This window comes from Petaurus breviceps, unplaced genomic scaffold (genome assembly GCF_028583685.1).
Source record: "Petaurus breviceps papuanus isolate PSGF00001 unplaced genomic scaffold, PetGlider_PUasm1.0 174, whole genome shotgun sequence".
Taxonomy (NCBI): Eukaryota; Metazoa; Chordata; class Mammalia; order Diprotodontia; family Petauridae; genus Petaurus; species Petaurus breviceps.
The window spans coordinates 18254837-18326925 of record NW_027185761.1 but is presented as its reverse complement, the minus strand read 5'-3'; the positions used below and the strand labels follow the sequence as shown (position 1 = coordinate 18326925).

General features: G+C 40.7%; 1 protein-coding gene and 1 long non-coding RNA gene across 3 annotated transcripts in view; both read right to left on the bottom strand.

The window, feature by feature from the left end:
* Positions 1 to 21098: 21098 nt before the first annotated feature.
* Positions 21099 to 53727, bottom strand: TXNRD3 (thioredoxin reductase 3). 2 transcript variants are annotated; one of them, XM_069083840.1, is made up of 16 exons: positions 52663 to 53020; positions 49685 to 49745; positions 48763 to 48872; positions 45879 to 45986; positions 45014 to 45086; positions 40161 to 40280; positions 36245 to 36387; positions 35019 to 35134; positions 34663 to 34888; positions 34284 to 34376; positions 32167 to 32243; positions 31097 to 31253; positions 30159 to 30266; positions 26319 to 26414; positions 22436 to 22570; positions 21099 to 22239 (listed from the first exon to the last, which is right to left on the bottom strand). In XM_069083840.1, exons 1-16 carry the CDS (start codon positions 52699 to 52701, stop codon positions 22177 to 22179), a joined length of 1725 nt encoding a protein of 574 aa, XP_068939941.1. In that variant the 5' UTR covers positions 52702 to 53020; the 3' UTR covers positions 21099 to 22176. The 2 variants fall into 2 exon arrangements, with proteins under 2 accessions (XP_068939941.1, XP_068939940.1); XM_069083839.1 differs by lacking the exon at positions 52663 to 53020 and adding an exon at positions 53222 to 53727 and having other exon boundaries at positions 21209 to 22239.
* Positions 53728 to 70011: 16284 nt separating this feature from the next.
* Positions 70012 to 72089, bottom strand: part of LOC138158001 (uncharacterized) — a 28530-nt gene continuing 26452 nt past the window's right edge. Inside the window, exon 3 of the long non-coding RNA XR_011167527.1 lies at positions 70012 to 70560. This is a non-coding gene — a long non-coding RNA (uncharacterized lncRNA). The remainder of the gene's footprint in view (positions 70561 to 72089) is intronic.

The following is a 72089-nucleotide window of genomic DNA, read 5'->3' as shown; positions in this document are numbered from 1 at the left end:
ATAACTCTGTAATCCCCTGGTCTACAAATGTAATACCTCCTTGACCTGGTGCTCTAAAAGAAAGCTCTGTAAGAACACTGTGGGCGGCCAGAATGCCACAGAAGGCAGAGACAGAGTTAGGGAAAGACAGATTAAAAGAAGCGACTTGCCCAGTATCACAGAGACTGTTGGAGGGCTGGGGCTAGAAACCAGATTTCCTATCTTCCAGAGGTCACATGTTTCATCTTAACTGTCCTTCCCCAACGGGTCAACATGACCTCAGCATCTAATTCAAATTTGGCCTTACTCCATATCTGGAATTCAACCCACTCCACACTTTCCACCCACATGCTTTAAAATTCATTAGACATTCCTTTTTATCATTTGGCTAATCCCAGCCATCAGACTCTGCCCCCTCCCTGGTTCATACCCCAAAGACTCAATTTCAAAATAATACGGCAAAGACAAGGAAGGGAAGAAAGAAGTCAACTGAACAGATCAGCATTTGAATTTCTTTCCTCTTTTCCTTTCCCCTCCCATTCATCTTCTTTTAAAATGTTTTCAAATTAAATTTTTTTTTCTATCAATTAAAATCGAGCTTCCCTCCCCACTTTTATTCACTCGTATCCAGAAGGGAGTTTCTCTGTGTGACTTAACTAACTACCTTCATATACCAGTATGATTTCATAAATAATAAGTTTAATTCAATTTTTAAAGACCAACTTCATGGGCCAGGAATTAGGCATATGCATGCTTTTGGAATTATTCACCTGGCTGAATTTTTCACTTTTAGATTAATTAGGTTTTGGTTCAGGCAGCTATCTCTGATAGTAAAGGAAATGTTTCATGTGCTACAGTATGCATGGTACACAAAGTGCCATGACACAACGTACAGTTAAGGAAAGCACTTTATTGTTGTTCAGTCATCTTTAGTTGTGTCTGAATTTTTGTGACCCCCTTTCATCACTTTGCCAATGAGTGCCATCAAACTCTGCCTCCTCCCCTAGGTTTTCTTGGCAAAGACACTAGGGTGGTTTACCATTTCCTTCTCCAGCTCATTTTACAGATGAGAAAATTGAGGCAGCGTTAAGTGACTTACCCAGGGTCACACAGCAAGTGTCTGAGGCCAGATTTGAACTCAGGTTTTCCTGATTCCAGGCCTAGTACTCTATCCACTGTACAACCCTACCTGCCCATAAAGTATTTTTTAAAACAGTGTCAAACCTTGAGTTACTCTTCACTTTCTCTCTCCTCTATTCTGACCCCTTGATTTTTCTGGTCTGCCCTTTGTGGGGAGGGAATCCCATCCCTCCACTCCTTGCTAGTTCTTCCCAGAACCTTGAATTTAAGGAAAAAGCCCATGCCAGCCAATGCCTTCATCCTGTGGCTCTCTAAACATTCTCTACCATGCCTCTGCCTGGCTCCCCTACCTTTTCAGCTCCCTTTTTTGTGTCGTCTGCTCCTATCAGAAGGAAAGGGGTAGATGGGAGGCAAGGCAATAAAGAGCTGGCCCTGGCATCAGGACAACCTGAGTTCAAATCCTTCCCTAAACATGTAGAAATGCATGACCCTGGGGAAGTCACTTCTCCTCTGTCTTAGTTTCCTCATCAATAAGATGAGGATGTAATAATCCCTGCCTCCCATAGCTGTTGTGAGAAGAAAATGAGACAGAATTTGTAAAGGGCTTTGCCAATCCTAAAGTACTATATAAATGCTAACAAACACTATTATCATTTTGTGGTATTATTTTAATTATATTATTATTATTTTAGTGTTATCATTATTATTACTGAGGGCAGGAACTGTTCTTTCTAATTATATTTATATTCCCAGCACTTAGCATGGGGCCTGGAATACAGCAAGCATTTAATAAATGCTTATCGACTCGATTCATGGTACCTAGCACAGTTCTGGGAATGTGGTATAGGAGACACTTGACAAATGTTCCATCTTCGTTCTATCTATCTGTGGAACCACGAAGCTCAGTCTGGAAAATGTCTCTGCAGAGGAGAGCTTATGAAGGGTAGGTGTCTTGCAGTACTTTCAGGCTCATACAAGATGCCGAGGAACCCACTTTAAAAAAAAAAAAAACTTATTTAAATAGTCATCATAAAAGCCAGGAGCATAGGTGTTTGTATGTGATTGTCCAGGGACTGCCAAACACAGATGACCCGAGATAAAATCCAAGGTAGGCAGGAGAGTGGATAGAGTGCTACACTTTACCCAGAAAATCTGAGTTCAAATCCTGCCTCAGGGACTTACAAGCTATATGACCCTAGGCAAATAATTTAACCTCTTAAGTGCCTCTAAGGCTATTTGTTGCAGAGTAGGCACCAACCTGCCTTAATTGAGTTCCCTGTATATTTTTTTTTTTTTGGAGGGGAAAAGGAAGGGCAATTGGGGTTAAGTGACTTGCCCATGATTACACAACTAGTAAAAAGTGTTAAGTGTCTGAGGTCAGATTTGAACTCAGGTCCTCTTGACTCTAAGGCCGGTTTCTATTCACTGCACCACCTAGCCGCCCTGAGTTCCCTGGATATTAATGAAACCACAGGTGCTATTCAAAAGTAGAACAAAACTTATCCCCTAGCAGAAGCTCAGCTTATGATTCTAGTGGGTAGGACTAGAGAGGCAAATCCTAGTAGACACAATGATACCAGAACTTCCTCCTCCCTGCCACTCCCAACCCCAACTCCCTTAAATTTGTGGGATTATACTGTAGAAGAAAAGCCTCCATGGACCCCATCACCTTAGACCCACTGAAAATGTTGCTTAAGCTTGGTTTTGAGCTACCTAGAAACCTGACACTCTATCTGGTGCTGGGAATGAGTGCATCTGTCCCGGAGTCCCTGACTCTGATTGCTTGAGGGAGGCCCAGAGTCCCCCAGGTTCTACCAGTACAGCAAGGGGAACAGGAAAGGAGGAGAGTTCTGGAGGTAGGATATGGCAAATATCCATTTTCTGTTTTAATAAGATATAGCACCCCTGGATATCACTAGCTAGTGTTTGCTTTAGTACAGATTTCAGATGGAGGCAGAACTATTGTGAATGCTCAGCTCTTGTCCTTTCAAAAGACCCTCTCTGAGGCAGCCTCCCCTCAGCACTGCTCTCCAAACAGGAGACCCCTTGCCTGGGTCTACCAAAAGTTATCCATATTAACCTAGGGATGAACGACACTAACTGGGAAAAGGTGGCACATCATGGACAACTCAATTCAACCTGGTTCATTTCAAGACAACAAGTATTTATTAAGCATTGGAGAAGTTAGGAGAGGAAGAAAGTAAAGTGGTCTGGAGTCCTGGGTTCTAGTCCTAACTCAATCAATAATCTGTTGTGGTTCAGTTGTGTCTGATTCTTCATGACCCCATTTGGGATTTCCTTGGCAGAGTTATTGGAGTAGTTTGCCATTTCCTTCTCCAGCTCATTTTACAGATGAGTAAACTGAGGCAAACAGGGTCAAGTGACTTGCAGGTCATACAAAAAATAAGTGTCTGAGGCCAGATTTGAAATCAGGAAGGTGAGCACTTCTTGACTTCAGGCCTGGCACTCTAGCTACCCCAGTATAATCTTATTGGAGAAAAATAGAGGACTTCCAACATTCCTGATGAAAAGGCCTTTGGACCTTTGAAATTTAAACACAGGAGTGAAGAGAAGTATAAAAAAATTAAACATGAACGAACAATGATAACTAAGGCAAACAGAGTTAAGTGACTTGTCCAAGGCTACACAGCTAGCAAGTGTGTGAGGCCATATTTTAACTCAGGTCCTCCTAACTTCAGGGCCAGCATTTTATCCATTATGCCACCTAGCTCACCCCAATCAATAATTAACTGCATTAATCTATAGACAATCCATTTGCCCTCTTCAGGCATCAGTTTTCTCACCTGTAAAATGAATCAGAGCCTGGGAAATAAGGGTATAACCCTTGATGATTTCTACGGTCTGACATCCTAAGACTCTCAGCTGCAAACATGGGTTCTCTCCTTGTGAAAGGAGACCCACCTAACACACAGATTTAGATTAGGGACCGAGGTAAGGCAATATCAGCAAGTGTGAGGTTGTGTGATATGGCTACAACTAGAAGATCAGAGATCTAGAGATGGGAGAGGCCAAAAAAGGGACCACCAAGGATGAGGAAACTGAGGTCCTGAGAGATAACAAGATTCACCTAAGGTCACATATGTAATGTAGCAGAGCTGTTAGCTCCCACGGCTCCAAATCCAGCGGTCTTTTACTACACCACCCTTGACTTTCAACAAATGGTAAAATCACTTGTATTCTATGTATTATATTATCTCATGTCATGTCATATTATATTATATTATACAACTGATTATAATTCAGTCCAATCTTACAAGCACTTATTTACTGTCCTCTCTCTGCTCGGGCACTGTGATAGTTTCTAAGGATACAAAAACAAAACAAAAAAAGTTCTTCCCTCAAAGATCATGATAGATTTAGAGCTGGTAGAGACCTTGAAAACTACTAAGACCAACATTCTCATTTTTAAAAAATTTTATTTTATTTTGTAATTAAGAAATAAAGCAAGTACTTCCATAACATGGTAGAACAGAAAATAAAGAATGAGGCGCAGAGAAGGTGTGACTTCCCCAGAGTCACATGGCTAGAAAATGTCTTGGGCAGGACTCAAACCCAGATTTTCCTGGCTCCAAGTCCAGTTCTCAATTTACTATGCCACACTGCCCCTCCATTACGTTCTACAATAAGGAGGAATGCAGTGGAGCAAAACTCAGAATCCTGGCCGAAGGGTTCTAGCCTAGCTTTGCCTCTGTGGTAGCACACTGGGGCAGGGCTGGGGCTAGTCAAGGAAGCCTTCGTGGAGGCAGTAGAAAGCACTTGAGTTGGACTTTGAAAAAAGCATGTTTATATTGTTCAAAGATCCTGGGTGCTTCTGGCAACAAACAGGATCAGGGGCTTCTGTTACTGGTGCAAATTTGGGCTGAGCATCAAATTGGATGAAGCTGCTTTCCAAAAGCAGTGGGTCGTCAGGGCAATTAATTATGTGCCTCTCTTCCCAGTTCTCAGGTCAAGTTATGTAGGGCGAAGATGAAAGGCATGGAGAAGGCACTCCTGAAGCTGGCAGATATAACGTAAAGTTTCAGTGCCACTTATGGCTCCCAACCATGGCAGCCAACTGAGAACCAACTTGCACTGCAATGGCTCTGTGGCAGAGTACTGCCACCTGAACATCAGTTCAAGCCCCACCCCCCATGTCATCCCTCTAATAAGCCTTCCCAGCCCCACCCCAAATGAAAATGACATTTTCTTCCCCAATCTTTGCAGGGAAATTTGTATTTCTGCATCTGATCTTATTATGCTCTATTCTGAATAATCATTGTAGCTTTTATGCAGCTATTTTATAAGTTTGTCACATATTTGGCATGTATGATTTTCCCAGCAAACTATAAAGTTATGACAGGAGGGCAAGCTTATTTATCAATTTATCCCCCACAGCACTCAGAATAGGGCTTTGGGCTTAGTAGGCACTTAATGATTGTTGAAGTAATCAGGTGTTTGCCTTTGGGTAGAATAGTTATGCAATGGTTTTTTCGCAATCCATTTCATTACTCAATTAAATTCTATTTTGGGTGGTTCACAAACTGTTTTTTTATGTATCTTCTTTTTATCTCCCCAACAGCACGTAAGCTCCTCAAAGATCATCATCGAGACCTTCTTTCTAACCCCTACAATGCCCAGAAAAGTGCTGAACAACAATAATCATGTGTTATTCAGTTGTGTCTGACTCTTCGTGACCCCATTTGGAGTTTTCTTGGCAGAGATAATGGAGTGGTTTGTATTTCCTTCTCCAGCTCATTTTACAGATGAGGAAACTGAGGCAAACAGGGTGAAGTGACTCCCCCAGGGTCACACAGCTACTAAGTATCTGAGGCTGGATTTGAACTGACAAAGATGAGTCTTCCTAAATCCAGCTCTATCTACTGCAACACCTAGTTGCCTCCAAAAAAATTTTCTTTTGATCTTAGGAATTAAAAAAAAAAACAGCAGTGTGCTTGATAATGATCACTCCAAGACTTTTTAATCAATAGATAACCTTTGCTTCATAACAGATGTCCCCTCAACATCAAAATGAACTGATCCACTGTGAATCAAACAGAAAGTCCATCCACCTGGGGCCAGGAAGCAGTGATGCTGCACCCCTAGCTTCCCTCCTCTCCACTCTTACCCATCTTCCTCTCTCCCACTCCCACTGCGGCCAAAGCAGCCCACCACTTTCTCCACCACCTTGCCCTCCCTGCCATTTCCCTGACCTGTGTAGGTCCAGTCTTGGGGAACTCTTGTGTTTATTCTTTTATGGACTATTTAGCATTGATGATCTCAGTGACTTGAAGGAAAGGCAATTCCTGGGTGGTCTTTGTAGAGCTATCAGTTTGGGGAACTCTACCTCGATCTGGACTGCCTTGACATGAATCTGACAGAGACATTCTCAGCTACAATCCTCATCAGTTAAACGGCTTGGAAAGGGCAATCTAAGACTCTTGTATGTACCTTCTGTTCCAGCATGTCGTTCAAGACCAATGTTCCACCAGCAGATGTCATTGTAAGAATCGAAAAAACCCCAACAGGGCGTCTGTCTCGCTCATGGTTAAAATAAAACTGTTAAGAACAGGATAGCTTGGCAACACTGTGTCTTACCCCAAGGTCACCTTGACTGGTACGTGTGTCCTTGAAGGAGGGGTATTTTGTTCTTGCAAATATAACTGCAGGGATTACAGCGGACTGTTATAGGATAGTCCCAAATTCCCAACCTTGGGCACAGACTTACAGGATCTAAAGGCAAGAAAATCCCCCAGAAAGCTGTCCAGTCCTACCTACGTCTGACCAAGAAGCCCTTTGTTGTCGCTGTCCAGTCGATCCAGTTGTATCCAACTCTTCGTTTGGGGTTTTCTTGGCAAAGATGTGGCAGCAATTTGCCATTTCCTTCTCCGGCTCATTTTATGGATGAGGAATTGAAGGCAAGTGTGGGTAAGTGACTTGCCCAGGGTCACACAGACACTAAGAATATGTGGATGGATTTTGACTCAGGCCTGGCACTCTGTGCACTATGGTGCCACCTAGAGCCTAAGAATCTCTTTACAGCACCCAAACTAGACCTCCAGCCAAAGGGATCCACTGCTTCCCAAGGCGTCCATTCCCGTTCTGAATAGCTCTGATTTCTAGGAAGCTCTTCCTTATACAAACCTCAATCTGCCTCTCATCCAGACTCATCCATTGCTCCTAGTTCTGTCTTCTCAAACTGAGCGGAACACATCTAAGCCCTCTCCCATGCGATAACCCTCAAAATAGCTGTGGCTTGCTGTGGAATCCCCTTCTCCAAGTCTTTTCTTCTCTAGAATAAACACCCCTACAAAGTCAACAGACATCAGGTCAGACAAATTAACACATTGAACCTAGAGGTTAATCATATCTACCAAAAGGTAGCTAGGTTGCACAGTGGTTAGTGTCGGGCAGAGTTAGGAAGATATCTCCCTGAGTTCAAATCTGTCCTTGGACACTAGCTGTGGACCCTGGACAAGTCACTGAACCCTGTTTCCCTCAGTTTCCTCATCTGTAAAATGAGCTGGAGAAGGAAATGGCAAACCACTCCAGTATCTCTGCCAAGAAAACCCCAAATGGAGTCACAAAGAGTCAGAAAGGACTGAACAATAACAAAAACCAAAAGGCACTCCATTTCTGCCTATCTTTACTGGTTCCCCCTTCCTGCACTATCTATACTTTAGCCAAACTAGCCTAACTTGCTGTTTCATGCACAGGATATTCCATCTCCTGCATCCCTCCAGACCTTTGTACATACAGCCTACTCCCAGGTCTGGAATACTTTCTCACCCTACCTCCACCCTTTTGGAACCTGTAGCTCTCCTTCAAGAGTCACCTCCTTCAAAGGTGCTTTTCCTAATTCCCCGTTATTAGCCCCCTCTCCTTCCTCCACCACATTGTATTTTGTATGAATTTTAAATAAATCTAAATAAATTTTTATTTACTTATCTCTGAATATAACCCCCTCTCTTCCCAGTAGACAGACTCATTTTTGTTTTTGAATCTCCAATGGCCTGCACAACAGTGGCTGGCATATAGCAGATATGTAATAAATGCTTGGTGTTTAATAATGCTGGCATGTAGTAGATATTTCATAACTGCTTTTTTTTTTTTTAAGCAATTGGGGTTAAGTAACTTGCTCAAGGTTACACGGCCAGTTATTTCTGGGTGTGGTGCTGAGTGTCTGAGCCCGGATTTGATCCAGGTCATCCCGACACTGGAGCTGGTGCTCTTACTCGTTGAGCCACCTGGCCGCCCCTAAGCAATTGGGGTTAAGTAACTTGCTCAAGGTTACACGGCCAGGTGTTTCTGGGTGGGTGCTAAGTGTCTGAGCCCGGGATTCGATCTCCAGGTCTTCTCAACACTGGAGCCGGTGCTCTTACTCGCTGTGCTACCTGGCCGCCCCCTTAACTGCTTATTGATCAATGGATAGTATTAACTTTTGGGTCTATAATATTATACTATTGCCCTATGTAGAACTTTCAGTCCACAAAAGTTCCTAGATCTTTCATCCCTGGGACTTTGGTGTGGTTACATTCTTCCCATTTTGTGTTTGGGATGAACCCAGGTATGGGACTTCATATTTAGCCCTTGTTATATCTGGCCTGATGGGATCTTTGGGGATTCAGGTTCTATTAGCCAACATTTGCTTAGAATTCTCCCTCTCTACATTTTGTGTCATTCATAGATAAACATGTTTTCTCTTCCTTCCTTGAGTCACTGAAAACAATATCAAACAAGTTTGCTGGGGGGGATTTCATTAGAGCTCTGTCTCTAGGTTGACAGTGATCTATTAATGATTGCTCTTTGAGTTTAGACATTCAACCAGGTGCAAAATCACTTAACTGTACACATCTAGCTCATTTCTCTCCATCTTATCCTCAAGCATCACACAAGAAACTGTCAGACACTTTGCTGAAGTCTGACTATAATATACCTATACTGTATCAACATTTCCCTTATCTATCAGTCTAGTCAACCCATCAAAAAGGACATGAATTTATTTTAGCCTGACCTGCTTTGGATGAAGCCACACCAAAGGCTTTCAGTGAACACTGCATTCTTAAGTCTCACAAATTCACTGGGATATTCTAGAATTCAGCCAGGAACAGAAGTCAACTTCACTCCAGACTCTTCCCTTTTGTGAAAACTGAGACAACATATGCCCTTCTCTAGTCCCATGGCAGTAATGCTGTTGTCATCTCAGATCTTTCAAAGATGACTGACCAAAGTTTGGCAACCACATATATCTGTTCTCTCAATAGTTTCCCTGGGCCTAGTGAGTTGAACTTGTTACAGATAGGTTGCTGTGAAACTACCTTTTATTTATAAGATCATAGGTCCAGATAGAGCTAGAAGGGACCTGAGAGGCCAAATGGTCCAACCTCCTCATTTTCCAGATGAGCACAATAAGGCCCAGGGGAAGGTAAGTAACTTCCCCAGGTCACACAGGTAAGCATCAGAGGTAGTATTCTTGGGTCTCTATTCCCTGCTAACTGTTGTTCTAATCTTTACTCTTCTTGGAAGAAAAAGTCAAGTCAAAACAAAAGTTGAGTAATTTGGCTTTCCCTTTTCTTTTCTTTTTTCTTCCTTCCTTCCCTTCTTTCCCTCCCTCCCTTCCTTCCTTTCTTCTTTCCTTCCTTCCTTCTTTCTGTGGCAGGGAACCAGGTTCCACATTTTTTATTTAATCAGGATAGGGATCTCCAATTGGCAGCTAGGTGGCACCATAGTGCACAGAGTACCAGTCCTGGAGTCAGAAAGACTCATCTTCCTGAGTTTAAATCTGCTCTCAAACACTTACTATGTGTGACCCTGGGCTGTGTGACCCTGGGCAAGTCACTTAACCCTGTTTGCCTCAATTTCCTCATCTGTAAAATGAGCTGAGGAAGGAAATGGCAAACTACTCTAGTATCTTTGCCGAGAAAACTCCAAATGGGGGTCACAAAGAGCTGGACATGACTGAAAAAAACAGCTGAACAACAGCAATTCCTCCAACCAAGGAAGATTAGCAGCTTCTCTGAAATTTATAACCTCAGATAGTGGACACTGGAGGGACTAAGAGAGTAGGTGCCTTGGCTATGGTCCCATAGCTACAAGGTATCCTTACAAGCCTTTCTGACTCCAAGGCTGTCGCTTGACTAAAATTCCACAGTGGCACACTCTGCCTTCCCTGACAACTATCCTATTCCTTCTTGGACCATCATCTTTACTCAAACATGGCTGTTGGAGGAGGACCTTTCTGAACACTGAGTGCCTTAGGGATGAGCAATCTTGTTAGTTTGGAGAACAGGTGATCTGAGATGATGGGAGTCAGGACCATGGGTAGGTCAAGCAGAAGGAAAGGAAGGGAGGAGAGGGGGAAAGTAGCAGAAATGGAAAGAGGGAAAAAGGAATGAAAGGGTCATGCAGTCAGATGTGGGGAAGTACCAACAAGACTTACCTTAAATATTACCTGAATACCACAGATTATCCTAGTGGTAGCTACTTCCAATCCACGACACCAGTGAGGGTAAAGTCTCTTCTGAACCCTGAAAAAAAGGTAATATTGGTTGTTCTCCCCTTTTTTTGTTTGTTTGATGACACCTCCCCTTCTTTTTCTTCCGTGTCCCTTCCTGGTTTGAGGCTACTAGTGCCCTTATCACACTCACACTCACACACACACACACAAACACACACACACACACACTTCCAAGCATCTTAATTCATAATTACCTCACCTAGGGTTTATGCATGTTAAGCCTGATCTCGCATTGTCAAAAGCAAGGCTAGATATCCTAAAAGAGGGGTTTCAGGATTCAAGAAGCAGGAATGGGAAAGACTTTGGGTGAGACAGAGGAGGAAGAAAGACATTTACTTCCCCATTGCCAATGAATGAAATCATATAATTGACAGTGTTACCCTTTCTCTGCTGTGCATAAACCCAAGTCTATTTCTGTTAGAGATTCTTCAGTTTGTAATGGTTTCCAGAGATCTTGTCCCAAACATCTTTAGAAAGCATGTACATTTATGCATGTATGTATGAAGAATTCATAACTAATGCAAAAAGTCACTTTAATTCACCTGCTTTGTAATTTCAGATTTGCATATGCTATCCTGATTTTGAGTCTGATAAAGTCAAGAATGCTTGAATTAAAATAATTACCCATTAATTGCAACTGCGATGAAAAAAAGTGATTTTTAAATTGGAAAGGTAAGGTATCAAATATGTACACACACATAGACATATATACATACATACTCTTTATTCTTGAATGCAATTTTCAGCTAATTCTCAAATATGTGCTATTAGAAGGGGTATTTAGTATTCATAATCATAATCACAATAGCTAGCATTTATATAGTGCCTTCTAAGGGCTAGGCTGTGCTAAAGGCCTTACAATTATTATCTCATTTTGAGCCTCACAACAATCCTGAGAGGTAGTTGCTACTGTTTTGTTTTACAGATAAGGAAACTGAGGCAAACAGAGGTTAAGTAATTTGCCCAAGGTCAACTGTAGTAAGTGTCTGAGGCTAGATTTGAACTCATCTTCCTGACTCTGGTCCCAGTGCTCTATCCCCTAGGCCACCTAGCAGTCATGATAAGATCCATGAACTAACACTTTCTGGATCCTTCTCATCCTTCCTCTCTCCATGTAAAAAGTCAGTAATCAAAAACTGTTCATGATGGATAGCTGTTTTTTGATTACTGATTTCCAAGCAAGGGTCCCTAGTGAAGAGCTTCAGGGATCTGCCCTTGGCTTTGATTAAACAGTTCTTTTAAATCAATGACCTGGATAAAAGCATATATGATACACTTAACTTTACAGAAGGCATATAAAGGTGGGATGGGCTATTACATTGGATAAGAGATTCAGGATTCAAAGGCAGGAACCATGAAAGGAAACTAAGAAGACAAAATGTAATATGGATTAATATAAAATCTTATCCTAGGGTTCAAAAAACCAATTTCACGAGCACAAGATGGAAAAAGTGTGCCTATGGACAGCAGTTCATCTGATGAGGATCTTGGGGCCTTAGTGGACATCAAGCTCTGTAAGTCAACAAAGTGATGATATAGCACCCAAAAAAGGCTAATGATTTTAAGGTGCATTGAGAGGCAGTATTTAAGCCTAGGGAGGAGATATAGTCCCATATACTCTCTGTACTGGCCAGACAACAGCAGCAGTATTATGTTTGGCTCTGAACACTGAATTTTGGGAAAGATATTAATAAACTGGAGTGTCCAGAAGACATGATCCCAATGTGGAGTGCATTACCTCAGGAGGAAGCAAAGGCTTGAAGCCACTTGTGGGAATGTTTCAGAGGTGTCCTTTTTCCTCTGTGGGGTACACTAGATGGCTTCTCAGGTCCCTTCCACATTAGAGGCTAAGATTCTAATTCTGCGTGAAAATGCAAGCATGCTATGAGAGGGGGGAGCCCATCCCAACTGATGCCACAAAACAAGCACTGAGACAGAGAATCAGGAAGCCTGAATTCTGGAGTCAATGGAGCCGTTTAGCAGGGAGCCTCCTCTCCTGTTTCCTTATCTAGAATACCGAGGAGGTTGCTGGTGCTAGTGCCCTGACTTCCAAACTAGCTCGTATTTAACTACATGTGTGTATGGGTACATATACATAAACATATTCGTATATACTGACTTCCCTGGTTTCCTTTAAGCTCCAGCTGCTTCTCTACAAAGCCATCCCCAACCCCTCTTAATTCTAGTGCCTTCCCTCTTGTAATTGTCTCCTATTTATCTTGTATGTATTTGTTTGCATGTTGTTTTGCCCACTGGGCTATAAGCTTCTTGAGGACGGTCTTTTGCCTCCTTTTGTATTCCCAGTATTCAGCACAGTGCCTAGCACACAGTAGGCACTTAGTAAATGCTTACTGATTTACATATACACACGTGTATGTGTATATACATTGTAACACTGAATATTAGCATATGCACTTACATATGTATATATACTATGCCTCAGTGAACATATGCATATTTGCATGTATTCATCAACACATGCATATTTAATATTCATGTTTGTACTTATTCACATTTTATACCTTCTTTTTGTCTCCCCCATCAGAATACGTTAGTTTCATTCTGAGTATTTATTTGTATGCCCAGGTCCTACCTAGCACAGTCCTCCCCTAGTACAGGGGAGACAATATTTGTGGATGGACTCCTAAAACCCCTCCTAGTGCTAACAATTTATGCTTTATCCAAACTTTTTATCACAGACTTTTTCATCAGCGGAATTTGAGAGGTAGAGGGTAGAGAGAGGGAGAAGAAAAGCCAATAGGTCGAAGTATGACGAGGAATGGGGAGAGGGGCTGCTGGAGGGGGCACAACTACCTGGTGCCTAAGTAGCATCAAAAGACCAATTTTGTCTCCTTTGTCCATTAAAGGAGTCAGACTGGCCTAAGCTACTTGAGGGTTTCATCACATCACTGAGGATGGATTCATTTATCAGTACTTACTGTGTTCTCTGATACTGTTACCCCTGGGGGAACAGAGCCCCACAGGAAAGAGCTTGGGAAAGGGATAAAGTGTCTGCTAGCCTATTAATCAGCCATCACCTACCTTTTCACTGGCACAGATCCTCAAGGGCTTCCCAAGGGTACTGCTTTTGGCACTTTTTTTTGCTGGCACTTAGGGCTCCCACTGGGGCTGCTTTGTCCTGTCCTCTCCTCCTTCCAAGGATTACTGATCTGGGCCTCCTCAGACAGGCCCCAGATGTATTGGTGTCTTACATCTTTCCCTCCATTGCCCTCCAAAGGTCCATGAATCCAAACTTCTCTCTTCCAAATGCTGGCACAGAGGTGGCGCAGAAGGGCCTATGGAGGTCTGGAAGAAGAGGCTTGGCCCAGCAGAGTCATCTTGGGGTTTTGGCAAATTGGGGCAACTGTTCTGGGTCCCACTCTTGGGGTGGAGAGTGGGAAAGGTAGGATTGGGGGCTCACACTCACACTAATTGGGAACTTGGCTCCTGGAGTTTTGGACCGACTCAGAGAAGAAGTTAAGGGGGAGGAGATACACCAACCTTTGCCAAATAAGTAGAGGGGAACCCCTGAAATGCTTAGCACATAAAGCCTGCCCACCTCTGTCATCAAAGTGGTATGGGTGGGACTTGAGACTGGCTGCCTGGTAACAGCATCCCCTCCCTGTTTCCCATAAGTACCCCTCAACAGAGCCTGGTGTACCTTTGTGACATCTCTTTCTCCCTTCAAGGGTGCTTGTCATACCCGACTTGACCTGAATGTACCATAGCTGGATGGGAAAGGGAACACACTTTGGATCCACACCTACCTGGTCTACACCCGTTGTCTTTGGTACCCTCCCTCCCTCCAGAGCAAGGCTTCATACACTTCTTCCACTAGCAACCTCTTTTTGCAATTGGGCAGCTCTCACTGGCACCATGCGGCCTCAGGGCATGCGCAGTGCAGTGCCCATGCTTCGTGTTCAGAACCAAGGCTGCAGCAAAGTCGCATGATGTAACACGGGCAAGAAAACATGCCAGAAACACCTTGGATTATACCTTTGATTTTTAATTTTTGGTCTTTGCATGTTCAGAAATCTTTTAGCGCTGCCAAATTTTTCATGACTCAACAGGGTCACCGCCCATAGTTTCAGCAGTGATGCTCGAGAGAAAGTAACCCCCAATGGGCTAATGTTAAAACCACATGTATGTCACCCTTTTCTTCTCTATTAGCAGAGATCAATTTACGAGATCAACTAGTTGAGATCTTGGGAATTGAGAGAAAATACTTCTTTCAAAGGCAAGGGCTAGGAAAGTTAGCTTAGGAAGTGAGTCACTGAGTCTACCATGACCATGCCTAATGCATATTTCACTGAATGAACTGGAAGGAAGCTTAGAAGCCAAAGTCTGCTCATTTTACAGATGAGAAAACAATGGTCCACAGAGATGAATGAGTTCCACAAAGCCACACTGCTAGTATATGGTAGAACAGGGACCCAGGTCTTCTGATTCCCAGCGTTGTAGGATGTTCATGCTGGAAGGGGGTCTTCTGAGACCATCTGGTCCAGGTTCGTCATTTTAGAGATGAAATAAGCTGAGAGGCTGGGAAGTGATCTGACCTGTGCTGACACTTCTGCTAAGTAGCAGTCAGGACACAAACCCATGTCTTTTGATCCCAAACCCCGTGTTCTGCTCACTATGGCACTTCCTCCAAGTCCAGCCTCATATAAAGGAAGGGCTCTGCTTGGCTGAACGAGCTGGGCATGTGGCTTGGTTCTTAGCCCATCTCAGAAAATGCAGGAGGGCAGGTGCAAGGAGACTATGTTCCTCCCTGTATTCAGAAGGGTCATTTTGCTGGTGCCTTCCTACTAAAGGAGAAAAACCGGCTTGTGGGGAGGAAATCATCAAACTTATTATGCGCAATGTCCTATGTTAAATGCCACTGAAGAGATAAAGAAACAGAAGTGGTCCCTGTCCTCATGGAGAGAACATTCTAGTCTCTAATCTAATTGGGGAAAAACTTCTCCATATGAAAGGCATTTAAAAGCACATGTCAATACTTAAGATAGCTAGCAGTTACATCATCTACTTCGATCCCAGCAAGCTTGTGAGGTACCATTATCCTCACTGTATAGAGAGGTTACAGACCGAGGTTGACTTGCCCAGCTAGTGTCTAAGGCAGAATTTGAACTTGGGTCTTCCTGACTCTTCATAATCTACCTATCCCCTCTGGCATCTGGTTGCCACTATGATAAACATAAAAATAAATATTACACTGTGTAGGGATGATTGATGTGGGCTGACAATTATGAAAGGCTCATTGAGGTGGGGCTTGAGATTGAAAGGGTAGTTGAGAATGGAAGGGATTAAAAGTTTTAAGTTTGGAAGCAGAGCTATGAAAAGCCATGTGTCTGACTGAAACAGAAGTAGCGTTGGTAAGAAATGAGACTGGAGAGATTACTTGGAGTATCATTACTTAGGCTACAGGTTTTGAGCAGGAAGATTATTCTTGTAGCCAGCTTTGTGAGGTGTATAAAGTGGAATAGGGAAGGGAAGAGGGAGACTGCAGGCATGGAAAGCAATAACAGTAATTCTGGTTACAAGCTGATAGTAACTTGTGACCGGAGGACAGCACTGGTACAATGGGGAGTGCTAAAATGGAGCCACAGAATCCGAGTTCAAATCCCATTTCTGACACTGCCAGTGTGCAAGTAACAGAATGACTTCTTCACTAGGCCTGTCATCTGTAAAATGAGGGCACTGACTGGTCCCTCCCGCTCTAAAGCTATGAGCCTATGAACCATTCATTATAGGTCTGAAGTAAGAAAAGGCTGGAAGCTGGTGATAGAAAGCAACATGAGAACAAGTTTTCTATGGAATGACCGTAATCCACTTTGGCTTTTCCACAGAATAAAAGTCCTTTCAATGGTATACCTTTCTTTGAGGCAGCTAGGAGGCATGGTGTTGGACTAGCTGTGTCACCCTGGCTAAGTCCCTTAACTTCTCAAGTTTCCTCCCAAGGTTGTGATGATCAAATGAAGAGTTCACATGTAAAGTGCCTGGCAGTAAATAAATGCAAGCTATTACTATTCTTTCTATCTGAAAGACTGAAAACCCCGCTTGCCCACAAATTTTCAGCGTCTATTCATTCCACTACATATTCCTTCTATGGTGAAAGCAATATCCCAAGTCCTTGCCTTATGCAGGACAGACGTTTTTCCTTAAACAGTACTGAAATTGTCTCAGAGATTAAATTGGCTCAGGGGACTAAGGCTCATGCCACTGATGCAGTTTCCCAGTCACCCAAATGAAAAAAAAACCAGCCTGGACAGTAGGGGCTAGCAGCGTGACCTACACTGCCACATGAGAGCTGTGCGTGGCTGAATCAAGCCTCTATCCTCAGTGAACGTCCTTCCCCTGCTGAAGCTAAATAAACACGCTCTTGCCAATTGTCACACGGCATGGGAATGTCTTATTCCATTCCAATCTCAAACCTGAGGCAGTCACCCAGAGCCCTGCAAGGAGCCGTTCCTTATCTCCCCCTAAAACTGGTGCCTTCTCTTTGAGCTATCTCCAATGTATCCTGCATATCCTGTTCACATGCGGCTATTTGCCTACTGTCTCTCCCATCAGACTGAGGTCCCTGAGGGACAGTTTTTGCCCTTGTATCCCTAGCACTTGACAGTCCCTGGCATTTAGAAGGCAATTGATAAATGCCTGTTGACTGGGCTTGGTCTACTATGACCTCTGACCCAGTACCAGGTAAATCAAATACCCCTCTGTGAGTCAGGGTGAGGAGGGGTACACTCCTCGAGGCAGCTTTTCTAACAGTTTAGAGGATATGTAGCTCAGACATGAGAGGATGCAGTCACATAACATGGCAGGGGAAGTGATTTTACAGGAGACATCTATATTTCTCTTATGACAAAGGCACCTGATCTGCGACAGTGAAACAGTCCTGGCTTCTCTTCCAAGAAAACCAAAACAACTGCAAATTCCAGAGTACCGAGGGAAAATTTAAACTCAACCTAGGAAAATGTTTTGATCAAAGCCTGAATAAGAGCTATTGCTGATCATTTACATATCTGAGTTTCTATAGAAACCCATCTGTGTTTGGCATCCATCTGATCTGTTCTTTAGGTAGCGGTTGCCACAGCAACGGATACTCTGCAGTCGCTTCCCGAGTAATAAATGTCTGAGATGAGTGTTTGAGATGTCTGCAGTATATATGGGGCAATGAGGGCTTCCAAGACATTTTCAAGCCCTAACTCCCAGTGGGTTTCTAAAACCTACCTGGCTTCTCCCTAAGGGATTTGGCTTGGAAATTAATTAGGAGCCTGAATGGGGTCCAGATGTGTCTAGGAATTATTCAGCCCAGAGGGCAAGGTGCACAGTGGAGTCTGTGGTTTGGGGTTAACTGCTACAACCACAGGTATGTGAGAGAAACGGGAAGACCTGAAGACCGTCTATCTCAACACCTTTGTACCTCTAATCTTCTCTTTTGTTTCTCTTTTCCTATTCAACATTCAATCCTATTCAGGATATTGACCAAAATCTTCCACTAAAAAGGCCAAGTCCCAAATTAACTGCTTTTTGTAATCCAATCTGTCATCCTCCTCCCTTTGTAAATTAGTAAGGAATAATCCAAACTACAGAGATCCTAAACTGGTTCATGACCATGTGTAGTGTTAGAGAAGACTGAAGTAGTGTCTATGGACACTCAGACATAAATGTACCCACATAGGATATACAAACACCCTTAGGCACAGCATTTTTACACATCTTATTCTTATCATCTTTTAAGTATGTCAGCCATTATCTCTATTGCACCACTGAAAATCAAGGCAAAGTTGGCTTGCCTGGCACAGAAGTCTTCTGTTTGCTCATCAGGCAGGCTAGAAAACCAGGTCCCAGCTAGATATAAGCTCACTGAAGGCTGGGGGGCAGGGGGGTGGGGGCTTTCATTTTTCTTTTCAGATTTCCAGTGCATGGCACCCAGTAGGCACTAAATAAATGCTTGTTGATTGATTTCTTAGCACACTGGGAGCAAGGAGAGGAGGGGTACAGTTCCCAGAGGAAAGCCCAATTAGCTCATGCTCAACATCTAGGAATCATGCAGGTGTATCCAGACTCCCAACAAACTCAGTAGCTCATTATTACTGCTTCTTGTAATTCCCTCGTGTCCCTGGTTATGTAACCTAAACTTCAAGGAAGCACTGGAATATTTCAGATAACAACCTGAATAGGGAATGGGACTGAAAATGCAAAGTAGTCAAGATAATTTTCAGTCACATCTTCACAATACTGACAACGACTGAAAATACCAGGACGTAACTGCCCAATATCAGTGCTGCCCACCACCTAACAGAGCACAAACTCTACTGTCACCCAATGATAGTGGGTCAAATAATGTGCCCAACTTCCTTATGAGAACATGTGACCAATGAAGACCACGGTAGGCCCAGTGTGGGGAGTTCATCTCATGATGAGAAGCTGGTTGAGTCAGGTAATAAGGATGTTTGAAAACTCCTCATCTACAGGCTAGAGCAGAGAGAATCACCAACAGCTGATCAGAAGAAAAGTCCAATGGCCTGGTTGGTTGCAGAAATGGAAACATCAAAGGTAGGATCCACATATGAGGCACGTGCCCTCCCAACATGTGTACAGAATAAAGTTAGAACAGAATGTATAGGGTAGCTAGGTGGCGCACTGAATAGAGCAGCAGCCCTGGAGTCAGGAGGACCTGAGTTCAAATCCAGCCTCAGACGTTTAACACTTACTAGCTGTGTGACCTTGGACAAGTCACTTAACCCCAACTGCCCTGCCTTCCCCCTCCAAAAAAAAAAAAAAATGTGTATGGGAGGGATGAGAAGGTATGTAGGTTCATAAGCCCACTATAGGGAAGAGCAGTTAAAAATTCAGTCCTGGTCCTCCTCTATGCCTGGGCTAATAAGCTTAAGTAAAATCCAATGCTCTGATTACTCCACCTAATATCAATGACAAGGGAAGACAGGAGGCATCTGTAAAATGGGAAATTCAAACACATCATCTCTCCCATATGAGCAGTAATAGCTTTAATGAAAAGAATAACTAATTTGAAAGTAAATTATCCTAGACTAGTGATGTGTAAATAGAGCTCTGTTTTATAAATTTGCCAGTTCTTCTGTGATGCCCCAAACCAAAAACAACCTGTTTCTTTACATTTTATCTATATTCATTCTTGTGACTAGATTATAAACTCACTGAGGGTAGAGACAACATCTAAAAATTGAAATCCAGGTAAATACCATAATACCAAGCTGGAGTACCACAGCTCAGTGACAGTGTCCTGATCCTGGATAGAATGAGTCAAGGTGATCTCCCTCTGTTTATCAGTGAGCAAAGCCACCCCCATTTCCATCTAGTACATCTTCCTGAGCATTAATGCTATATAAGCTAAGCACCACTGTTTGATTCTGCTGCAAGTTAAATAGGTCATGTACATGCCACTTTTTAAAGTCAACCCAGGTTTCCAGTTGTCTACCTCCACTGAACAGACTGCCTAAGGTCACACCACTTAAGGCAGGAATCATAAGCCAAGCAAGGCTGAGATCAGGACTGCTCTGAGACCTCCATGGAAGATCTAATTTAATAGCCTGTGTTCATTAATACCACGCAGAGGAAATGTAGAGTTGAGAGATGTGTGTCTTCAGATGACAATTCAGTGTAAAGATGTCACAGCATGCTTGCAGGGAGCAGGTGCACTGACTGCAGTTCATAAGCTCCATTCCACCTAAACGGCAATGCTTACCTCACGTCATTTCTGTGCACAAAGATGGAGATTTACACCAACCTTGCAAACAAGTACACATTTATAAACACCCTACTTTTCTTTCTCCCAGAGTTTTTTTTCCCCAGTCAAGTATCATAAATAAAAAACACTGTTCTAACCTTACTGGACATAAAACATTTCAGAAGTGGGGAACCAGTCCCCCATAACATTCCATGCCACTGTGAACTTTAGGGAGAAAGGAAGAAAAGGGGGAAAGTTGGAAGGGTACTCAACTTCCAAATGGGGGTATAGGACTAAGGTTTCCAAAAGAGACTATAATTCAAAATGTTTCTCTCTCTCTGACCCTGCTCTTATTCACCCCCAAAGACAAAATAAAAGCCACCAGACCTGGGGAAAGTGAGGGGAAGCAATTCACAAGCATGGATGTTACATGCTCCACCTAAGAAACTAAAAAAAAAAAAAACATATATGATCTGTTTCCAAATCTCTACAACATGGTTCTGATGGGCCAAAAGTTCAGAATTGATCAGTTAAACAAGCATACTTACTTTTAGATTCAGAATTAAAGCATCAACATGGATACAATCTACTGATTTACTGACCACTAATGCACCTTTGCCACAGATCTAAATTCATTTCCACACCCATCCATCCATACACCCTAAACATCCCACAGATAAAGCTAATCCCTTTTTCAAAACAACAGTACCAGACTAACTGGCTACTGCATTCATTAAAAGTGCAGTTGCATCAAGATCAATGGTAATACAACCATTTAGGATCTGAAATACACATAAATATTTGTGACAGTCCAAATGAAATTTCATACCACTTGTAGCTTCTCATTTATTGAACCTAGATTTCATAATAAGTTGTGGATTAAATAGTTAAAAAACCATCTGAAATTACTTAAATTTCACATAATATAATATTGAAAACAGTCTTGTAATTTTATTCTTTGGACCAAAGTGAAAAAAAAAAAAAACAAGCATTGTTCCCCTAAGGTGAGACATTTTCTCATTCTAGAGACAACGCCATGGAAAAAATGGCTTCAGGTGTATTAACAATATGAGGAAATGCATGAGTGAGAGAAAATCATGAGTCAGGTCTCTAAAAGGGCAGGAGATAAAACGCACTCCAAAAGAAAACAGTTTAAGGAGAACATGACCTAGACAATGCATAGCAGTGTCTGAGGCTACAGCCCAGCTCGATCTCTGTAGTACCAAACATTCATACGCTTCCTAACAAACGGATCACAAACTGTCAGGCAAAAAATCCTCTAAGCTGCATGGAATTTTTACAGCAACACATACACTCAGGTAAACCTACTGTATATCTGAACACTTATCAGAAATATTTGAATTTCCAAGTCCAATTCTAAGAGACCCTACTGTGAATTCTAGGTTGATCTGTTAAGACAGTGCAGTTTTACAGTCAACTTTACTTCTGGGTCAAGTTTTTATACAAATAACAAAGCAGAGAGACAAACACTCTGGCAACTAGGAAAGTTAACTGTGGCTAATTGTGCGACTCACGAGTTCCTTCAGGAGGATGTCCAGTCATCTAAACTGGAAAGGGAGGGGTCCTGACTTGCAAGGGAATCATCAGTCATAGCTCACCTCACAATAGGGTTCTGAACTATGACGTCAAGGAAGCAGCATCACTGCTTTTCCAAGGAAGTCAAGATTTCTTAGGCAAATACCCTGCTGCTATGCTGTTTTCCCCGTTGGTGATCTTTCCTACAACAACCAAAGGAAAGTCCTGTATCTTTTCTGAGCTCTAACATATTTGTTCTGCTTCTGTTTTACCTGAGTATATTTAGGTATTTTTTTAAAATCTTCACCTGAGAAAAGTATACATGACAAGGAAAAGCATAAAACAGCAGGGTCTAAGCTCAGCAACCCCTCTGAGTGATATTCAGTCCCGATGACTTTGTAATCTCCATAGTTGTGAAGATCTGTTTCAAAAAAGAAAGAAAACAAGGTATGGGTATTGTCAGGATTTTAACTTGAGAATGAGAATATAAATTACATTTGTTTTGTCTCTCAAAAACTACCTGCTGATAACAGCTAAAGCAATTATTATATAACTACCTTTTTAGACCATTTTTCAAACATGCACAGAGGTTGGTACAATATTCTTTTGTTTCTTACCTCACCACAGGTAGGATGGATGCCAATAGTATCATCAAGCAACTGCTTGGTGAGACCACATTTCATTGCAGCTGCAAAGCCCTGGGTAACCTCGCCAGCATTGGGGCCAAGAACATGAAATCCTATCACCCGATTCTTTATGAAAAACAAAATACAAAAAAACCCAGGTTAAAAGTCTGAATAGCAATGCCTTAACCATGACTTCAAAGCTGGAGTATATATAAAGCTTCTACTACAGAACAATAATCCTATTTGTGTCTAGGACATTATCATGAAACGGAGCTGCTGTAAGAATCAGTTAAATGAGGCAGTAAATGCACATCTAGAGTTAATTTGCTCTCAAATTTACCAGAACAAGCAATTTAACAACTGCATGAAGGAGTTCATTAGTATGATGTAAATTTTAGAATTATGCTCAAGTGCCACTAAACATCAACATAACAAATCAGAATTAAAGTCCAACATCAGAATATCCCTAAGAGGCTGTTGTTACAGTAAATTCAAGGTGTTACTGGCCAAGGTTCCTGACGGAAACACCCAGAGCTCCAAGCAGCAGCTCCAGCAGAGTTTTCCCTAACCCTCCACCCAGGGATCTGAAGGCCCACATGTGGCTGTGCTCACAAACACTCTGCATTCTGCTCTCAGGAAATGTTCAAGTGAAAGTGTTAACTTTCAGGCTACTCCTCTTTTGTTTATTCTCAGATTCTATCCATTCATTACTAAATTAGATGACTAACTACCTACTACTAGATTCCTGAACATGAAATGTGTACAACAGGCAGAGAAAGACACATAAAAGTGGGTAAATCAGAACAGCAAGAGCCCACAGAAATCTGGGCGGGGCTACGCCGTGGAGAAGATTTGTTTAAATGATCCATCTTGTCATACAGGAGGAAGTCTATTTAACAGATAGATAACACAGTATGCTGTTATAACATAAAATGTCAAGCATTCACCTGGACTGCAAGCTCCTGAAAGATGGGGACTGTTCTTTTTACTTTTTAGAATTAGATACACAATCTGTGAAAATCTTGGCAATTGGCTATAGAAACTCAAGAATTTTTGTGGCTTTTAAATAAAAGGTAAATGGCAGAAATCCCATGTTCCATCCCCAGCTCTAAGTTCCTTTAACTCTCGGGCCCTCAGTTTCCTCTTCCATAAAAAGAGACAGCAGAACTAGACATCTCTAAGGGCCCTTCAGCCTTTTACTCCCAAGCTCCCTAAGCCAGAATAATTCACTTTAAAATGAATGGGTATGACATAAATTATCAAGTGCCCACAGTGAGCCTTGGGTACTTTCACAACAAAGGAAGGTCCTAAAGGAGTCTTTTTTCAGAGCTATCAGAATCCACAAAGAATGACTTTTAGGGCACAATGCCCCAGGGGTAATGACATTTAGACAAGACTGGAAGGGATCAGCTGCGGTCCCTTCATTTGAACTGTGTTTCTTAAAAAAACAAAATAAAACAAAAAACACCAAAAAACTGAAATTACAGAAAACTGCTTCAGTATGGCATTTACTCTATTTTTGATATTCCAGCAGTTCTAGGGGAAACTGAGGCAGAAAGAACGTTAAGTGAATTGCCTAAGCATCACAGAGCTACTAAGTTTCAAGGTCCAGCGTTCTAAAAACTAGGCCACCAAGTCTTTGATAAACAGAAATTAATTTCCTGATCTTGAAGCAGCATTCTTTAATGGAGAAGGAAAAAGGAGGATGTGGAACATAAATGAAAATGAATGTCACATAAAATACAAGGTATCAGAATATATCTTGTATTATAAAAGAATATAAAGATATAAAATAACTTTTTTTTTAAATGGTGAAAGATAAATTGACTCCATGTTTGGTGAAGCAAGTTCTACCCAACAACATAATGGTTATATAATTATACTCGATTTTCATCACTTGTCACTACAAATACCCACTAAAGATGGGTTTTACAATGAAAATGTAAAATGGGGCCAAAGGTATTATTTTGCTATAAATGCCAGTATTGACATTCAGCCAGGACTTCCTTCTATGGAGGCTTAGTACTGAAATTATAAGTAAGCTTTGAGTCAGCGCCCAAAACTCTGTCCGCTGCTTGGATTATAGTTCATTTTTAAGCCTGAACTTCCTATTATGCCTCACTCTCCCTCTTCTAACTATCCAACAATCACGAAACAATGGCAAGTCTGGTCATACACGATTATCATGGTAAAGAAGCTCTAAGAAACTTATGTCAGACACTAGCTGGGGAGGTCTGGCGTTTAACGACTACTCTGTTTTACCTGTAAAGAGGAAGTGGGTTTGGAGAGGAAATTGTTGAGGATGGATTGCTAATTAATGGCTATCTTATATTCTCTGGCATGTGGGCAAAGGAAAAGAATCTCCGAGATAAAGTGGTGGCCAGGATAAACCCGGCACACAGGCTCCAATTATCCTCCCCTTCAGTCCACCAATTTCCTGTTTTAACCTTCAAATGCCACCAAAGAAAGGCTAAACTTCACTATAAATCATTCCAATCAGATAAGCAGATTTCTAAACCCCAACATTCCACAAACCTACGAGCTCATTATTTATATAGGACAGCACACCAGGAAGAACTTTGATTGGCATAGGAAAGGAGGACAGGCCTAAGAAAGAAATTATGGCCAGAGGGCAATGTGAGGACACTGCATAGGAATTAGGAGCTGTTCAGAGGAGTAAGGTGTTAGACAAAAAACAATTCTGCAATTTTGCCTACATAGCATTTTTGCCTGGGGGCTTGGAAGCACCTGGTATGTACCGATGCCAGTTAAAATGTCAGAACGAGTTTGGAAACTGCAAGCCTCAGCTTCTCCCAATTTATCCTGGATTTCCTAATCCAGACTAGTCTAGTCCTGCCTCTCTAGTTAAACTGGTATCTTTCCATCCAATCCCTACCCATCCCTTGGGAAAAAAGAGAAACTCAACTAGCCTCCTTTGCCTTTACCATTAATATGATGCAGATAATATGAGGTAAAGTCTTTTATCTTATGTGTTGTACAGGAATTAGCCAGTTTTTAAAAAATTAAAAACCAGAACAAAATCAAATGCACTACACCAGAAAATACGAACACAACTTCTATCTCTCCTAATGATTCAGAAGTCATTTCATACTGTCGCAGGGTCTCAAGACTGTCATTAAGAACACCCTTTGTCATGGTACTGAAAACAGTGTCAGGCAGAAGAGAATTCTGATTAATGAGGGCCACAGCATTTATGGTCTAAGCTGCTCATTTAGCAAGTACTGAAAGCCATCTCGCAGTTTTAGTTATCTTTTAGGCATTTCTCCATAAGACAGTGACTATGGAGCCCTTCTTTGTATTTCCAATGTCTACAGAGTAGGTGGCTCCATAAATATTTATTGATGAAAGAGTGTTAACAGTTTCCTGTGACTTTACTATTGGTATAGGCAAAAAAGCAGGTAAAACTACCGCAAGAGAAGAACTTAACATGAAAAAAATCTCTTTTCTTTTTAGATTTTTCCAAATGTTCTCCTCCAGGAGATTAGGAATCTTCACTTCTGTACCCTTTTCAAAGTTCTTCTGCAGAAACAAAAATTTGCTTAAAAACAAAACAAAATCCAAAGCCTCAATGAGTGATATTAGCTGATGACTAAATTCCTAAAGATGTCTAATTTTAAAATGCAAGAACACCTTTAAAATGAAAACAATTACAAGCATGTGATGTTATTAAGCTTCAATTATATAACTTGTCATTTTCTCAGTTAGATAAACATTAATTGGATAATTATCTGAATAATAATGTGCTTTGCAATCAAATCTCTTTGAAGTTCATCACCAAAATTCAGATTTTATGAATGAAAGTTACCCTCTCAAAGTTATTATTAATTCATTTCCACTTCTAATACATACATACATTGTCACGTTTATTGCAAATTATCTTTCCAAAACAAGTATTGTTTTCTCTGCCGGCTACTGTCCATTCAAGAGGCCAAAAAAAGGTATGATATACCTAGAAGAGAATTGGGGAAAAGTTTTTACTGTGGCAGAATTGATTTACTGAAATTCAATTTTCTTGTAAATCTCCAAGAAAAACAATATTCTTTGGAAAAACATGTTAGAAGTTTAAATCCCATGATATGAATCATTTAACTTGTGATTCAGATCTGCATCCCTCCTGAAATGACAGATTCGCAATTTTGCCAACTTTTGTTTTTTAGTTTCTTACATTATAGTTTGAATACACTCAAAGAATGTCAGATTTGAAAATAAGCTTAGGAAAAATAGAGGAAAGTAATTGTATTTTTAATATATCCAGTGGCTAAGATATGTTTAAAATCCTTCACATCATATTCCAACCCCTAACCTACAAATATCAAGGCATATATATAGTGGGCACAATCAACAACCATGAATTCTGTAGAGCCTTTAAAAAACCCAGATTTTCTCTTGGCAAAGCTTTCAGCTGTTTGCTAAAAGTTATAATGACTGAAAGAAAGAAGTTGGGATATTTGGGAAGAGGAAAGATACCAGTCAGTTCACTTCCCATCTTTAGTTAGTCTTCCAAACAGCCATTTCAGAAACATAAATACACCACTGGGTGGTGAACAGATGTAGCCTACATGGCAATAAGCAAGAGGCGATGTGTTGATCTTACTCTGACTACTTGGGGGAGGTGCAATTAAACTGGTAATCCAAGAGTAAGTTTCATTTTGATGACAAAATCTTTTGGCATAAAAATCTGAGATTGATATGAGCACTGAGTATCAGAGCTGGATGACTACAGAACACAGTTATACAATGTATTCATTTATATACTGCATTTAGTCATGGTTACAAAAGGTTCTTAAAAATAAATATTAACAGGAGAATTCTTTCAGAAGTTATGTTTTACACTGAAAAAAAATGGAGGAACAACTGACCTGTGTGGCAAACCTTCTAAACTTCAAACCTTTCAGAACCCCAGATCTAGAAAGGCACACCTGCTCTTGGGGTATTGCCCAACAAACTCGCCTTTCCCATGTCGACATTTTTACCTTCCTGCTTCCTCTTTGCCAAAAGTTTAAAAACTAAGTTAAATATGGAATATATAAAAATTCCTAAGACCCACTTAAAATTCCATCATAGTAAACTTAGTTCACTTAATGAATATAAATACAAATGCGGGTGCATAAGACAGTCTGTTAGGAAGTGGAAAGAAGCAGGTAGATGCTAGAGTAAGAGCAATGAAAATTCTTTGTACAGGCCAGAATGACCCCAGCCTTAAACATCTTCCATGGGAGGCAGTAAGAAGAAGGGCTGGGGCGGCTAGGTGGCACAATGAACAAGAACCCAAGCCCTGGAGTCAGGAGGACCTGAGTTCAAATCCAGCTTCAGACACTTAACACAAAAACTAGCTGTGTGACCTTGGACAAGTCACTTAACCCCAATTGCCCTACCTTCCCCCCTCCAAAAAGCAAAAAAATTTAAAAATTTTTAGCAAAAGAAGAAGGGCTTACAGATTGGGAGCTCCTATGCCCAAGGGGACCTGTACCATTCCCTCCCCACCATGTAGGAGTGGTTGGAGTCTGTTAGAAATGACCAATCACTCAATTCCCAAATTCATGGCTGAGGTAGGGAGATGGTGATGACAGCATTCTCAATATCAAGGAAGAGAGAGCCTAAAGTTCCACCACATAGGGATGGAACTTGGGGAAGGTGAAAGCAATGGTATCCAAAGGCTCCAGGCTCTCCTTCAAGACCCCAGTTGAACACTACTCCCCACCTGCCTCACCTGGGGAACACATGCACAGATGTGGCAAAAGGGGGAAAGAGACCCAGCCCACACAACAAAGAAATAAGGCCAGGCACATACTTATGGATTTCTGTACTGTTAGCAAACAAATAAAAAATTATGTTAAATACTTCTTTATCTCATTGTCTTAAAATGTCTTTTTTTGGACAAGCTATATGACAATATAGTAATCCAGTGGTATACACACAGGATTTATAAATTATGATTATCTCTAGTAGGACCACGTGTTCAAAAAATGTTCACTGAGAGGGGCACACCATTTTGGAAACCACTGCTATAAGCCTAAATCCACAGCGACACCCCTCCCCTGCCTCTCCCCTTACATCAAGTAAGTTTTAGTCCCGCCCATCAATAGACAACACTGGACTCCAAATAACACGTCCCAGGAGGTGACTAAAAATAACAGTAGTAGTTCTCTACACCAGGAATTACCTTGTTAGATTTTTTAAGAAGATTTGCAAGTTTTATTGATGTCTTTTGTTTTTCAGTCATATTAAAATACGCCCTTCCCTCTTCCCCATCCAGTGACCTTTCCTCAAAGAAAAAACATTTAAGCAAAATCAACCAACGTAAGGACCACATGTCAGTGTTTGCCATATTCTAGACCCAGAGTTCCCCAGCCCTCTAAACAAGCAGAAGGAAGGATGTTTCAATATCTCATTTGTCGGGAAAAATTTGGTCTATAAATTACAAATGCCAAAGATACTCTGTATTTACTCTGTAAATGCCGTATATTTGGAGGAAGGGAGGGAAAGGAAGGGAATAGGTATTCATACAGCGCCTACGCACTTTACAGTTATGATCTCGTTTGATTCTCAAAACATCCAGTGAAGTAAAGTGCTACTGTTATCCCCACTTTAAAGATAAAGAAACTGAAGCAAACAGAAGTTAAATGACTTTCCCAGGATAACACAGATATTAAGTGCCTGAAGCTGAATACCGATGTGAACTTGACTCCAGGCCCAGCACTATACCCCCTGCACCAGCTAGACATCTAATTGCTTATCTGTGTATAACAGAACATAAACTCTCTGAGGGCAGGGACTGTTTAGTTTTGTCTTGTGTCCAGAGTACTTCCCACAATCTGCAACACAGCAGGTGCTTAATAAATGTTTGTTGAATTAAAGTGGAAATGTTCCCTGAATCTCTACAATTGAGATTTAACTGCTCTTCTGTTATACCATCAAGCAGTAATTGCTCTCCAAGTTTCCTGATCCAACAGGCCTTCAGGAGATCCCAAGTTCCTTGAGAACAAGGTATACAAATGTAGGGAACACTACTGTTGTTAGAAATGGTAAAAGGGATAATTCAGAGAAACCTGGGAAGACCTTAAAACACTGACGCTGAGTGACACAAGCAGAACCAGGAGGCTGTCAAAGAGCAGTAATACTATGAAAACAAACACATTTGAAAGACTGAAGAACCCTGATCAACGCAGCAATCAATCATGACTCCAGAGGAATAATGTAGAATTTCTGGAAAAGACTAATACGGGAATTTGTTTTGCTTAACTAGACATATCTGTCAACAGTTTTGTTTTCCATTCTCTTCCCCACAGGGGGCAGAGAGAGAGAGAGAGAGGGAGGTGAGAGGAAGAAGAAAAAAAATCCTGTTAGTTGAAAAAAAAAAGTAAAATTTAATTTTAAAAAATTTTGTCTTCACTTACTAAACAAAAGATGCTCTTTTATTTATTTATTTTTTTAAAAGCAATTGGGGTTAAGTAACTTGCTCAAGGTTACATGGCCAGCTCTTTTGGGTGGGTGCCAAGTATCTGAGGCCTGAACCAAAAGATGCACTTTCAGAGGGGGAATGTAACTTGTAGCAAAAGCATTAATTATAACAAAATATTACAAAGCAACAGAACATTCAGAAACCATTACGAGCTGAAGTACAATGAGGGAGGGTGTTAGCTAATTATAAATGAGATGTCCTTCAAAAACTAACGTAATTAAACAGCATTACCTCAATATTATCTTTTTTATATAATTCCATGGCTTTCTCTTCCGATAATCCACAGCAACCATATTCCAAAGGAGTAAACACTGTAGTTGGGACGTTAATGTAATCACACTAAAAGATAAAACACACAATCCTTTCTTTTATGATCCTTTAAAAAGCAACAGAATCTATGTATAAGTATTTATACTTGAAGCAAAAATATGATTTTAATTCAATTTAACAAATATTTAGCTCAGTGCCGGCTACATATCTAATCCATACTGTGAGGTATGCAAGAGAAGCACAGGGTATGACCTCTGTCCTTTATTAGGAATGACAGTCTTAAAAATGGGATGAAATTTTAAAACACTATTAAACTATAATTTGAAATACAGAAAAAATTACGAGGGCAGACTCCCTCAAATCCAACTGTAGGATAACTGAGGATGAGGTAGCCTGCAGTTTCCCTTTTCTTTAACCTCCTTTTTCACGGAAAATGGAAATTAATGGTTATTATAAAGAAGACTTCTGGGGAAATAAGTTACTTGAAAGTAAATGATTTTCAAATACTTTAACCTTTTACACTGATTTATATGAAAGTTGAGAGATTAATAGCAAATCACTAGTCATTTTGAAGGAGTTCTCTTAGGCCCCTCTATTCACCTGTTGAGTGTGTCGTGTGTACACATACAGCATACACACACAAAATTGGGTTGTCCCCCAATTTACTGTAGTATACTACAGTAAACATATATATGTATATATGTAAAGCCTCTGGGTTCTCAACACTTTATTTATAGTTTAAAACATTTTCCCTATCAATAAGTTCCCCTACATTTGCAACAATTGCCAACAGGATGTAGATAATAGTGAAATAATTTTGATCTAAAATGTTAACTGAAACTCAAAGCATTTTTATCTAAAAATATTAACCCAACCTCAAAGAACATATTTGCTCTTACCTTCTCTAATCGTCCCCCAAAAAGTCTTTGTGCCAACAGCTTTCCTGCCCGTATAGCAACTGGGGTGAGCTCTAGTTTATCCTCCAACACATCCCCAATAGCATAAACATAGGGCACATTGGTTTGTTCCTCATCATTTACTGGTATTTTTCCAGTCCTGAATTTAAATGGATAAAATTTTTAAAAATTGCAATTGGGCTCATGTTAATGGAATAAAAATATATACTGCACTTCATAGATTAATTGAGCACTTCACACATCCCATCTTCTTGGCAATCTTCCCACAAAGAGTTTAATGCACATTAGGTACTAACAAGAATGGAAATTACATTTCCTAAGCCACCTGCCTACCTCTGAGCATACCAATTCCCCAGCCAATAAACCCCAAATAGGAAGGGTGCGGGAGGTCAGAAAGTGGAAAAAAAAAATCATAGAAAATGAACTAAATTGGTGCCCTATCCATAGGAACAGGGTGTCTAACTCTGACCCCACAAACAAAACCTCTGATTGGTTTAGTTTTCTAGTCTAAACAGAAGAGACACCAGCACTATCCACAATATCTCGTCAGTTATTAGTCATTCATATAACTTAAAATGACTCAAGCTTCTCTATTTACAGTCTCAACAAATACTGATTCATCGATGATCAACCAAACAGCACATCAATCATACTTCCAATATTTCCAGGACTATCTCCAGACTCTCTCTATAGACTGTACCTGACAGCCATCTTGACCATACAGGACCCCATCATATCATACCTGGATTATTGCTTGGGTATTTCCTATAAACCATTATGAGTAGGTAACTGTACTTCCATAACTACTTTAATATTCAAGACTGCAGAATAATAAACACTCGATGCGCTCAATAAAGGCTTAGTGACTATAAAAGTATACTGATTATCAATAACGATGTGATAACACAATGTTTTTTGAAAGACAAACTTAAAAGATTAACGTTTCATGGCAATTTCACACCTTACTAGTTAAGTGCTAATTTCCAAGTAGCTATCTGTAATGAAAATGTGTTTTGTGCCAGTAAAATATCAATAAGGTCATATACACTTACTTCTCATTGATTTTGACACCAATCTTCTCCAAGCCAATTTTCCTTGTACAGGAGTCTCGACCAATGGCTAACAAAACCTATATATTAGATAGATATAACAGCTACTATGTATAAACCAGACATTTTAAGTTATTTTCTATACCCTCTGTTACGCATTACCAATAGTTTCATTAGCTATTAAAGCTAATTTCCCCCTGAATAACTTGAGAACTCAGATTGTCAAGACTAATTCAAAGGTGCTAGCAAAGCAAAAATACAACACAGAATAAACTTTGCCTGGCCTAGATGTTTTGGTTACAATGTGTAGGCAACATCCAAATAGTTACTCAAAATAACCTTTCATAAGCACAGAAGGTAGGACAGAAAGATGCACAGTCAAGTAGAACAGCTCTAAGAGCTACAAGCTGAAGTCATGATATACTTAAGAAAGCAGGCTGTCCATAACAGACACCTGCAATTTTGCATATAATCCATTTGTGTTCTTCTAGAAGGAAATGACCATTTTATTTGGTGTTTAAGTTCAGAATAAAAATATTTTAAAGAAATATTTCATGTTAATAGCTGAATTAGCAACACGTGCTTTACCTCTCTAATGAATTTAAATGTCTTTAGTTTGCAGGACCATTACATTTTACAATCATTCAAATAATTGTTTAACCAAAAGACAAAACTACATCTTATAGTCCAAGAAATAAGTTCTTAACTGCTAAATTAAGGAAATGGGAAGAGAAAGAAAAGAAGGAAAGGAAGAAGCAGAGGGAGGCATGGGGGTAGAGATGTCAAATGGTGCACGGAAAACAGACCAGGACAAGACACTCAAATGGGAGATTACCCTTCTCCTCCTTGGCTTTCAGCCTTTTTCAATCCAAACTGTGGCTGCTAATTATCTTCTTTTATCTGCCACTTTGAACAAATCACCTCTTCCCAAAACTCTTCACTGTTATGTTAGATGTTAGGCTCTATGTGTCCACAGCCCTTTCTAAGACTCGACCGATTCACAATTAATTTCAAGTCCTTCCACCATTCGATTCCTACTATCTCTTCCTGTTCTTCTGTTCACTTCTTTAGTTTCAATCAAATAAACCTGCTCTCAAGCCCACTTTATTTTCTTCACTGATTCTCTATGCCTTATTTATACCAGCTCAATTGCCTTGAACAACCTTCTATTTCGTATCTGTCAGATCTACTATCTCTCCTCTAATTCGAAACTCTCGTCAGATCCTATTAACCCCAAGAATACTTCTTATGAAGGTCAGGAAACAGGAAAGTGTTCATCCCAATCAAGTGGTCAAGTCACTCTTCTTCCCCACACCAAATGGGAACACCTCAAACTCCCAGAAGCAGGCTATTTATGTCACAGCCGGGCACAACAGGCCAGGAAGAGGTCTTCACCTCTATTATAAAAAGCTCCAGTTACACTTGTGATAAAGGAAGACTCTTAAAAAATAATCTGTCTTGTAAAACAGATTCAAAGACATCTTCTGGAGGCATGAAGAACCTGTGGCCTCGAGGCCACATGTGACCCTATAGGTCCTTGAGTGCAGCCTTTTGACCAAGTCCAAGTTTTACAGAACAAATACTTTTATGGAGGGTATCTGTTCTGTGAAGTTTGGGTTCAGTCAAAGGGCTCTACCCGAAGACCTAGAGGGCCACGTGTGGCCTTGAGGCCATAGGTTCTCTATCCCTGACATCTGGCCTATGAACATTAGCAGCACACAAGATTTTTCACTAGTTCTTTCCACAGGGAGAATAATGTCATTAACAGTAAGACTGAGCAGCCTCAAGTCCTGACCTCAAGACCAGAGGGATTTACTCATTTTAACAGAATTTGAGGGGGACCTCCCAGGATGAAAATTCCTTCCACCATTGCAGATCAGCAATTTACCTATACCTATCGAGAGCTGCCCAGAACACTAAGAGGTTAAAAACCTTGCCTACACTTGTGCAGCTGGCACATGTCAGAGCTGGACTTGACTTCAAAGCCAACCTTCTAGCCACTAAGTCATTATGGCCTCTCACAAATTATTACCCAGAATATATTCTTAGCTGGGATCTATGCTTTTTTCAGACTCCTGACCCTGGAAAATGTACAGGGATATATTCTACTGCAAACTTACTGTGTTATACTCTTCTTCGACAGTTTCCGACCCTTCTGTAGACTGGGCTACCACTTTCAGTCTTCCAGGTGTGCCTTCCTCTAACTGCTGAATCTGGTAACAATAAATTATATGCTTACACCAAAGAAAGCAGTAAATACAGAATCAACATTATGTACAACTTTTAGCTTCTCAGAAGAGTATCTGCAATGAAAAACTCAGAAACTATAGTCTCTTCTTTGTTCTTATGAATTTAGATGGAAAATCTGCAACTGCTATTCCCCATGAGATTTCCACCCTGAGGGACAGGTTAATTTTGAGGAGGGTACAATAAGGAAAATGTTTAAGGTATATTAGGATTTTTTTTTTTTGAAAGGATGCCCAAACCCCACAAACTCACCTGCACAGGTATAAATTTCCTGAGGAACTTCACACCATTCAATTCCATGTAAGTACCTATTTTCTCAGCAATTTCCTGATCAAAGCCACGAAGAAGGATGGATCGCACCATAACTGTGACATTTAGCCCGATGCCAGCAAGGAATCCTGCACACTCCAGGGCAACATAAGAAGCCCCCACAACCAAAGTCTTTCCAGGGCAATAAGGCAGGGAAAAAAGATCATCACTAGATGGGGAAAAAGCAAAACCATTTATACTAAACAGAAACTAATTCATTCAAATTTCGATAGAATATTTCCCTAATTATGAAGATAATATAATTTGAAGTAAAGTTGTAGCTTTTAGCTGGACCTTACCTAGTGATACAATATTCTTTATCTCCTGGGATTCCTAAATACCGGGGTCTTTCACCTGTTGCTATAACAAACTTCCCTGCAGTGTGAAAGGTTTCCTGTCCTTTCCTATTGGTTGCCTGGAAAAACAGAAGGTGAAAAAACTAAAGGCAGTCATATTTTCTTAAAAGTATATATGTAATATAATACACAGAAAGATTTATGTGCTTTATCACATGTAGTACAATGCTACATGCACTACAAAGAGAATTCTGACGTATTCACACTCCCTACAAATTTACGACCTAAGCCAGCAAGCACAACACATATGTGTATGTGCACGTGTGCACACACACACACATGCATGCACACACACTTTTTCAAACAAACAGGTAACAGGATCACAGACTCAGAGATTTAAGAGCTGGAAGAGACCTCAGGGGTACTGAAAATCATCTCGTATAGAACAGGCACTCAATAAAGATTTGCTAAACGATTTCTATATTCGTTCAATGCAAACATAAGAACATGAATATTAGAATGTGTGAACAAACAATTTAACTGGTCGGTTATCAGGGCTCTGCTAGAACTAGCTCAAACCACGAGCATTTAGACCTTGGATATTAGCAAATGCTGCAAATCAGGACTTGATTTGTTTTGGTGATTACCTAGACTTAAAGTGATGGAGAAAATGTTAATAATGCAAATTAAACCTAAAAGGTCACATGTGTATAATTTTCCTCCAGAGAACTGATTGTTAAACATTTACCAGTACACCTGTTAATGGTAAATTTGAACACTATAGGTTAACCGACTTAACAGTTTTAAAGGGAACCATTTAAATGGCCATCTCATAGGTGCTGATAACTAATGTCTACAAAATATTTTGAAGTCTTAAATCACGGGGCATAATTAATACAAACTATTTTCTCATCAGCCACTCTTTTAAATGTCCTAACCCTTTATCGTTTCCAGACAGAACATGTTCTGGTTTATTTAAGACAGCAATCTAATTCAGAAAGAGAAACAAGGTTTTAAGTTACAGAAAAGGTTTTTTAAAAATGAAATCCATTCCATTTACCAAAAGGACTCAAGACTCTAAGTGGCAAGGAGAGAGAAGTGCATTCTAATTCTGAAACAAGTCAAGCATTGATAAAAAATAACTAATTCATAACACAGTAATACATTTTACTTAAAATAACCACACAGACAAAAGCAAACCAAAACAAGAGATAAAATGGAACCTGTACCTTTATTTTATGGTGTTCAACGAATTCACCATAGGAATTGGCGTATGTCACAGATTTCTCTCTCAAAGCCACCCTGTACCCCCAATTTAAAGAGCCAATGTGGTTCTGAATTGCTTCTGTCATGGTCTCCCAGTTGTGCTTAACTAAAAGTAAACAGCAAGACTGAGATTTAAAATCAAACTTTAGTTTAATGCTATCACTTACGACACACAAGGATAAACAAGTATAAGAAGCTTCAAAGATGCTGAGGACAAAAGCCACCAGAAGAGCTCCAGTCTCCATCACCTCTGTATATCTGCACAACAGCTTTCTAATCTAAAGATTTAAACATGTACAAAGAGCAGGGTTCCAGGGGCACATCTGAAAGAAAGACAAATGAAAAGGGATGGGCACAAGGGAAGGCTGCCCATCCCTCTCGGGCCCTTCTGGAGTCCCAGTGTCTCAAAGAACTCATAGCCAGAAGGGATTGTAAAGACCATCGTCTAGCCTCCTCATTTTACAGAGAAGGAGGTGAAATGGCCTGCCCAAATCACAAATGGGGTAGGGAGGTTAACAGCTGGAATTTGTACCAAGGGCCCTTTGACACTTGAACTCAGATCTAACTACAATGCCAACTTCCATCCCCAAGAATCAACCAGGAAAGGGCAGTTCCCATGGGAACATAGATCCAACTCTTATCTTCCCAACCTTGGGATACCACATCTCCAAGCTCTCTTGTAACAATACATGAAGGCTCATGAACACACCCACTTAAAAGGCCCAGAATGTACAAGCTCATGGAGTTATTGGATGCTGTTGTTGTTTTCAACTAAGGTGAAGAAAATAGTGTTGCTTATAAGTAACAGGGTTAATACTTAAGTTAATTTTAAAAAACTGAAAAGAACTTGGAGAAAAGAACCATAAAACAAGAAACAATGGAGGGCTGGACTGGGGGGGAGAGGGCATGGAACCATTTCCCTCATTAGCAGCCTGATCCCTAGAGTCTACAACTGGATGATTCCTTGTTGCTGGCACAAGTAACCTCAACAGGCCAGTGCTAAGCTAAAGGAGAACTCAAAAGCAGGGCAATGAGCCCTTACACTAAATTGTTCCCCATTGTCTCCTGGTTGTCCTAATGGAGGCCACACATTTTAACTATGTGATGTCAAGATTCACTAAGCAATGAAAAAGAAAATAGAAAGGATGAAGTAATCTTTAAGGGAACTCAATCAAAATGGAAGACTGTGAAGAATAACAACAGAAGATGGCCCAAAATTTATTCCAATCAAATTTAGCACTGCCATTTATCTGGTCTCATCCCCACCTGACACCCCAAGTCTTTCTACACAGAAAAATTGAAGTACAGTTATTATTAATCACTCAGAGAGAACCCCTCTCCAGTAGAACATTCATGAATTCCAAGATGAATTCTTACATATCTGAGAATGGAATACTACAGTAAGTTACCCACATCCTAACTCCAATTCCAAGTAATGAGAGTCATCATTCCTCAGTGATGAATCCCCATGCCAGACGCACACCTGTAGTCCCAACTATGGGGGAGGCTGAGGTTTGCAGATGTCTTGAGCTCCAGAGTCCTGAGCTGTAGCGTCCACACTAAGTTAAGCACCAGGATGGTAAGCCTCCAGAAGAAAAGGGCCACCAGATTGCCTAAGGAGGAGAAAACTGGCCGAGGTTATAAACAGAGCAGTTAAAACTCCCCTATTGATCAGAAGTGGCATTAGGCCCATTGGGAGCCTCTATACTTCCTGTCTGGATGAGATGGGGAGAATCAGTCTCAAAAACAAAACAAAACAAAAAGAATCCACAAATGCTCAAGCCACTGCCCTTCCCTTTAATCTAGAACTTCCTTAACATGTTCCCCGAAGGAACCTGTAGTAGCGGCTTCAAGTTCTCAGACTTTAGGGAATCTTAGCAGTAATGACAGGGAACAAAAAGGGAAAAAAGTTGCATTTCAGGAAACAATGAGTTAATGCCACTGATTTACAAAGTAAGAGTCACTATCCAATAACGACTTTTAAATTCTGTCCTCCCTGTTCTTAATCAATCACATCACCCAATAGAACCTAGGATCTATGAAGGCACAGATGGGCTTTTGAGTCTCCACTTGCACAATAAGATACTGAATAGATGTGTTCTGAAGGGAAGGATTCTGGCTGCCACCTAATCCTAACCCCTTGGAAGCCAAGCCTCTTCATTGCTGTCCTGTGATACTTCCATGACATTGTTCTGCTTCCTGATCCTATTTGGTTACTATGTCACCGTTAAAATTAAATGACTCATTTTTCATCAGATCTAATTTACAAATGAGGAAAGGGGCTCTAAGTGTCCAAGTCAGTCAGAAAAGTGACAGAACATTGAGCTGAGGCTCTCCTCCCATGCTGCCCCCGCTGACTGTTCCTCTCACAGGAAGTCCTGGTTTCCATCTCTTTCTATGCTCTCATCAGCTGGTGCCCTGTGCATCCTCTAAGCTATGAAGGTCAGAAAGAGCTGACTCTACAAGTATGACAACAGTGCCACATGGAAAAGACAGTTTGGGGGGTCTCTGGTATTGTTTTTTTAATCTCTGAAACAACATAATTAATAAAAATGTTATTTGTTCCCTGAGAACTTAGCAAATCTTTTACTGGTCAAAGAAGTAAAATTGTCTTCTTGCCATAAACATCACTGTCCAATCCAACTATGCAGGAATGTGGACCTTTGGGTTATCTCCAGGGTTTCTCAGTGACCAGCTATGTATAGCTTTGGCCTAAACAAATACAATTCCTACACAGTCTTCTCTCAAGTATGTGCTGAGAATAGAGAATCTAGCTGGCTGTTCTCTAGTACATGCCCTATACATATATTTAACAGGCACTAATTAAGTACCTACTAAATAAATGCTAAATATTTTGAATACAAAATAAGAATGCATTATATCTTTCTCTAGGAACTCAGACTCAGAATCCAGATATAGCTCCATCTAGGCTACGCGGAGAGAACAAAATGCAAGGCTATGAGCTGAATGAACGAAAGGCGGCAGAGCCCTAAGTGGGAATCTACATAGCCAGGGGCTCTAACAGACAACATCACAGAATCTTAGAGGTGGAAGAACAGCTTACACTGATGAGCCCTCTAAGGTTTATGAAGAACTCTACACAGTCTCTCTCCTGATCTTTACAACAAACAAATTGTTTATTATTTAACAGTTGTCATCTGACCCCTATTTCAGATGAGATTCACACCCAGAGGCTCGGGGAGGTCAAGTCACTGGCTTATAGCCACACAGCTACTATGTGCTCGAGGCAGAATCTGAACTTGGGTCTCTTCTGATTTCATGTCCTCCCCCACAAAGCCATCAGCTGGCTACTATCCTGTCATCCAGCCAAAAGGGAACCTCACACCAGGCAGCCCATCTGTTCTGAGCTCAGCTCAAACTGCCAGGAACCGTCCCCATTTGGCTTGAACTCCCTCTCACAGAACCATTCTCCATCACTTCTCATTCTGACCACTGGGCTACGATGAAAGGCAGCCCCCCAGTCTGCCTCCAGGGTCCTTGATGACTTAAGGAACACTCTCAGTTTCTTCTCTGAGTCGTCTCTTCTCCAGCTGAAGAAGCCCCCACCTTCTGGCCTTTCCATGTGATGCGGTATCTGGCTCCTTCTGTCCTGCGGGATCTTCTCTGGACAGGTTCTGTTTTGTCAGGGTACCTCTCCAAGTGTGGCTCCCAGCGTTCCATCTGTGGTCTCACAGGATCCAGAACGAAAAGTCTGGGGCTAAAGTGCCTAATATAATCTGCCTTCACTTTATATGGACAGATTTTATAATTCTTACCCACAAATCTCATGCACAGTAAAAGCAATTTCACACCCAGATAAAAAAGGGTAAGTGATACACTCTTTTTCCTCTCCTATTCTTTTCATACCTCATTACCTACCTTGTTCCTCATACTCCCAGCCAAACTTCCTGGAGTCTTTTAAGGCCTGTCCCAAAAGGGCAGCCTGATGCATCAATTTTTTAGGAATACACCCGACATTTACACAAGTGCCACCAAGACCTAAGAAAGAAAATCATAATTTAGATATTTTCATTGTATTAAGTATTTTCTGTGTGGCTGGTGTTACACTGCTGCCTGGGATGAAATTCAAGTTGCCCCAAAAGTCTTGGTGCAGTTTTAAGCTATTAAAAGTTGACAGCTGCACTAAGACTTTTGGGACACCCTGTAAAGACCATTACCAAACCCTGCTGTCACTCTTGAGGAGAAAGCCTAGAGTAGTTCTTAAGCTTTTTTGAAGTGATGGGCCCTTTGAGCAGTCAAGTGAAGCCTATGGACACCTTCCTAATGTCAAAGGCACTACCACCCTTCCAGGCAGCCAGGCCCATAAATGAGGCATCATCTTGGCCTCCTCAGTCTCCTTTACTCCTATATCCCTTCTGCTGCCCAGTCCTATTGATTTTACCTTCATAACAACTCACGTACATTCCCCTTCCTCTCCCCTGACACTGCCACCCCCTGGTGCAGGCACTCCTCATTTCATGCTTGTGGTTAGTCTGCCTGCCTCAAGTCTTCCCTGATCCAGCCCATTCTCCACTCAGCTGCCTGCCCAATCTCCCTAAAGTGCAGTTCTAACCATGTCATACACACACAGACACACTCTCTCCCTCTTTCTCTCACCTCTAGTGGTTCTCTATTAACTCTCAGCTCAAATACAAAACACTCAAAGTGCTTGTCTTTTTACATCTTACTCCCCTCTCCAGACAGTCTGTAAGCCAGTCCTTGCTTTTTTTCATACAAGCCTCTGTGCATTTTTTTACCAGCTTTCTCACAGGCTCTGAATTCTCTCCTTCCTCACCTTTACCTCCATCTCCTGGCCTCCCTCAGATCTCAGCTAAAATCCCACCTCCTACAAATAGTCCTTCCTCCTCCCCTTTAATGACAGGGCCTTTCTGCTGCGATGACCTCCAGCTGATGCTGCCTATGCCGTCTTCCCCATTAGGCCATAAGCTTCTTGAAAGCAGGGCCTGTTCTGCCTTTCTCTGTATGCTCAGGGCTTAGAAGAGTTAAGAGTGCTTGCAACATAACAGGCCCTTAATAAATGCTTGATGACCTTCCTTCTTGGAACCATGTTTTTAAATACAAAAAATGAAATACAAAGGATTACAAAACACACCAACTCTCTTGAAATACAGTTCTTAAGATAGCAAAAAAAAAAAAAACAAACAAACAAGTTGATAGGTCCCAGGTTAAGAATCCCTGGCCTAACAGAAAAGGCTAATCAATTGATAAAAGATGAACTTTTGAGTTTTTTAGAATGCATAGGGGAACTAGGCAGAGTAAGACTAAACCTATACAGGATAATAAAATTATGCTGGCCCTTTTTGGAAAGGGAAAGTTACTGGAAGGGATATGGACTAAGATACGTGAACTTCAAGAAGATTACCCAATAGAAATTACCTACAAAAAGGATACTTGCTCAACAAGGTGTATCCAATTAGAAGATAAAAGAAGGGCAGAGTTAACATTATCATATGTTTGGATTAAAGGCATATGATGATCATGTCATCAGTATGGCTTTGGAATTTAAGAGAGAAATGCCAACCTTACACAAAGGTCGATCAAGTTCACTCCAAGACAAAGAGCAGAGTGTGCTAAAGCAATAAGGCATGATTATTTACACTTGAACTATCCCAGAGGATCCTTAAACAATAGCAAATAGAAGAAACAGATTAAAGAAGGCAAGTTTCCCTCAGCTACATCAAGCTTAATAATAAAATAAATTATATTTATCATAGTGCCACTCTGGTCACAAAATCAGGTATAAGATAACACACTATGACCATGATTTCTTTACTAAGCTAAGAATCTGAACTTTCTGCTTATGAGTCAGAAAACCAAGCAGGGTGGTAATATTTGAATGCTTAGAAAGGCATAAGGAAAATATTAATGAACCAGATTCACTATTCTACTGAAAAAATGTAAAAAAATCGCTGTTCTGATGGGCTATCAGGTCAAAGGTGGAAGGTTTCCTTGGCCCCCTCTATACCAAATCTAAAGGAGGATGCCCATGAAAGTTGGATCAGTGTCTGAAATGTGAGGATGGGGGAGGAGCATGTAAAGAGATGGGCCTGGGATCTCCCTGGTGGAAGCATGTTAAGGCTGGCAAAGCCCTTGGCATGTGTTCTCATGTGAATTTCACAACAACATGGTGAAGTATAGATATTTTGCAAATGAAAGAAATGAAGTGCAAAGGTGTTACTTGATTTGCTAAAAGTTAAGGGTCAGAATTTGAACACAGGACTTTCTAACTCCAAGTCCAGTGCCTATCCACTTATGGATCAGTAATTTTATCACTGCAAGCACACCTCTGTCCAACACAGATCACTACCTTTCTATGCCTTAGTAGATGGTATTCATGTGTGACTGTACCTGAAAAATTCATTATCTCTCTCCAGGCTAGCCCTGACAAAAGGCACAGACGGGAACTATCCAGGCCAAGACACAAAGTCTTTTCAGTTTCAGAAGATGAGTCAGAGTTACAACCCTGCCATTATAGTTTTTGAGAGCCCAGGTTCACCCCTAGACCTCAATGAAACATCATAGTAGGATTTATTGGAAGAACTTATACTGATATTAGCATATTAATGGTACAGTGTTAATGTTCCACTGGATCTGAGTCCCAAAAGTCATAAAATAGCTAGCCTGAGATATTTACTCTATTTGTTGTGAGGGTTTGGTGTTATATATACAGGAGCTGGGGGAGGAGGAAGAAAATGAAAGAAGAGTAGAGGGAGCAATGGTGATTAACAAAAGAAAAAGAAAAAATAGGAGAGTCTCAGAAACATTTTAAACAGTCCATAGATAAGAACAGAAGGAAAGGAAGCTCAGAAAGCAGAAAAAGGAGAACAGTTTTGAAAGAACCAAGTTGAGTTTGTTACTTATTTTTTTTTTTAAAGCAATTGGGGAGGTTACACGGCCAGTTATTTCTGGGTGTGCTAGTAAGTATCTGAGCCCAGATTCAATTTCAGTTCTCCCGACTCTGGAGCCAGTGCTCTGACTCTGGGCCAGCACTCTTACTCACTGCGCCACCTGGCCGCCCCTAAGCAATTGGGGTTAAGTAACTTGCTCAAGGTTACACGGCCAGGTGTTTCTGGGTGGGTGCTAAGTATCTGAGCCGGATTCGATCCCAGGTCTCCTGACTCTGAAGCCGGCACTCTTACTCACTGCGCCACATGGCCGCCCCGAGTTTGTTACTTATTTAAAAGCACGCAGTATGGAAAAGAGATTCGTAGTTTCATATGGGATCCTCACTGAGTCCACTGATAAACATTTATGAAGCACCTACTATGTGCTAGGCACCGAAGAGACAAAGCTAAGAGACAGTCCCTACTTTCAAGAAGCACTGTATGAGGGGGGAGATGACATACAAACAGTTAGGGAAAAACAAGTAGTCACAGACAGGATAAACTGGAGATAATCGCCAAGGAAAAACGCTAGAATTAGGGGGATAGGGGAGGACTTCTGGTAGAAGATGGGAATATGGAAGGAAGCCAGGGAGGCCTGGAGATGGAGATAGAGATGAGGAAGGAAAGAATTCAAGGAATGGGGAGAAAGCTGATGAAAATGCAGAGTCCTCTATGAGAAACAGCAAGGAGGTTACTGTCACTGATTCACAGACTATGTGGAGGGGAAATAAGGTGTAAAAAAACTGGAAAGGGAGGAAGGAGCCCAGTTATGCAGGGCTTTGGTCCTGGAGGTGACACAGAACCATTGGAGATGACTGAATGGGGTATGTGTGAGAAAGAGAAAGAGGGAGAAAGAAAGAGGAGATGAAGAGAGAGGGAGGAAGAGAGAGAGAAAACACAATCTAGACAGGTCGATTAGGAATTGGTGGAGGAAGGACTGGAGTAGGGGGAGACCTGAAGTGGGCACATTAACCAGAAGGTTGGCGCAATAGTCCAGGAGTGAAGTGACGGGGGCCTGTACCAGGGCAGTGGCAATGTCAGAAGAAAGAAGGCAGAATACACAAGAGACATTGTGAAGGCAGAATCACCAAGTCTCATCTACAGAACAGAGAGGAAGTGGTGAAAGAGAACAAAGAGTCCGGGATGCCAGCCAGGTTCTAAGCCTGGGTGAGTGGGAGGATGGTAGTGCCTTCAATAGTAACAGGAACATTAGGCAGAGGGAAGAGCTTGGAGGGCAAAGATAATGAGCTCAGTTTTAGAGATGTTGAGTTTCAGATGCCTATGGGATATCCAGTTCAATATCCAACAGGCAGCTGGAGATTCAAGGTTAGGAGATACTTTAAGGTTTGGATAATTAGACCTGGGAATCATCAGCATTGAGAGGATAATTGTGAATACATGGGCCCTGATGAGATTATCAAGTGAAACAGAGTTCTACTTTGTATATAGAAATGCTCTTTTTTTAGGATGTTTAAGTTCAAAAGAAAATAAATTTTAGAAGAAATGTATAATTCTGAATTTTTGCACATTGGGAAAGAAGTATAAGAGAAAAACCAAAGGAAAACCCTGGACTAAAATTTTTGTGGGACAATTAAAAAATACTATTATTTTCTTTGTAATTTTTGCTTTAAAAAAAGCCATCTAATTAAGGACATATAGAACAATGACAGAAACACAACCAAAACCTAATTTATTTTATATCAAGACAGCAACATCAGAGAAATTGCTATTCAGGAGTGTTGACAAGGACAACTCAAGCAATTCAGACATCACTCTGGTGACACTGAGATTTTAAAACACAAACAAAATGGAATCAAAACAGCTTACCCCATGATGTGCCCAAAGGAGATGGTTTAACAAAATCTAGTACCATAACCTTCTTCCCCAAAACTGCAGCTTCCTACAAAAAAAAGCTAAATATTAAAAATCTTAAGATTTTTCCAAATGTTTTCTCCTGCTCAAATACACAAGATAAAACTATGTATGTCATCCACATCACACAAAAAAACCAGCTTCCATCTTATCAAGGTTGACTATTACAATAGAAATTTCACAGGAAATATCAAATTTAAAGCTACACATACTCTAGCTTACAAAGAAAGAAAAAAAGAAAGTTCCAAGAAATGGCTTTATAATGTTAAGGGAATTTGAAGATCTTCCCTGACCATTAACAGGCACATAGAGCCCTGGTCCAGAGCTAACCAGGTACTGGGCTACAGGGAATTTCCAATTAAGTGCTGCAGCAGGAGGATTTTCAAGCTCCTCGGCATGCAGCCAATCAGATGCTGAGTCTTTGTTATATATTATAAGAGGTTGGCATTTTGCTTTGGGGGTTCACTCATGAAAAGGATCTTTTGATTCTCTGTTCGAGACTCTAAGTAGCCATATGTTCAGAGCCCCCTCAACTGCTCAGATGTTTGTGCTCCCCCGATCCAGTGATGCAGGTAAAGTGTATAGCAACACTGCTATGTTCAGACAGCTGGAGGCTGCCTGTTGATCTTTGCACTAATTTCTCTGCTTGCATTTTCTCCATGTTCAGGGGGCTGACCTTTCCCCTGAACTAGTAGTTAAAGTCAGATTGTTAGCCCCTTTAAAAGCAGATAAAAGAACCTGTGCTAGCAAACAGCCTGGGTGTGCTAGGGTGCTGGCTGTTACGAGAGAAGCACCCACACATTCCCTTAGATTCTCCTACCTTGGAGCATGCCAGGCCACCAGAGCCACCTCCAAGGACAATAAGGTCATAGTCGTAAGTTGCCGAGTCATCCTCTAGAAGTCTCTGTAGTAAGCCACTCTGGTAAGCCTGTGATTGGTACACAAGGTCTAACATGAGAGCAAGCCACACTGATTTTCTTAAAATCTAATTCAATTTCACTCTCTTCAGTGTTGGTTTGCTGACCATTTTAGGGAACAACCAGTCTGGAAGCTACACGAGCAGGAATTTAAAACTCCCTCGACAGCTATCCAGCAGGACCTAACTTGTCAGAAACCACGCCAAAGAACACCAGCGCCCTATCACAGGACAGCAAATGACACCTCCCCAGAGACCTCATTTCTGTTCTTACTTCAGCTACAGATCATTAATAAGACATTTCTATAGAACAGTCACCAAAAGTTTATATCTATTGATAATCAACTGGAAAGTATCATTTTCCAAGACCTCCACATAGTTTAAAAAAAAAGTGCTATATTCTCCATTTATGAAGAGAATAATACCCATCACACCATGTGTTTTCAGCTGTTTATTCAATAGCAGTCACAGAATGTACTAGGCCATTTTGTGATTTGGCATAACCCCCATGATCAATGCTTTGTAGTTAGCTACAAGAGAGCTAGCTGAGATTAGGATCTGTGGCCTTACAAAAGTTTTATTGACGTAAAATCAATTAATGGAATCCATGATTATGGCCTTGGAAGCACCATGTTCTAACCAACTGAGATTACTGGCCTTTTCACATTAGTTCCCAACCCCGGTTTTCCCTCTATGCAGATAACAGTCAACTGAATGAAAATTAATTAAAGTATGGATATGATCTTTAAAGAACATATTTAAAGAACCACAAAAACCTAGGTAAAGGACTTCTTTGACTAAACTTCACTATTTTCTACTACTGCTTAATTCTGATTGAACTTCAATAATCTATTACTATTTAAATTAAATCTTTATTTTCTTTACTCAGATTTAAGGAGAGTCCTTCCTTTCCTTTCATTTATTGTTCTTTATGTGTTAAAAAGTCCCTGACTTTGTAACTTGGCATAACTTTCCGGCAGCTTGCACTTGCAGCTGTCTTAGATTGTCCCCTTTCACACATTCTACATTCTAGTCAAACTGGCCTACTTGCTGCACTTTGTCCACAACACTCCCTTCTCTCCCACTGCCATGCTTTTGCTCAGGCTGTTTCCCATGGCTAGCATACTCTCCTGACATCTTTTAGATTACCTAGTTCCGTTAAAGTTCAGTTCAAGTACCACTTCCTAGATATGTCTTTCCTTTGCCTTGTATACAGAAGGGTATGTGTTGTTTCTTCCAATGGGATATAAGCTCCTTGAGGGCAAGGATTGTTCCATGTTTGGTATTACATCTCGCCCAGCACCCGGCACAGTATATGGTTCAAGACAGATGTGTAATAAATGTTTGCTGATTGTTTCTGCTTAATGACTTACTGATCCCTTTTGCGGTGGCAAAGAACTTCGAACAAAATAGGTGCTCATCAATTGGGAAATAGCTAAACAAACTGGGACACAGGAAGATAACGGGAGATTACTGTGCCATAAGAAAAGATAAATGTGAAAGAATTCAGAGGAGCATGGGAAGACTTCTATAAACTGATACCGAAAATGTACAAACCAACCATAGCGATGCAAATGGAAAGCACAATAAAAGGAAAATGAAAGCTGCACAATCCCAATGACCACGTGTGGCCCAGAATGCACACACTGCAGAAGTGGCGGCTCTGACTGTGGACTGCCACATACACATATACACATACACATGTCAGGCACAGGTGAGGCTTTGGTTGGCTCCAGTGAGGTGCTCTTTTTAATTTGTCACAAGGGATGACTGGGTAAGGGCCAGGAGAGGAGATACATTTGGAAATGAACTTGATGTGGAAAACAAAACACATCAATAAAATTTTTTCAAAAATTAAATAAATGACTTGTGGCTAAGTCTAATTAACTTAACCAAAAATACTATCTAGGACTTTCTTAAAATCTAATTCAATTTCACTCTCTTCAGTGTTGGTTTGCTGAACATTTTAGGGAACAACCAGTCTGGAAGCTACATGAGCCCGAATTTAAAACTTCCTCTCTTAGAGAAGGTTCCTTCCTGTACCTTCCTTACAAGAGAGAATACTGCTCTCAACGTCTTTTGAGGTAATTCCTCAACTGGCATACATGAGACTACCACTTCAGGTACTCACACATAGGTAGGAGGCTCTGTGATTTGCCCAGGTCTGTGTAAAATCCCAGGATGCTCTCTTTCCAATCAGGAGAATTTCCCTGGGAGTTGGTGTAAAAGCTAATTTGCATTGGATAATAAAGATTATCTATTAACTACCTAGCAGAATTTCTCACATATTATAACCTTCAAAAACCAATGAACTAATTCTTAATAGGGTTATAACATCTCCCTCCACCTCAATTTGAATGTTTAAAAACATATCTAAATACACAATACAAATTGTTTCCTCCTAACATTCAGCCACCATCTATCACTACATGATTTAACCTTTTATTATTATTTTGCTTTTAAACAGAATTCTGATTTTCTGATTCAATTTTTAAACAGATCAAAGGCCTATTCAGTCAAAGTTGTGAAGCTCTGATTGGTATGTGGGGAATTCAACCAATACCCCCAGTACTCACACGGAGATGTCTGATTACCTCTCAAGATTACTGCCATCACTACTATGCCTTCCCCATTCTAAGCAGATGTCAATTTTGTGGGTTTTAGTTTTGTTTTGTTTTTGGACCTAGCCTCCCCTGGTAAGCATTCTTAAATTACAGCATTATTACTGGAAAGGACCTATAATCCCATACATTTGCTTCACTTCGAGCCTCAAAGTAAACCACATTACCTGAAGAGTCTTATCACATCCACCCATGTGTATTTTATTCACAAATATATTAGGCACGGTCCTCTGACTAGTTATCTCCAGTAACAGTTCTTGAACCCTGGCTCCATCATCTAAGGAATAAAAAGTTAAGAATGCTAAGAAAATTTTCAAAGATGTTGTGAGATGAAGTGAATGAAGTCTTTTTACACAAAAGTTTAAGTTCAGATGTACATACTTAAAACTGAATACACACAGAATTAAGATACTGAATGGAGATAAACCTGCCTTAAAAGGAAACTTGAGATAAATGAAAAATGAGGGCTAACAGACTTTGCTTTTCTTATAAAATCCACTAATTATACTAACATAAATAAATCTCTTTGATAAAACCAATAACAAAAAACTCAATCAAATTAGTATTACTTAGAGAAATATTTCTTTCTATGATTACATTTGAAAAAAACATTGCAAAGTCAAAAATGAAATTTTCTCCTCCTGTACCCTGCCTCCCCCACCCCCAATCTGGGACTCCACCAGCTCAAAATTATTCCACTTGTTAAGGTTACATGAATACTGTCTCAAACTTTATCTCTTATGGGAATTCTCAATGGTAAAGGAAAGGAAATGAAGGAGTCTTCATTAAGGACTAGGCCCAACTGGTAACAAGGGCGATTTTCTTTGCCTTATCTTGGCTCATGATTAAAAGAATTTGCTTAAAATATACTGCTAGAAGATTATGTCATTCTGTACCCTTCTCCATCCTGAAAATGTAAATCTGAACCAAATATTCTGCATTTTAGCCCATACTAGTTCACTACCTTTAAGATGAATTGCTAAAAGCTGATCAGAATGGTTCACGGTTCACCTTACTTGTAACAGTTGAAGAACGAAAACATTTTATAAAAATCACACATCAACACTACATGCTAAATATTTTACTTACCGACCAGATCGAGTTCCAGGATATTACATTCTACTCCCAAATCAGTGAAGAGTTCTTTCACCTATAACAAAAACTTTCTAGAATAAATTTCAGTATCACAAGTTGTGACAATTATAATAGAATCTAATTAAAATATAAATTACTAAAATAAAATGATGAAAATAGACCAAGTTTTCTTTTAACGAGCTTTTACCTTTATATTGTTAGTGTTTTTTGAAATGCAATTTTGAGTAGTATGAACTAGGGTAGAGGAGAAAATTGGGTAGGATACACGGATCAGTGGCTTATATATAAGAAGCATTTAATTAATATTTGTTGAATTTGACCAGACTTTAAATTATTCTAAAATAACTGAGAATCTGGGACAGAATGTAATTCAACAAGGCAACAAGTATTAAGTATCTTCTGTGTGCCAGGTAGTATGCTAGGCACAAATAAAAAAGTGAGATCACCATCTTTAAGATGATTCTAGTTTACTGGAAGATAGGGCATATTCAGAGATAAGCAAATACAGTATATTTCCAACATAAATATATAATGATTTGGCTGGGATGAGGGGGAAGGTGGGGAGAGAAGACTAACTTAGAAAATTTTATTTTTCTCCTTAAAAAAATTTCAAACCAATTTAATTTTTGCTATAAACTATTATACTTGAATAGACTGGTGATTTTGTTGGTTTGAGTAGATGGTATAGCAGATAGAGCCTCCCTTTGGAGAGGACTTGGAATCAGGAAGACCTGAATTTGAATCCTGCCTTGGACACTATCTCTGTGACCAAGGAAAAATCAACGAACCTTTCTCAATCTCAGTTTAATCATCTGTGATAGCACCTCACTCACAAGGCTGTCAGTGTCAAATGAGACAAAAAATATAAACTACTTTGTAAAGCTTAAAGCATTATATTAGCTGTTATATTTTCTGACTATTTTTATTATTTCTAACCACAAATACAGCAACTCCATTGTATTTTAGAACACATGGCCTTCAAAAAACTAAATGTCACTTCCTTAATATTATGTTTTATCAGAGTAGAGCTTTAGTGGAATACATTTATTATTGAGTATGTTAAATTTATAAACATGTTTATTTGTAATCCACAATTATTGTAATGATTATCTCTCAAAAAATGAACTGGCCACAATTATTGTAATGATTATCTCCCAAGAAATGAACTGGGTCTCTCTCACTGAAAAGCAGAGAAGATTTTGGAGAAGAAAAGGTCTATGAGGCACTCTGCACTAGATGCAAACAGAAGCATACATCACCTAGCAGAACAAATACTATTCATTATTCCTGAAAAGTTGGCTATGAAAATTAATTGGAAACTGAATGATTTTCCCCAGTGAGTTCCAAAGTAAACACAGAGCTGTGTTCCCAGAGAACACATCTCACTTATAGAACATAACAAAATATACTCCAGAATGCAGCAAATATTTTTTTCAGTACTTGTAGATGACACATAATCGAGGACAGACAGCTAACACATCAGATAACAGTATTTTAAAAAAGGTTCTGTGGGGGAGCAGTCTGGAAGAATAGGAAAAGAACATCTAGGTGTTACCACTTATTAGGCAGTACACAAGTCACAACCTCTGGGTCTCAGCTTCCTCCCCTGTAAAAAATACTCAACTGTCTACACCTCACAGAGTTGTTGCAATATCGATTGAGATACGGGATGTGCAATTGCTTTATAAGGGTAATACACTTATATAAATGTTAGCAATTGCTATGAGCTCCTTAAACAAACCAAGCTCTCTCCAGAGCCTCCAATGCCTGTTCTCCACGGCCTGCTGGATTATTTCCACCTGAATAGCCAGTCCTTTGGTCTTAAAATCAACTAAATAAAAACAGAATAAATAGAACACTTTCTAAAATAGAACCTTTTGTCTTGTCCCCAAATCTCTTGCTCCCTTCTGCTTTTCTAAGAGTGGATACACTATCTTCCAAGTCACCGAGGTTCAAAATCTTAGAACCCTTATTTTAATTATCCTAATTTAATGGCCCTACACATCTAGTCAGGTAACATTCTGCAGGTTCTGATCTTGGAGCCAAAAGACCTGGGTTCAAATATCACTTCAGATACTACCTTGAAACCCTAGACGTCACTTAAGATTCTAGATTTTGTTTTCTCATCTGTAAAAGGCAGATACTAATATTACCAACTTCACAAGGCTGTAAAGATCAAATGCAATTTGTAAACCTTAAAGTTTTATAAAAATGTGACTTCTCAACAAGGCTCCTTAACTCCATTATTATCCCTTTACAACTGACCCTCACACCACTTTGGCAATCACCTTCCTAAGGCACCACTCTGTTCATGATGCTTTCCTCAAAAACTTTCATTAGCTCTCCAAGGCCCATAGAAAAACGTAGAAGCAAACCTGCACTCCCGGTGTTCAGAACTCTTCATCTAGCAACTCCAAGCTATCTTTCCAGACAGAATTCCTATTTCTCCCTTTAACACACTTTACAATTAAGTCGGACAGATATTTACCACTAGTTCTCCTCCTATCTCCTATACCTTTGTTCAGGCCATCCCCTAAGCTTAGAACTGATTTCCACACTCTTCATCTCTACCTATTTAAATCCCTCCCTTCCTTCAAGACCCAACTCTGGCATCATCTCTTTCACTCAGCATCAGCAGAAGCCATTCTCTCCATTATCAAATTCCTCACTTTGCCTAGACCTCTCCTTGGGACCTGCCCTATGCTCTCTTGTATCCCAGAGGACGGAGGATGCTTAATGAGGCCTAAAGGAACATCAGTCTAAAAGGCCGTCAAAGAGACTCAGGCTAATTTAGCCACTTATTAGACTGTAACTTGTTTGAGAGCAGGTTATAGTCCCAGCGTCTAGTACCCACAAAGGGCATTTCTCATGAGTATTTGGTGAACTGAGCTGAGCCTGAGGGAAAATCAGGAACAAGTCTTCCAGAACACTAAAGAGACCCAACTTAAGTAGACAGAGATGAGGGCACAGACCCAGTATAAAGCAGGAGACCAAAGACACGACACAGCCATCACCAACTTCAGTGTGAAATTGACTCCAGCTAGTTTCACGAAGCTGGCTACACTGTAGCCACCGCCTGGCCGCCACCGAGGCCAGCCTCATCTCGGGCCGGAAAGCCACGTCCGGGCTAAGGTCGTCGCAGAAAAACCTCGGCAAATCCCATTCTGGTTCCAAGAACTTGTCTGCCAGGGAGTCACCAGCGGCGGGGCGGGGCGGCAATGCCTATCTCTCTATGCCCATCTTCCCGTCCAGCAGCTCGATAACCCTGGGGAAACGGTTTAAGGTGAACCCCCCCTCCCAGAGAATGGAGGATGCTTAAGGAGGCTCGAGGAGACTCAGGCCTCCCGCATCCCTCGGGGAAGTCCCCAGCCCTGTGCGTCCATCCTGGGTCCCTTCCCCAAGCTGGGAAGCGCTGGGTCCCCACCTTCAACCCCGCCCCCCCCCCACCCCCCCCCCCCGCCCCAACCCCCTGCCGCGTCGGCCCGGACCTCGCCCCCTCCCGGCCTGGTTCGGCCCGCGCAGCCGTCACACCTTGGTGCTGTAGGGGCAGTAGCTCTTACTGAAGATCATAACGCGGTTGGTCTCGATGAGGCGCCAGAGCTTCCGTCGCAGGTCGTCGCGCGGCTCCAGGTTCAGGCGGCTGTTACCGGGGGGCTGCATGGCGCCCAGGAACGACAGCGAGGCGGGGTCTTCGGGGTCCGCCCGCTTCTCAGACGCCGGCGGCAAGGGCCCCGGCGCTGCCTGGACGCCGGAGGCGACTCGGAACAGGTTCGCCCCCACTTTCCCGGAGGGAGGCGGAGGCTCCAAGCAGGCCTCCCTCTCACTGCAGGGGGCTCCGGCCCGGGGGGGTGGGGACCCAACGTGCTCCCACGAGAGACACGCACCCGGACCTACGGAAGGATGGTCCGCACCTGACTCTCGGAGCGGGGATGAAGGGACCACAGCCAAGATGCTCCGGTGTGCGCGTGCGCGCGCTCACAGCCTGGCGCCTCTCAGAGCCGGAGGTCTGGTAAGCCGGGAGAGCTGTGGGTGCGGAGGGCCTCTACTCGCAATCCCAGCGCCGGCGTGCGGCTTTTCCTCCCGCGCCTGCGCCTGCGCCGGGCGCAGCGGCCCTCGAGCGCGCCTTCTCGTTCAGACCGAGCCGAGGAGACCAAACTATATACCGGGGGTGTCAGGAGCCCAGGACAGGGAACCAGCTTTTCAAAATCTCCACATAAGGCCATAAGAAAATTTTTATGAACTGACAATGTAAAAATGCATAACATTTAAATAGTAATCCAATGATATTATCAAGAAGGGAGGACTTCATGACTCCGCCTCCCTGATTTCTCCCCCCTCCGGTCGGGCTCACCTTGGGATAACCCAATATGGACCATGCGCAGAAGCCGCTTGCACGCTGCGGGGCCGGTCGGCTGAGCTTCGAATAGTGCGTGGGTGACTCCTGGAGCCGGCTCCACCGGAGGCGCGTAGTTGCCAGTCGCGTTCTGGAGGCGCCTTTAGTTCTTGCGAGCGCTTCCACGTTGTCGTCAGCTTTGGCCTCCCCTATGATCCTGTGAGGGAGACGGTTTGTGCTTGTGACTAAACTGAAGCCGAAGCGGTGGGGGCCGCGCTGGAGTCAGAGCTGTAAGAAACCTTGGGGATGATTCTAGGCCAATCCTTTCCTTTGGAAGCAAAGCAAAACTGATCTGTTGGCTGTAGGGAGCTCCCGGTGAGGGAAACTCATGCCCCCCGTGCAGTGGCACTACTTCTCTGCAGTTTATAATCAGTCACTCAAGAAGCATATCATCTATTAAGCGCCTACTGTGTGCCTGCCAGTGTTGTGCGTGCTGGAGAGACTCCTCGAGGTCCATGGATCTGTCCCCCGAACAAATGCAAATATATACAAAGTAACAATAATATCATTTGTATAGTGCCTACCACGTGCCAGGCTTGCGGTTGTCTCATTCGATTCTCACAAAACGACTCTGGGAAATAGGTGCTCTCATCGCTCCCATTTTACAGGTGGAGAAAACGAGGCAAACCGTGGCTGAATTCGAACTCAGGTCTTCTCGACTCCTGGCCCAGCGCACTGTCTACTGTGTCACTTCTGTCATAATATGCAAGGTAGTTTTGGGGGAAAGGACATTGCCAGTCCGAGGGGATCAGGATGCATTCCAGGCTTGAGCAAAGGCATGGAGACAGGAAAGGCAATCTTCAAAGATTGACCCTGAGTCAGTGTGTCTCCTAGGTGGGACTTCACAAATGAGGAAACTGAGGCCCAGAGAGGGTATGTGCTTTGTCCAAGGTCACACAGATGGTAAGGGGCACGATCTGGTCAACAAACAGGCATTTATTTATAGCCTAGGTGCAGAAGACCAGGATACAAAGGCAAAATCAGCAGTCCCTGCCCCTGGAGACACTTACATTCTTAAGTGTTTAGGTAGATACATATCCATCTAAATAGAGAGATACTTGTTGGTACACAAAACTGATAAGGGGCGGAGAGGTACTAGCTGGTGGGAGAGCAGGAAGATGTCGGATTCAAACTCTGGCATTCTGACTCCATATTTATTATTCTTTCCTCCACATCATCCAGGAATACTCCTTAAATGGAAAGATAAGATAAAAATCTGAACTCATTATGCTAGCACCAGAGAATGCTCTGTTTGTATTCCTGCACCTGTATCTCCTGGCAGCTAGGTTAAAGCTGGGCCTGAAATCAGGAAGACTCATCCTTCTGAGTTCAAATCTAGCCTCAGCTACTTACTAGCTGTGTGACCCTGGGTAAGTCACAACCCTGTTTGTCTCAGTTTCCTCATCTATAAAATAATCTAGGGAAGGAAATGGCAAACCACTCAGCATCTGCCAAGAAAACCACAAATGGGGTCACAGAAGAGTCAGACAATATTGGAATGACCAAAAAAACAACAATTTGTATCTCCTGCTTCCATCTTGGGATTTGTAAAGGGAAATTAGGAGTGTGTGGGGACCTGGTCTGTTTGGTATTTCTTAATGATTTTTGAAGTTTTTTCTTAAACCAACCCCTTCTTGGTTAAGGGGTTTTCATTCCCCTTAAAAATATGAGATTGGGAATAACCATTTACTACAAGGAGAGTCCATGGAACTGCCCTTCCCACCCTGAAAATCTGGGGAACACCCATCTATTAGATAAGAAGGAAATCCTTGAGAATGGTAGATCTACTGTCAGTCAGTCAATAAGCATTAAACGCCTTAAAAAGCATTAAAGTGCCAGGCTCTGCTAAATGTTGAGTTTGCAAAGAACGGTAAAAGACATTTACTGTTCTCAGAGTTCACAATCTAATGAAGGAGACATTAAATAACTATGTACAAATAAGTTATAGACAAGGAGAGAAATGGAAATAAACAACTGAGAAAAAGCACTGAGATTAAGGCTTCCTTTGGAACAAACGTAGAATTTTAGCTGGGACTTGGGGGAAGTCAGGAGGAAGAAATGAAAAACATTCTAGGTATGGGGAAAACTAGAGAAAATCTTTGGAATTGGAAAATAAGTATTATTTGAGGAACAAACAAAGAAGCCATTGGGGGGAGGGAAAGTGGGGAGAATGTAAGGTGTAAAAGGACTGAAAAAGTGGGTAGGAGCAGGTTTTAGAGGTCTTTCATTGACAAAAAAAAAATGTTATATTTGATCCTGGAGATGATAGAGAGCCACTGGGGGAGAGGGGGGGTGTTAATATTAAAGGTGTCTTCAATTTAGGAAGGTCCTTTGATAGCTTTTTTCTTTAAAGAATCAAAGAAGGGCTGGCTAGGTAGCGCAGTGAATGGAGCACTGGACCTGGAGTCAGGAGGACCTGAGTTCAAATCCAGCCTCAGAGACTTAACATAAAACTAGCCATGTGACCTTGGGCAAGTCACTTAACCCCAATTGCCCTACCTTCCCCCCTCCAAAAAAGCAAAAAAAAAAAAAATCAAAGAAAACAGCAACAGGTGAAGGATGAGGTTAGAAAAGGAATGTAGAAATGATGGTCTACAGGGAGTGACAAGAAGGCTATCAATAGTCAGTCAGTAAATACACATTAAGTGCCCACTGTGTGTGCTAAGAGCTGGGAATACAAAAGAGGCAAAAGACACAATCTAATGGGGAAGAATCCCTGTAAACAAAAATATACAAAGTAAGCTACAGACAGGATAAAAAGGAAATAACAGGGAAGGCACTGGAATTAAGAGAGGATGGGGAAGGCTTCTTGTAGGAGGTGGGATTTTAGATGGAACTGAAAACGGAGTTGAGAAAGGAGCAGGCACAGGGGACAGCCAGAGAAAATGCCTAGAGCTGAGTGATGGGGTATCTTGTTTGTAGAACAGCCATTGTCACCGGATCTGACAGAACATGTCAGGTAAGAAGACTAGAAAGATAGAAGGAGGTTGGTTATACTCTGAAACCTTTTATATCTGCTCCTGGAGACACTGAGGGGCCACTAGAGTTTAATGAGTGGGGAGTTGACGGGGTCAGTTGACCTGGCCCTGCACTTCAGGAAAATCATTTTTGTGGCTGAATGGTGGTCAGTAAAGGTCAGAATTTCAGAGGAATTGAGATGAAAACCAAACAGGCTTCAGGAATGTTTTTGCTTTTTGTTTTCTTTCATTAGATTTTAAGACCATTTCTCTACTTAGTAAATGTCGATCATAACAATCAGTCTTCAAGAAAAGGTTAAATTATTTTCTATATCCTGAGTTTATTAAGTCAGTAAAGTGACCCTTCAAAGGTTTGAGACAAAAGTTTTAGTATAAAAAAATCGTTAATGTGCTGTCAAACTTTATCTAGAATGCCCTCCTCCCCAAACTGGCAGATAATGTATCAGATGTTTTACTTCTTTTAAATCTCCCCTAAGTGCCTGCCATTAAGGGAGTCCATTGGACCTGGAGAATGGGGAAGGGAGGGTCTTGAGTCAGAAGGATGACAAAGGAGAATTTGCCCAAGGAAGAGATGTGGGTATCCTTTGAATGGGATTTAGGACTTAGCCTGGTTTTGCCACTTATTATTTTGTGACCTTGAAATAGTCATGTACCATCTTTGGCTTCAGCTTCCTCCTCCGAAAAATGGAGTTGAACTACATGGTCTCTTCTAACTCTAAATGTTATGAACCTACAGGTCCAGTAAATGATTCTATTTTGCTAAGTGAAGTTAGCGAGGAGCAGATGGGATTTTAAGAGTTCTTAAAAAGAAATGAGAAGATGTTTGACCTACAAAGAGTTTATATGCTAGCTAGATATGTAGGCACATTTGGTAGAAAGTCCCACCAGTCAATATACACTTATTGAGAGCATATTTTCTCTACTTCCTGACCTCACCGTAGTTTTTTTTACTTATATTGTTGAATGAATGCATTTGACAAATAGTTATGAAACATCTGTTATGCGAATAGCATAAAAGCATCAGGCCTTAGCTGTGTCGCCTTGGGCAAGTCATTTAATCTCTGAGTTACAGTTGCCTCACCTATAACAAACACAGTGAGACATGCACTTCCTACATCACAGAGTTTTAAGAAGGCTGTTTTGTAAATTGTAAGTAAAGCATTAGATAAATGTAATTATTTAAAGTAATTTTAAGTTATCAACTACTCAAATGTAGTGAATTAAAAGTTATTTTAAAAGGTGGAGAAACCTGAAACGTGCCCAAGCAAGAAAGGTTAAATAATAGGAAACAGTTTAGGAGTTATCACCAGGCAAATTAAATGACCAATGTTCAGCCTAAAGTTCAAAGGAAGGAGAAAGCATTATAGGTTAGAAAAAAAGCAGGGAAACCCTTGAAGTGAAAATTCAGGCAGAATTAATCCTTAAGTTTACAGACTCAGAGAAATTCAGCATTGAAAAGGAGGTTAAAGATGACTTTAGGCTAGTCCCCCTCAGTTGATGGATGAGTAAACTGAGGCTCAGAGCTGAGATTGCTTGTTCACATAGCATGTTATTTATTGGGAGAGCAGAGAAAAGGGGGAAATGTTATTAAAAGTGACTTAGCTAAACTTTCAGTCTGTATCTTAGTCCAGTCAGTCCCTCAGGATATCTCTGTGGGCAAAGGCACGCGTCATCTCATTTTCATTCTGGTACCCAGAGACATGAAGAGGCCTTCACATTCTTCTTTAACTAATCCCCTAAGCCTTATCACACACAACCATTTCTAAATAGTGCAAATTTTTCTACTTTGAGGGGGAGCCAGTTTGTGTGTCCCAGAAAACGAGTGTGGTATTGGGAAGAATTGATAGCTTAATTATAATCATGAAAAGGGCAATTAATCCTGAACTATAAGACAGAATAAATAAGATAAAGCAAACAACCAGCTGAGCTATGTCATCTCAGGTCCAGAAAAAGTCCCAAGTTGGATGTAATTGGGTGATCCCCATCAGTGACCCTGTTCAGAGGCTAGAAAAAAACAAACCCTCAAATGATGGTCTTTAGAGTTGTTCACCCAGTGTGTTGTAGAAACCCAGGTGAAGTGAGGGAGTAAGGCAACAAAGTCTTATGAAACCTTTACTAGGTGCCATTCTGTGTTCAGGACCCAGGTTACAGATATGAGCTGAAAGAAAATCCTTACCCTCTAGGAGCTTACATTCTAGTAAGGGAAAACCCACAGCAGAAAAGGGGATTGATTGTAAGGGTGAAGGCATTGTAGAGAAAGTCGCAAGAAGCCAGGAATTAGCATTGAAAGGAATCAAAGATGAATCTGCCCTGGTTCTCTTTAAAATGGAGGTTCTGAGAGGAAGCTGAACCAGAGGTACAGGCTGAAGGGGGCAGAAAATAATTACAGGGTATAAATTTTAGGGGTGCAACGAACGTCAGGATCAAGAGGGTTCCTAAGGGGTCATAAAGATTGGTGAAGTCAAGAGTGCCGCTTGGAAAGGCACAATTGTCAGTCATCTAATAATGTATATTCAAGCTGTGCCCTCCTTCCTTCAACTCTTCTTTCTTCACCTGGGGGTGAGGGTCATATTATCATCAAAATGTTTGAGCCAGTTTTCATATGGAGCTTGGTGGTCATGGTAAGAATTAGCCTTGTTCTTTCTAGCATTGTCAGCAGCAAGTGTAAGTAGGAGGTAATTTCCACAAGTCTAGGAGAAATCCTTTTTAGGATCTCCTGAGTCTGGGGTGTGTAGTAAAGACCCCTTTAAGTATGAGACTTACAGAATTCCTCAGTCTGTATTTCTAAAGTCAGCCACCAGGTGGCACTGTAGCTTCTTGGGAAAACATGATTACCTTCTACCTTTTTTTTTTTTTTTTTAAAATACTACAGCCACCCCTCTCTTTAAATGCAGATTATTGGGTTTTTGGATTACTCAGGCATCACTTCTTCCATTTCATTGCTTGCAAACATCTCCACCGGGCCAAGGGAAGAGAAAGGGGGAGAGATCCAGTCAAATTTGATACTTGTTAACAGCTCTGGTAAAAGGTTTGATATAAGGAGAAAGCTGAAACATGACTAAAATTCGGTTTTAAAATCATCTGGCAATGTCAGGAATGCTAAAGCCCAGAACAAGCTGAGGCTTGCAGTGAGTACTAAGGATAACCAGGAGCTGGCTAGATAAGTCAGGCAGCCAACAACATTCACTGATTGCTTACTTATGTGTACCCAACCCTGTACAGTAAGGAGATAAAAAAAAGTCTCAATTATTCGAGCTATATTTGTTGGAGGTCTTTATTTTTTGCTAGAGCAGCTGAAATTTTCTTAACTTGTTTTAATGGAAGTTTCATTCTACAGAAGATGGGAGCAGCAACCAGCAGAATTGTTATTCTGGATCCAATTCTGACCATTAAAGACCATAGCATTAGAGCCAAAAGGACCCTTAGAGACTATTAAATCCAACTGCCCTGTTTTACCAGTGAGGTTGAGAATTGAAGTGACTGGCCTAGATTCACACATGAAATAAGTAATATCATGCCATTTTGGGAGCCAGGTCCTTTGACTCCAAATTCTGCTATGTCACATTGCCCCCCAAAGGGTTTAAAGTAGAAATGATTGGGATATTGAGAGTAAAGCATGTATATAAGGAGGCGACTTCAGTGAAAGTGCGGCCACACCTTAAATCTGGGGAGAGTAAATTTCATGTAGCTCAGAGGAAGCATACGTAAGATATGGCAGTCTAAGATTCTATAGAAGCCAACTTAACAACTGTGATGATATTAACATACATGACTCAGCTGAGGAAGAAAACAAGGAGCCGTCTAAAGAGTCCAACATGGCTGTATCAGTCAGCTCAGATTATGAAGCTGTGCAGAGGATGGAAGCAAGGGCAAATAACTGAGCGTGAATACAGAAGAGTGGTGCCTTCCTATAAGAATGATGCCTGGAGCCCTACAGCCCAGGTGCCACAAAAATGTGGCTTAAATACAAAGGACAGCAAAAACGCATTTCTAAAGGCTGTATCTAGAGCAATAGATCAAAACGGGGGTAGGTCAATTGCTTTTTGTTTGTCCCTTCATCTGTACTTCTGATTTCATTGGTTTTGGAACTCTTAGTTAGGAATTTCCTTCCATCAGTGCTGATTGTGAAATCCTGCAATTTATAGTATTAGAGAGTTGCTCTGAACATTGAGAGGTTAAGTGATTTGACCATTGTCACACAGCCAGGAAGTATCCCAGACAAGACTTGACTTTCTGATGAGGATGACTCTGTGTCTCCCATACCTCATTGCCTCTTAAGGTAATAATGATAATGGAGAATAGTCAGATATATTTAATTCCTACTTTGCCATACCAAAGAAAGTGATTCTTATGTGGAAGAATTGTAACTGGTTCAGTTTGTAGTGTGGTGTACAGAGTGCTGTGATAGATACCTAGTTCAAAAGGCAAGGCTGAATTAAGATTATGGAGAACCATGAATGCTAAGGTAGGGACTTTGGGGTTTTGTTTGTAGGCCCTAGGGATCCACTAAAGGTTTAGCTATGGAGTCCTTGGACTTGTCAATGGTTCTATGAACTTAAGTGACAACCCAGCAAGTGGGGGCTAATCTGCATGTCTCTGACCTTTACACAGAACAGGATTTACTTTACTAAAGCAAAGTGGTGAAATGGGAGTTTAAGAGCCCAAACTGGTGATAAATCTCTGACAAGAGACATTGTATAAATTGGGGCTTCCGGAATTTATCATTCACACTGCCTGCTGTGCATTCTTGTGCTGCTGCAGGATAAAATAAATTGGTCTCACTAAGGGAACGGCAGGAAGCATTTGAATATTCCCTACTCTGAAATGGTAACCTTTTTTAACTCTGCAGACCTCCTCTCCCTGGAGTGGTGAGGGGCATAGGCATGGAGGATAGATCTTAGAAATCAGAAGTGATATGCACAAGTGGGAGTCAAAGTTGGGGCTAAGGCCCTTGCACAAGGGTTCCAGTGAACTCTCTTGATAGAACTGACTAGAATTTTTTAAAAACCTTCATTTAAATACTCTCTAAGAAAACTGTCTATCTCACTTCTTAAAGTGAGTAAAAAATAACTTAGAAAAACCCTTGAGCTTCTCTGTTCTGGGGAATTTAGCAGGTTGCTTTCTCCCCAGGGGAAGTCACTAATACTATATAGAATAGTAGTAGAATGGATGCATACACACACACACAGACACACACACACCAGACATATAATTTGCTCTGGTTTTACAATTGACAATTTGAGGGATCCCTAGCCCCCTGGTGAGCTGCTTACACTAGCTCAAGTAGAGAATATCTTTGAAATTCTGGACATAATCTTTTGAGCTTTAAGATAAGAGTTAATGGTTTGAGGTTCTCAAAGTACTTAATTAATTAAAAAAAATCTTCTCCTCTCTAAACTGTATATTAATAAAGCCAATTTTCACTTATCTGTGGTAATGTGAGAAAGACAAGCATTAGAAATAGAATCCAAAGATAATCCTAAAATCGTATTTTGGTCAATAATTTCAATCTTCTTCCCCATTAAACCTTTTTTTTTTCCAAGAGAGACTACAAGAAATTGAATTGAATGGTTTGAATTTAAACTCCTCCAGTTTCCCTTGTCCTTGTTAGCAAAGGTTCAGGTGGTTACTAGAAAAGTCAAAAAGCAGGGTTGGGGGGTAGGGGTGGAACTATTCTTGGTATTCATTCTTATGTCTTTTTAATGTGTGATTGTTTTCTCTCTTCAGTCAGATGGTAGTTCCTAAAGAGCAGGAGTTATATCTCCTGTTTTTTTTTTTTTAAAGCAGTTGGGGTTAAATAACTTGCTCGAGGTTACACAGCCAGATATTTTGTGTGGGTGCCGAGTATCTGAGGCTGGAACCGATCCCGGTTCTCCCGACGCTCTTACTTCGCCACCAGCCGCCCCTATATCTTCTGTTTTAAAGAACTTTAGAATCATAGAATATGAGCGGTCATCTAGTCCAATTTAAAATGAAGAGGATGCCTCTATCTAACATCCCCGACAAACAGCCATCTAACCAGCTGCCAGTGATAAGAAACGCATTACGTCCTGAGTCAGTCCCATCCCCTTTAAGACGGTTCTGATTATTGGCCAGTTTTTCCATGTATTGAGTAGAAATCTATCATCATCTTATATTTGGTGCTCCTAGTTTTCCCTCCAAAGCCAAGTGAAACAATGTAATCTCTATGCCATCGGACAAGTGTAATTCCCTTCAGATGTTCAGGACACATTGTCATGGCTCCCCTCTGTCTTCTTTTTTCCAGATGAAATAATTCTAGTTACTTTAACTGATTTTTTTTTTTTATAAAGCAGTTGGGGTTAAGTAACTTGCTCAAGGTTACACACACAGCCAGTTATTTCTGGGTGTGGTGCTAAGTTTCTGAGCCTGGATTCGATCCCCAGGTCATCCCGACACCAGGGCGAGGGCTCTTACTTGCTGAGCCACATGGCCGCTATTTTAACTGATTCTTACATAGTATGATTTCTAGTTTCTCTGATCATCCCAGTTAGATATGGGGAAGCAAGTTAGACATGCTTCCCCATTATAAACATTAGACATTAGACCAGGGGTGCAGCCTTGAGGTCACATGTGACCTTCTAGGTCCTTGGGTGTAGCCTTTTGACTGGGTCCAAGTTTTATAGAATGAATCCTTTTATAAAGAGAACTTGTTCTGTTAAGTTTGTATTCCATCAAAGGACCACACTAGAGGACCTAGAGGGTCACATGTGATCTTGAGGCCATAGCTTCTCCATCCCTGCATTAGACATTACTCCATTGTAAATTATGGTGCCCATAACTTCTCTCTTTTTTTTAACAAAAGAATTCTATTGAATTATATTCAAACATAGTAATCAACTTTTTTTTGAAGTTCACAGACCTCTTATTAGGAACCTCTGCTCTACTATACCTCTAACCATTGTTGCCTGGTATTTAGATCAACCAGGCAGCTGTGCATCATGTATGGTATCCATAAGTGAATGTAGTATACCAGATGTGATATATCTAAGTCACAGTACATATCACATCTTTCACTCTGGACCTTATTACGTTGTTATTGTTATAGCCTAATATCACATTAGTTTTGTTGTTGTTGTCTTGTGCTTTTAACGCATATATGGGTTTCAGTTGTATAACCATGCCTCCTCTAGTTTATATTTAGGTAGTTGAGTTTTTGAACCCAGATATAGGACTTTACATTTATCTGCAATATATAATATATTCAGTACATTGTTCTAACCTATTAAAGTCTTTTTGGATCCTGATTATATAAATCAAAGTAATTCTGTCATCTAATGTGTTAGTTTATCCTTCCCAGCTTTGTATTCATATGTATACCTCGTAGTTATACCTTTAATACCTTCATCTAAGACACTGACAAGATCAGGGTCAAGGACCAATCCCTGGAGTATTTGACTAGAGACCTACCTCTATTGATCCATCAGTCACTATAATTTTGGTCTAGTTAATCAACCATTGCCAAAGCTGCTTGATTGCATTATTATTTAGCCCACATTTCTCAATCTTGTCCATAAGGATATTTTGAGAGACATTTTCAAATTCTTCTTAAAATCCATGTTCACAAATATCTTTCACATTTCTCTGATTGCTAGCCTAATAGCCCTCTTTTAAAAGAGGAAATTTAGGTTAGTCTACCATAGCTTGTTGTTGTTTTTTACAGATGAATACATATTTATAAGGGATACAACTAACTGAGAAATCTAGAGAAGAGACAGTCACATATATATATATATATAATATTTATGAATTAATATTTATTGCAGATAAATACAGTCTTATAGTTGGATTTAAAAAATCAACTGCCCAAGTATAAAATAGAGGAGGCATACATGAAACTCATATATCTATATACACATATATGTTCACATGTGTATATGTATATATGCATGTATGATGTGTGTATAAATATATATACATATACATACCCTTTTCACAATGAACTCTCACTTGTAACAAAGATAAACAGGCAAAGTCAATCACCAGATTTGACAGCATATGCAGTATTCTGTAGCATCGTCTCCCAACTCTCTACAGAACAGTAGCTGTTCCCCTGGATTAATATCGGTCATTACAATTAATGAGAATTTGATTGCCTTTCAGAGTTGTTTTCATTTACATTGTTGTCATCATTGTAGATATATGGTTCTCTTGGCTTTACTTTACTTTTTATTGGTTATACAAGTCTTCATATTTATCTTCCTTTGTTGTTTGTAATGTGATTATTCAATTACATTTATATAATAGTTTTTTCAACCTTTTCCCAATCAATGTTTACTCATTTTATTTTGTTTTCTTCTTCTTTTTACTACTATTACAAAAAAAAAGCTGCTATGAATATTTTGGTAAATATAAGATCATTCTTTCTTTTTCCTCTTTGGGACATCCACTCTGGAGAAGGATCATGGGGATTGAAAGGGTATGAACAGTTTAGAGACTTTTAAAAAAATAATTAGACATTGTTTTCCAAAATAGTTGGATTAATTCACATCAACAGAATATTAATTCATATTACTAAAGCTCAGGTCTGACCATTCCCTTGTTTAAGAACCTTCAGTGACTCCCTATTGTTAATAGGATAATGTACAAACTCCTTCATTTATATTCCATCCAGGCTAGCCTGCTTGCTGTTCCCCATGTACAGTATTTCATCTCCCACCTTTATACTTTTGCATATACTTTTTCCCATACCTGGAATGCACCCTCTTCCCCCATACCCACCTCTTAGAATCTCTAGCTTCCTTCAAGAACCAGCTCAAATGCTACTTCCTATACAAGATCTTTCCTGATTCTTCCTTGTCATTAGTGACTCCCCTCCAATTAATTTTTATTTACTTTGTATATATTTTGCATATATTTACATGGAGGTTTCCTCTCAATAGAATGTGAGCTTCCTGAAGACAGAAACCACTTCATTTTTGTCTTTGTATCCTTAGCACCTGGTGATTGGGACTTTATAACAATTTGCCAAATTGAATTAATTGACTGATATCATCCATTCCTAACTAACCCATGCGATTATGTAAGTAGTTACTACATCCTCTTTCTTAGTTGCCATAAACTCTCTCTTTAATAATAATTCTGGGGATATTATAAAGTTTAATCATCAAAACTATTTCATATTGGCTTTTAAAAGAGAGTACATGAATGCAAAACATTAAAGAAGAATGAAAAACTATCAAACTCAACAACCAGCATTTGATAAACCTGAGAACATAAGCTACTTGAGTCAAAACTCCTTATTTGATAAGGAATTTCTGGGGAAAACTAGAAAGCAGCTTGGCAGAAATTGAGTTTAAACCAGTATCTGACACCTTGGAGCACAGTATGCTCAGAATAGATACATGACTTGAATATAAAAAGTCATTCCATAAAATAAAAAATAGAAGAGAACAATATCAGGTTCCTTGTCTTAACCAAATAAGAGATAGAGGAGATCACAAAAGATAAATAATTATGATTACATGAAATTAAAAAGCTTTTGGCTAGCAAAATCAATGCAGCTAGAATGAGAAAGGAAACTTGATTAGGAAAAAATGTCTTTGTATCAAAAGTCTCTGCTAGGTATCTGATAGCTAAAATATATAGGAAATTGACACAAATGTATGAAACTAAGAACCATTCTCCAATGGTTAATGGACAGAAGATATGAATAAATACTTCTCAAAGAATGCTTGTAAACTACAATCATATGAAAGCTTACTCTAGATCACTAAAAGTAAAAGAAAAGCAAATTAAAGCAACCGAGGTTTCACCTCACAAACAACAAATTGGCAAAGGTGACAGAAGATGAGAATGGTCAATGTTGGAATTGATATGGAAAGACAGACACTCTAATACTGTAGAAAGAACTATTAAATGGTCCAATAATAACAGACCCTGAATTTTATGTAATTATATTGACCAAGAAGTTTGACCATAGACGAGAGTTGAGAAAATTCATCCACTTCCCCCTGTAGAGCTGGAGGACTATGTGAAACATATTGCACATGTTAGACAGAGCTGATGTGTTGATTAGTTTTGTGTAACTGCTTTTTTTCTATTTCTTTAAAAATCTTTGTTACAGGCATGCAGATCAGAGGAGGGATATATTAAGAAATGAAAGTAAAAACAAAAAGCATCAATATTAATCTGTAAAATCCATCTGGAAAAGATAGGTTGAAACCTGATTGTGAAGGGCACCAAAGGCAAGAGGAGCTTGTGTTTTACCCTACAGGGAATGGGGAGCCACTGAAACTTTTTGAGTAGGGAAGAAGCATGTTGAGACCTGTACTTTAGGAACATCCATTTGGCAGCTGTGTAGAATATGGTTTGGAAGGGTGGGACTAGAAAGAGGAAAACTAGTGAGGCTGTTTCAAAAGTCTAGGGGAGAAGTGATGTGAGCCTGAGTCCATGGGGACTGTGTGAGTGGAGAGAAGGGAGTAGATGGGAGTGGTGGTGTAGATAAGGCTGATAGGATGTTGGTGGTGAGAGAGAGTAAAAAGTTGGGGGTGACTCCAACTTTTCAAATCTCAGTGGCTGGAATAATGGTGGAGCCTGAGCAGAATTAGACAAGTTAGGACAAAGGATAGGCTTAAGGAGAAATATAATGAGTTCTCTTTTGGATATGTTGAGCTTGAGATGGCTACTGGACATCCACATGGAGACAGCTAGCAAGCAGTTGACAATGTAGTATATGGGTAGCTATTTGGAAGACAACTGCATAGAGATAATTACTGAGTACACGGGAGCTGATGAGATCATCTAAAGAGAGAAAGAGAAGAGGACCCAGGGTGGAGTTGTGGTGTGCACTGAAGGAAAGAGGAGAGAGCAGCGTCATGGAAACCAAAGGAGAAGATAATATTCAGGAGGAGAAGAGTGTCAAAAAGCTGCAGAGAGGAAAAGAGGCTTGAGAAAAGGACATTGGATTTAACAGTTTAAAGATCATTGGTAAATTTGGAAAGAACAGTTTTAGTCAAATGATGGATTGGAAAGCCAGATTGCAAGGGGTTGCAGAGGGAGTGGAAGGTGAGAAAGGGATAACAAAGATGACATTTTTTAGCAATTTGTCTGTGAAATGGAGAAGAAATATAGAACAGTATCTTGAGGAGATGGTTAAGTTCAAGTGAAAGCTTTTGTTTGGTTTTTTTGTTTGTTTGTTTAAAGAATGGAGAATACCTGGGCATTTGTTGATCACAGAGAAGAAGCCAGTAGATGAGAGATTAATGATTAGCAAGGAGGGGAGACAAGCTAAGGGATAAGCTACCAGAAAATACAAGAAGATATGAACTCCAAGACACAGATAGAATGATGGGCCTTGGGGAAAAAAAGCCACCTTTTTTCTCAGACACGAAAGAAAAGGAGAGAATATGACATAGTAATATTCCATTACATTCATATACCATAATTTATTCAATCATTCTCCAATTGATGGTTACTCCCTTAGTTTCCAGTTCTCTGCCACAACAGAGAGTTTCAATAAATATTTTTATGTTTATGTGGTTTTTTTTAACTCTGCTACATTTATAGCAAGTCTTCTACTGTAGCTGAATAAATTATGGTATGCAAATGAAATGGAATGCTGTTTCACTGTAAGAAATGACAAAAGGGAGTGTTTCAAAGAAACCTGGTAAGAGTAGTATGAACCAATGCAGAGTTAAGTGGGAAAAACCCCAGAAACAATGTAAACAATATTGCAAAAATAAAGAATGTTGAAAGACATAACTCTGATGAATGCAATGACTAGCTACTATTATAGAAGGCCATTGATCAAGAATGCTATGGACAGAGAGATGATAGACTCAAGATGTAAAATGAAACAAATTTCTGGATATGGCCAACATGAGAATTTCTTTTGACTGTGTATATTAACTGGAAGATTTTGGTTTTCTTTTTTTTATTTCTAATATTGGGGGAAGGTGGGAAGGAAAGAAAATAAATGCTCATTAATTGAAAAAAATGTAAAATAATTTAGTCAGACAGCAAGCATTTGCCATGTGCTAGACTCTTGGGATATGAATACAAACAGAAAGAAGCCAGTCCCTGCTTTCAAGAAGTTTGTATTCTAATGGAGAGCTAAAAAGAGTGGGAGATTACCTATTGAGAAAGTCTTCTGGAGATGAGTTGGCAGGGCCACTTAGGGAAGAATAAAGGCTTGGCTGATGTGGGTTTCCTCCTTAAATTGGAGGTTCTGGAAGGAGCAGCCCATCAGAAGGTGAGGCCTCAGGAGCAGAGGTTACTTCCCATTTGAGAAACAGTCTAGGGGTGGAATGAACTTCCCAAGTGAAGAGGTTTCTCTAGCATAGTAGACAAAGAAAGTCTGATAGAGATGAATGACCAGTGCAACCTGGGAAGTGAGACAAGTGAAGACAAGTGAGACAAAAATGAAGTCAGCAGAAGTAGGAGAACAATTTCTACAATGACTGCAGTGTTGTAAAGGAAAACAACTACGGAAGACTTACTATTGATGACCAGTCCAGCGACCAGCCAAAAGATCTGTGATCAGCCTTGCTTTTCACCTCTCGGAAGGGAGATGTGGCAGTAGAGGTGCAGAATGAGGCATTCTCAGGACTCAGTGTGTGAATCTGATCCGTGTGGCTATCCTTATTTGTTTAAAGGGAGGACTTTTATTTTGGAGTGGGCAATGAGGAGTAATAGTAGTAATACTAAAAAGGGGGGGAGAAAGAGAAGTATTGATCATTAATAAAAAAACAACCTGGAAACACAGGGAAGCTTAAATAGTGTCATAAACAAGCAGGGTGATTTTTGAAGTACTGTGTTTAATTTGAAACATACAAAAAATAAAAAGGGAAACTTCCTTTAAAAAAGAAGAGATTGAGAGGAAGGAAAATGGAGGCAAAAAGTGTAGGTGTTTTGTTAGTTTGGCTGAGAAAGGGAAGAAAGATAGAGGATGATCCCTGAAAGGGATGACAAGATCTGGTGAGGATTTTTTAAGCAGTGTGAGAGATTTGGTCACATTTGGGTAGCTACACTGTGGTCTTATTCTTGTAGAGTAAAATTGGCTGTTATCTACCCTCTGTGAGTCATGTGTCTGAGGGACTAGGGAAGTCTTTCACCAATGTTATCACCTCTGCTCCTCATTCCACTATGTACCTCTCACTGTTACTCATCAGTAAGTGGTATTATTTAACCAATTAACATCAATTAGCTTTTCAAAGGGATATTTAATTCAAAGATATAGAAAGAACAGAAATACATTCCCCCCAATATATGGGGGTGTACTGCCTCCTGGGGGAGGTAGGCTCAAACTTAACAGGCTTCCTACATAGCATTTTCCCCACCAAATTCACTTCCAAATTTGGCATAATCATTGATGGAGTCCTCATCTTGATTTCCCCTGCTCTGGGTCTCTCAGGTGGTTCCCAAAGATCTTGCTAGGTTGGCTGGCCACAGAACAGCAGAGACTCCAGCTCATGGCCTCTGGTGAGTCATTTTTTAACCTTTCAAAGCTCATAAGGTCATAACTGTCTCCAATACTTCACCTAAAATAAGAAAAAAACAAATACAAAGAGACAAAGAGAAGTCAACATTCATATACCATATGTTGACCTTGGATGGTGAAAGCCCAAGATCTCTCCCCATTCAGAGACTTACTTCATTTTCTCCCTCCAAATGCATCCAGGGATGCTTTCTTGCTTTGACTGTTTAGTGCCTTTGGAATGACCCTTTCCCCCCCCCCCCCCAGTTCCAGCTCCATAACCAATCAAAAAGGCTCCTCTCCACCACATAGTTAACAGATTGTAACCTTTTATAGAATATCTCTACATACACCAAAGTCCACTTGGGTATTGTATCAGCTCAGCATGCTATGAAGACTCATAAGGATTAGTCATTATATTTGTATGCAGAAAGGAAGGGGAGAAATTGAAGAGTGGAAGTAGAAGATGACAGTGGAGGCAATCTTCTGGAGAAGATAGGAGGGACTATAATTAAGTGGGTTTGTGGACAGACTCGACTTGGGGAAGAAAAAGGGCCACCTTTACATCAGAGACTGGAGCAAATGAAATAGTGAAGGATGATTTCAAGATGTTAGAGGAAGAGACAAATATGCTTTTCTAGCTAACATATGGAAGGTGGTACTTATTTGAATAAATGAGGTAAGGGAGGTGCTGAAAGAGGGTTGAGACGAAAAAAGAAGGTTTGAAACAGCTGCTGTGGTGAGAGGGTTGGAGAACTGGGTTGGGGGCAGAATGAAGAAGGCACTAACCAGCCAAAGTAAGTTCACTCACCTGCATGCCCCCTCCTCCCTACCTTGGTTTCGTTGCTGCATGAGAACTCAGTTGAGATTGTTGCTATCCAGTTGTTTTTTGGTCATGTCTGACTCTTCATGACCCCATTTGGGGTTTTCTTGGCAAAGATACTGGAGGAGTTTGCCATTTCCTTCTCCAGCTCATTTTATAAATAAGGAAACTGAAGCAAACAGGGTTAAGTGACTTGCCCGGTGTCACACAGTTAGTGTCTGAGGCCAGATTTGAATTCAGGAAGATGAATCTTCCTGACTGCTGGCCCAGCATACTCTCTGCTGCACCACCTGGCTGCCTCCTCCAGTAAAGGTTAGATAATCTTAATTTCTAGTATACTTATCGGCAGGGTTACATGACTACGTCTAGCTCCATTCAGCAACACCTGAGTAGGGACAGAGAAGGTATTTCCTGGGATTAATCCAGTTAGAACCTCCTTGGACCTAAGGTTTCCCATCTATAAAATGAGAGGGTAAGACCATATGGCCCTGAAGATTCCTTCTGGTTCTATATCTGTGATCCTGTCATCTATTGTTATGCTTAAAAACCATAAAATATTCATGTCGGAAAGGATCTTGAAGAAGGTCAAGTGCAACATCCTAATTTTACAGAAACTGAGTTAAGAAAATAAATTGGCCAAGGACGCAGCTATCTTGTGGTAGAAAACTTGGTTCTTCTGACTTGTAGAACTCTTTTCCATTATATCATACTTTCTCATGTTTACATGTTCACATCCACCACGGGACACTCCTCAATCCATAATCATTTTA

Excerpts from the sequence above, each read along its gene's own strand:
- TXNRD3 (XM_069083839.1), bottom strand. The coding sequence starts at position 53,350 with ATGCAGCCCCCCGGTAACAGCCGCCTGAACCTGGAGCCGCGCGACGAC. Across the intron at positions 48,873-49,684 it reads CCTGGAACTCGATCTGGTCG|ATGATGGAGCCAGGGTTCAA; the intron begins GTAAGTAAAATA and ends TTTATTCCTTAG. Across the intron at positions 40,281-45,013 it reads TCCTTTGGGCACATCATGGG|GTCTTGGTGGCACTTGTGTA; the intron begins GTAAGCTGTTTT and ends TTTCTTTCTTAG.